Source organism: Xenopus laevis, chromosome 6S, assembly GCF_017654675.1.
Source record: "Xenopus laevis strain J_2021 chromosome 6S, Xenopus_laevis_v10.1, whole genome shotgun sequence".
Lineage (NCBI taxonomy): Eukaryota > Metazoa > Chordata > Amphibia > Anura > Pipidae > Xenopus > Xenopus laevis.
Window position 1 is genome coordinate 117,862,790 of NC_054382.1, and position 72,089 is coordinate 117,934,878.

The following is a 72,089-nucleotide window of genomic DNA, read 5'->3' on the forward strand; positions in this document are numbered from 1 at the left end:
GATCACATCAAGGAATCGCTTGGTCATCAAAATCATTGGTAAAAAAAACCCTTAATTTTATTTAAATGTTAAACATCTTAAACTGTTAAACCCTGCGCCATGAGGTCTGACGTGTTTCGTGTCACTGCACTTCATCAGAGACCTGAACAAATGCTTTATTTAATGCTCAGACTATTACCAAACCAAAATCAACATGCTATGGCTGCTCCCATGAATTACATTTGCCCAATAGTAACCAAGCAAAATTTTCTTACAGGGACAGCAATGTCAAAAAATGATGCGTCTAGGTAAGAAAAAGTTTATTCTATTGTCCTATATGGAGTCACGAATGACACCTGACCCATCTTCCTGAGAAAGAACACAGTTAGTTTTGTTCTTTATCTCTAATTTTCTGTATAAACAAGAGGAAACTGACCAGCAGGTGGAGCTGTTGCAACACAATTCATTCATTTTAACAGCACATGTATCCCTTAATATCAAAAAAAAGTAATGAATGTAAATGACAAGTGCTTACAATAGCCTTCTCATCAATTTCATTCACTTGTTTTAAAGTTTTACTTATCCTTTAAAGGGCATGTAAAGTCTAACATAGAATAAGGCTAGAAATGCTGTATTTTGTATACTAAATATAAACATGAACTTACTGCACCACAAGCCTAATCAAACAAATAATTTATGCTTTCAAAGTTGGCTACAGGGGGTCACCATCTTGTAACTTAGTTAAACATCTTTGCAAGACTAAGACTGTGCACATGCTCAGTGTGGTCTGGGCTGCTTAGGGATCGTCATAAACAAAGCTGCTTGAGTTCTGCATGGCTGGGAAGTAAGGCGGGGGCTCCCCCTGCTGTTCATAAGTATGATTGTTTCCCTGCTCAGCAGTTAGGGACCATCTGACAATTCCTATCCACAGCAGTAAATGAAGGAAGAATTTCACTGCATACAGTAAGGTTTCTTATAAAAACGGTACACATTTTTAAATTAAAGTATATTGGAGATAGGTTTCTTTTTCATTAAAGTAAAAGTAGGGTTTTATTTTTTTGCCTTTACATGCCCTTTAAGAAATTTACCGAAACTCTGCTTGCGCTCCTCTTCAGAAAAGGTGACTATCCATCATGCGGTGCCCGATTTCTCCTTCCTGGCTATCTTCTATAAGGAAAGCAGGGAGGAGAAAGAGCACCGCATGATGGATCGCCTTTTCTGATGAGGAGCACAAGGAGAGTTTTGGCAAGTTATTTCTTAAGACTTAGCGATTTAAAAAGTTGTAATGTGTGTGTTTTTCATTTTATACCAATGAATTTTTCTTTATAAAAATATTTGATGTTACTGGTCCTTTAAGCAGATGGGGCAGCAAGTTTGGCTTGTATTAGTTAAAGAGATACCAACATCAGAAAATAACCTATTTAATTATCCATCATAACATTGTCTTTGAATGCCATTTATAATTTTGCCATATAAGTATTTGCCTGATGTTTTTACATTACCTTTCTTACTCAATTTTTTCCCTACGAGGGGGCTGCCATATTTGTGTAGCAGGAGTCTGTTACCATTAGAAACTCTGATAAGTTAAGAAGGGACAGTCAGGTTTAGGAACTTCAAGTGATGGTTACTTACAAAAGCAGATCAGCCAAAAATCATCAACATGGCCTTTATAAGTAACTTTTTATGTAGATCTATATTTTGAAAAGAAAAATCTTTTACTGTCAGTATCTAAAACAGATATCCCTACAGAACAGCAACATCTTGTGATCAAAACCGGTTATGGCATTTAGTATTTTGTTAAAGGGATCCTGTCATCGGAAAACTATGTTTTTTTCAAAACATCAGTTAATAGCGCTGCTCCAGCAGAATTCTGCACTGAAATCCATTTCTCAAAAGAGCAAACAGGTTTTTTTATATTCAATTTTGAAATCTGACATGGGGCTAGACATTTTGTCAATTACCCAGCTGCCCCTGGTGATGTGACTTGTGCCTGCACTTTAAGAGAGAAATGCTTTCTGGCAGGCTGCTGTTTTTCCCTTCTCAATGTAACTGAATGTGTCTCAGTGGGACATGGGTTTTTACTATTGAGTGTTGTTCTTAGATCTACCAGGCAGCTGTTATCTTGTGTTAGGGAGCTGCTATCTGGTTACCTTCCCATTGTTCTGTTGTTTGGCTGCTGGGGGGTGGAAAGGGAGGGGGGGGTATCAATCCAACTTGCAGTACAGCAGTAAAGAGTGATTGAAGTTTATCAGAGCACAAGTCACATGACTTGGGGCAGCTGGGAAATTGACAATATGTCTAGCCCCATGTCAGATTTAAAAATTGAATATAAAAAAATCTGTTTGCTCTTTTGAGAAATGGATTTCAGTGCAGAATTCTGCTGGAGCAGCACTATTAACCGATTCATTTTGGAAAAAAAGGTTTTTTCCCCATGACAGTATCCCTTTAAGCTGTAACTGTCATTTACCAGTCAGTAACTATGACTCCACTTACGATATCCAGGCTTCTCCAAAGAATCTGTAATAATTAGGCCTCCGCTTCTACACAAAAGTTTATTGCAATCATACAAGCTTTTTTTGCCAGTTCAAGAAAACAAATTAAAAAAACAAAAAAAAAACCCATGATGCAATTTACATTTATTAATCTAGCAGTCGAAGCACAATGTACAAATTCGGAACACTAAATCACACACTGATCTTTCACGGACATTGGACAATAAAGTTACACGACTGTCTAACAGGAATCCTTAGTATAAAAACGGTGTGTACTTTATGTAAACTGTTACAAAGGAGCCCAGGTCACGGCTTCCATCTCAACTAAGTCATCCATTTTGTTGCATATTTTATTAAACTGCTCAGGTTTAATTCAGGACTTGTCGCCAATTCTTGCCCCTAAAAATAATTTGAAATCTGCTTTATTTTTTTTTTTGCCTGGTCCCAATCTGCTTTACTGAATTTCAAGTTTTAACAGGAAGTTAAACTCAAGATCCATATTGGATTCAACTTCGGAATGTTGACCAGGCAAGGTAAGTACTTGCGCCTGTAAGTCTTAATAATGTAATTAATCTGTGCAGAATTGGTCTTCACCCAAGTGGAAACAAGGCACGCACAGGCTCTTCATCAGGCTTTCTGAAATATTCCCAGTATCTTGGATCCCATACCTACAATTAAACACAGCCATTTAAAGGGTCAGTAAACAGCTAACCACCCCTTCCCAACCACTTGAGTAAGGAGAGCAGAGAGACTAAAAATAAAAGCCATGGTCATGGAACACACTAGTATTTTATATGACATGGGTGAAGTGAATATCTTGGGGTTGTTCACCTTTGAGATAACTTTTAATATGATGTAGAGAGTGATATTCTGAGACAACTTGCACTTGGTTTTCATTATTTTTATTATCTACGGTTCGAGTTATTTCGCTTTTTATTCAGCAGCTCTTCAATTAGCATTTTAAAGGGGAACTCCACAAAAACTAGGGATGCACCGAATCCACTATTTTGGATTCGGCTGAATCCTTTGCGAAAGAGCCCGCCGAATAGCGAACCCTAATTTTCATATGCAAATTAGTGATGGGAAGGGGGAACATTCTTTACTTCCTTGTTATGTGACAAAAAGTCACACGATTTACCTCCCTGTCCCCAATTTGCATATGCAAATTAGGATTCGGATTCACTTCGGCCGGGCAGGATTCGGATAAAGTTGGCCATACACGGGCCGATAAAAGCTGCCGTCAGACCAAGTCGGCAGCTTATTGGCCCGTGTATGGGGCCCCCCTCCCGATCGAGATCTGGCCAAAAGTCGGCCAGATCTCGATCGGATGGGACAAAATACCCGTCTGATCCTGGCCACATCTGTTCGTTGATGCGGTCCGGCGATCCGCCCGCCCGTTCATTAGGATCCGATCATTGGGACCTAGGGCCCACGATCGGATCAGCCCGATATTGCCCATCTCAAGGTGGGCATATCGGAGAGATCCGCTCGTTTGGCGTCATCGCCAAATGAGCGGATCTCTCCGTGTATGGCCAACCTTTAATCCAAACCCTGCTGAAAGGCCGAATTGGAACTGAATCCTGGATTTGTTGCATCACTAACAAATACAGAATTTCAGCTTTTTGAAAAGTAAACATAATTTCAACCAACTTTGCAATATACATCATTTAAAAAATAGGCAGACTTTTCACGATTTTTAATGGTTTCTGACAGTTCCCTAAGCCTAGCCCCCGCTCATCTCTCTGACTACTTTGCTGAGCTGACTGACTACTGTTACTTTGTATCAACAGCCATCTGTCCTCAGCCTGCATCCTCCAAACCCCACAATTCCCAGCACACGTGATTTCAATAAGGAACTGAACATCCCAGTGCAGTGCATTGTGGGGTATGTAGTTCCTGCATGCTGTCTGTAAGCTGTGGAGAAGTTGTTACAATTTGTAACATCAGTGTTTAGTCCCTCCTTCCCTGCCAGGATTTCAAATGATGCAGAAAGAGAAGAACTGTTAAACAGCTGGATTTCAGCATAGAAAATGGCATTTATTCATACTTTTTGTAAAAACATGTTACTAACGGATATATTAGGGGTTTCTGTGTAATGTGGGCCTCTCAAATTTTGGTTTGGAAGCCGGAGTTCCCCTTTAAGCAATCTGGTTGCTAGGGTCCAATCTACTCCAACAACCATGCATTGATTTGAATAAGAGACTGCAATATTAATAGGAGAGGCCTGAATAGAAAAAAAAATAGAAAAAAGTAATTTAAAGTAGCAATAAAAAGTAGCCTTACAGAGCATTTGTTTTTTTAGAAGGGGTCACTGACCCCCATTTGAAAGCGGCAGAGTCAGAATAAAAAGGCAAACAACTACATAAAATAAATAATGAAAACCAATGTAAAAGTTGCTTAGATTGGCCATTCTATAAAACATACTAAAAGTTAAAGGTGAACCCACCCCTTTAATAGAGGTGCCTCTTCCCAGTAGGAATGCATTAAATCAACTATTTTGGATTCGGCCAAACTCCCGAATCTTTCACAAAAGATTTGGCCGAATACTGAACCGAATCCTAATTTGTATATGCAAAATCAGGGGTGTTAAGGGGAAACCATTTTTTACTTCCTTGTTTTGTGACAAAGTCACGCAGTTTTCCTCCCTGTCCCCAATTTGCATATGCAAATTAGGATTTGGTTTGGCCCGCCAGAAGGATTCAGGCGAATCATGGATTTGGCGCATCCCTACTTTCCAGACAATCCAAACCTAATGCATGTCCAATTAAAATGATATTCTTGATTACTTGTAATGGCCAAATGCTACATATTTACAGACTAGAAATGATTCTTTTATTCTTACAGGAAGATCTATGTTTTCATGCAGAGACATGCCATATTGTGGTAGAATGCTGCAATCTAATCTGTAGGCATTGGTTCTGGTCTCTAATAACATTACAGTACGGGATCCGTTATCTGGAAACCAGTTATCCAGAAAGATCCAAATTACAGAAAGGCCGTCTTCCCATAGACCAAATAATTCCAATTTTTTTTAAAAATGATTTCCTTTTTCTCTGTAATAATAAAACAGTAGCTTGTACTTGATCCAAACTAAGATATAATTAATCCTTGTTGGAAGCAAAACCAGCCTATTGGGTTTATTTAATGTTTACGTGATTTTGTAGTAGACTTAAGTATGAAGATCCAAATAACAAAGATCCATTATCCGGAGAACCTACGGCGAGAGCATTCTGAATAACAGGACCCATACCTGTACTAATTGCTTACCCAATGATCGCTTACATGGATCTGGCTGGACAGGAATGTGAAATGCTTACCAGTCGTTGAATGACATGAAGTTGTACAAGGACGGTTTCTCGAAGTCTGCGAATGGAGAATTCTCATTCAGACTGCCACATCCCATGTTCTCAAACACTATCCAGTCTCCAACTTCAAGCTCAGGCAGAACACAGTGGTCCACAATTACATCAAGCTCATCATAGGATGCACCCAAAAGGCTGCTCGTAAAAAGCGGCTCACCGTCTTTGTATTTCTAGAACAGAAAATATTCGTTAAATTAGTCGAGCAATGTAACTTTTATTTCGGTCCGCCCACTGCTGAGGAGCTCAGATTGGAATCCCAGATGCTACAAGACACAGGCGTTTGTTAATACAGCAACAAGAACAAGTAATGTTGAAAGTTATTTATTTTAAACATGTAGGGGTAGATTTACAAATATTCAAATGGTAAATTTTAATTGTAGACATTTTTTTGGTCACCAACTCAAATATGAACATATTGAAGCTGGAAACAGTTCTACCGTATATACTCGCGTATAAGCCGAGTTTTTCAGCACCCAAAATGTGCTGAAAAACTCAACCTCGGCTTATACGCGGGTCATACGTAGATACGCTCCTTCCGCGGCCCCAGCAGGACTGTCTGTGACTGACTGTCACGATCGCCGCCCGGAGCAGGTCCAGGAGCTCCGGGCGGCGCGTCCTTCCCTGCCGGCGTTCGCTCCCAAAATGGCGGCGCCCATGGCCGCCACGTGGGTAGCGGCGCCGGCCGCTACCCACGTGGCAGCCATGGGCGCCGCCATTTTGGGAGCGAACGCCGGCAGGGAAGGACGCGCCGCCCGGAGCTCCTGGACCTGCTCCGGGCGGCGATCGTGACAGTCAGTCACAGACAGTCCTGCTGGGGCCGGGTCACAGGGGGTCGCACTGCTGGGCTGGAAGTCAAAGCTCTGCGGGACAAGACAGAGCTCCCTCTGTCTCTGCAGGGCTCGCAGGGTGCTGGGTGTAAAGGGGAACATTTCCCCAGCCATTTTATGAGGGATTTTGATGTTTTCACCCCGTCGGATCAGCAGTGGCATCACTATGCGTCTGTGCTAGAGAACTGTGTCCTATTTATAACCTGGCCCACACTGATCCTTCTCAGGGTAAGCATATTTTTGCAGTGTCATGTTCCTGCTGATGGAATTATGGGGAGGCTCTTTTAAATAGTTTTAGATAGATTTCTATGCCATAAAACATGATTACACATTTACACATTCACATTTTGAAATCTGACATGGGGCCCCTAGGCTTATACACGAGTCAATACATTTTTCCAGTATTCTTAGGTAAATTAGGTACCTCGGCTTATACACGGGTCGGCTTATACACGAGTATATACGGTAATTCAACTATTTGCCGCCTAAAACCTGCCGAGTTCATGTAAAACAGCAGCGGTCCCTTTAACTATTTGATGATGTTAATAGTATTGATGAGTCACCTTTTTGTCAAGTTTCACTGCAAAAATTATGCCCCATAAGACTCCAATGGAAGAATTTTCTTTTTCGCAGTTTTTTTTTTTTTTTTTTTTAAAGAGGAAAACTCTATTTTGATTGGAGTTTTCGGGTCGGGACCATACGATAGAATTTTATTCATAAATGATGTACTACAGGTATTAGACCTATTATCTGGAATCATCGGGACCTGGGGCTTTCCGGATGACGGGTCTTTCCGTAATTTGGATCTTCACACCTTAAGACTACTAGAAAATCATGTAAACATTAAATAAGCCAAATAGACTGGTTTTACCTCCAATAAGGATTAATTATATCTTAGTTGGGATCAAGTACAAGCTACTTTTTTTTACTACATAGAAAAAGGAAATCATTTTTAAAATATTAGATTATTTGATTATAATGGAGTCTATGGGAGACGGCCTTTCCGTAATTCGGAACTTTCCGGATAATGGGTTTCCGGATAACGGATCCCATACCTGTATTCGAATTGTGAATTAAATTGACTGAGTTTAAAGGAGAAGGAAAGGCTAAAATTAAGTAAGCTTCATCAGAAAGGTCTATATAAATACACCAGTAAACCCTCAAAGTAATGCTGCTCTGAGTCCTCTGTCAAAAGAAAACACCACATTTATTTCCTTCTATTGTGTACTCATGGGCTTCTGTATCAGACTTCCTTCTTTCAGCTTAAACCTCCAGGGCTAGGGCTTGAGCATGCTCAGTTTGCTCCCTCCCTGCTGCAATCCGAGTCCAGAGCTCTGAGTGAGCAGGGAGAGACTGGCAGGAAGTGATGTCACACCAAGATAATATAGCAGCTGCTATTCTTAACAAACAGAGCTTCTAGAGAGGTTTACTCGGGTATGGTAAAGCATTCTGCAGAATAAATATAGTTTTATAGCTTGCACTATTGTTGCTAATCTATTGGCAATAAAGTTTTCCTTCTCCTTTAAACAATTCAAATTACTCTAAAATTCGACCTTTGATCAATAACCCCCCTAAAGTTAGTGTGCGTTAAATGCCTACATACAAACTGTCCTATTTTATATGACAGATGTGTTTTTTATATGCCTTTAGACAGAGTAGCAAAACCATTGTATTCTTTGGATTTTACAGAGATTACGATGTGTGTACTTTGTTATGTTTAATCCTTTCAGACATGCCCCCAGGGCACTAGGTCCCAATGCAACAAATCTCTGCAACTTACCTTATGCACTTCAGGGGTGGTATCTAGTTTCTCAAACAATTTTCTTGCAAAAGAACCATAAACGCCTTCATTCAAGCAATAAACAAACGCTAGTTTGTTGCTGATCGGTTTACCTAAAAGGAAGCATTTCAGTTAGAAGATTAAGCACTTGTTTAAACAACGTAACTCGCATCTAGTGATCCTTTGTGACATGTTAAAAGGAATACGTCCTTAGGATGAGCAGGTAACACAAAAACTTGTTTGGAAGGGTTTGTTCTGCCTTTTTTAGGGCCTGACTGCTTGTACATAAATAGGACTGTTCTAGGTTTACAGGATTTCCAATAGTCAAATACATATTCATCACTATCAACCCAGCATCAAGCTTGAGCAACCCTGAGGGTGGGCAGCGCCATAGCCTGGAAACCTCTGATTAAGGTATTTTAACATATTTACTTGTATTTGAATGGGAATTTGGCTTTCAAAATATTCAAAAACCTTGGTAAGTGAAAAATACCAATAGCAAAATGTTCTCAATGTACTATGGATGGAGAGAGTTAAAAGATAATACCTGCAGAAGAAAGATGGTGATCGTGCTCAATGGTTTCCTTTGCAATAACATTAACTGCAAGTGTAAATGCAGAGGAGACATAAAAGCTTCCGGGTTCTGCAATGATTCTTGTCCCAGACCCTTCAGGGAAATACACATCCAGAAGAGGGCCGACTGCCTGATACAGCTTAAAAAAAAACAGAAAAACAAAGCTTTTTATACAATTGCTTCATGGGGGTGGGGCAAGGCAGCCAGAGCAATGGCAGAGAATCTCTTAGGGTAAGGTCAAACCTGAAGATTCGGGGAGATTTAGTCGCCCGGCGACTAATCGCCTCTTCTGTGGGGGCAACTAATCTCGGGGAGATTAGTTGCACCCAAAGAAGAGACGATTAGTCGCCGGATGACTAAATCTCCCCCAATCTCCAGGTGTGCCCTTACCCTTAAAGGTTTGATCACAATTTTTTTCACATCATTTATATGTACACATCTCACCCAAAAGGACCCAAGCATTCATAGATTCAGAACATACAACTGAAAATAAATTCTCAAGCTACAAAAAAACGTAAGGACATTTGTTGCAGCTGAATTGAACTATAACTTACTTCTTCCAACTGTGCTTCATTTTCTGGAATTCCTCCAATGTCCAAAATGTTCATCTTAAAGCCAAGCTCTTCCTAGAATAACAGATAGAATGTTACTTACAATAGAACCCCTATTATACATCCCCTGATTTTACGTTTTCCCTCATAGTTTTGTGGTTCCACCTATATATTATGCATAATACATTTCCCTGATTTTACACTTTTTTTCTGGTCCCCTGCAAAATGTAAAATGGGGGTTCTACTGTATTTACAAACATGTAAAGTAACTTGAGGCTATATGAGTTACTAAGCCCCCCCCTAGGCCAGTCTCCATGCAAACTCCCAGCACAGATCCCTACAGCAGCTCGACTCTGATGTCTCGATAGTGATCAGGATTGGGGACAGCCCAATAGGCAGAGGCATTGTTAATATTTGCCCTCAGCCTGGACAGTGCCTGATGCAAAGACAACTACGGAGACAGACAAGCTGTGTGCAGATTTATAACAAGGGTCTGCAGGGACGTTTGCACATTTAGTTTAAGGGGATAGGGATGCATTTCCACATTTACTAGGGTTCCATAACCCTATACGGTATGGGACCTATTATCCAGAATGCTCGGGACCGGGGTTTTCCAGATAACGGATCTTTCCGTAATTTGGATCTTCAAACCTTAAAGGTGGCCATACACGGGCCGATAAAAGCTGCCGACAGACCGTGTCGGCAGCTTATTGGCCCGTGTATGGGGCCCCCCAACGGGCTTCACCGATCGAGATCTGGCCGAAAGTCGGCCAGATCTCGATCGGATGGGACAGAAAATCCCGTCGGATCACGGCAGCATCTATTCGTTGATGCGGTCCCACGATCCGTTAAGGCATCGTTAGGATCTGATCGTTGGGCCCTAGGGCCAGATCTCGATCGGTGAAGCCCGTCGTGGGGCCCCATACACGGGCCAATAAGCTGCCGACACGGTCTGTCGGCAGCTTTTATCGGCCCGTGTATGGCCACCTTAAGGTGTGCATAACGGAGGGAGATCCGCTCGTTTGGCGACATTGCCAAACGAGCGGATCTCTCAGTTTATGGGGACCTTAAGTCTACTAGAAAATCATGTAAACATTAAATAAACCCAATAGGCTGGTATTGCTTCCAATAAGGATTAATTATATCTTAGTTGGGATCAAGTACAAGTTACTGTTTTATTATTACAGAGAAAAGGGAAATAATTTTTAAAAATGTGCATTATTTCATTATAACAAAGTCTATGGGAGACGGCTACTCTGGAATTCGGAGCTTACTGGATATCGGGTTTCCGGATAACGGATCCAATACCTGTACAGCGTTTTATCTATAACTGAACAAAGTTACAAGAGTAGCTAGAGTCTCGGCTATAGACAATATTAATAGGACAGCTATTTTAAAAGAAAGGATGGAAAAGCAGCGTTACGGCCAAAAACAACTGCCAAATCCATTGGTAGGGATATAAAAACCAGATGAAGCGGGTTACTTACTGCCATGTCGAATACACAGCGGGCATCAGATAATGCATGATTATATGTTTGTGGATTAGAAGAGTTTGAAACATGAAATCTGAAAAAGATGAGAAAATGGATTACTGTGGCTATGAAGTAAAAGTGACAACTCTTCTTACTGTCAATAGTTTTTTGCATAGATTGTTATTTCCAACACATGGCAGTGATCATTGGCAGAATCTGCCTGATTATTAGGGTCAACAGCCATTCACTAGTAATCAGTTTGCAGAAGCTGCTACAGACTATGCCCCTACTCTCCCAGGCTTTGGCTTCAGTGAGAAAATAAGCAAACCGTGAGCTCATTTAGTTCAGACAAGAGACCTGTTTTATCACATGAGTAACAAGGAAATACCAACGGACTGACATTTCAGTAACTGAAAGCACAACTAGAAGTAATCAGCTAAAGGTACAGCCACATGTCACTAGTGATGCTTATGGTTAGGGAAAGAAATGTTGTCTTAATCTACAAACAAGCATAATGCAGAAAGCACCGTGTCTCCAGTTTATAACCACCAACCTCCTCACATTTCCAGAGTTGAGCAATAAAGGCCAATAATGCTCATGGTTAATGATTTCTGTGGTCTCCATGCCTTGGCTCAGAGACCAATATTAAAGGAACAGTTCAGTGTAAAAATAAAAACTGGGTAAATAGGCTGTGCAAAATACAAAATGTTTCTAATATAATTAGTTAGCCACAAATGTAATGTATAAAGGCTGGAGTGACTGGATGTGTAACATAATAGCCAGAACATTACTTCCTGCTTTTCAGCTCTCTTGGCTTCCACCGATTGGCTACCAGGCAGTAACCCGAGACCTGGGGGGGGGGGGGGCATGGGTCATAACTGTTGCTTTTGAATCTGAGCAGTCAATTGCAAACTCACTGAACAGTTATGTCCCATGTGGCCCCCTTCAAGTCGCTGACTAACTGAAAAGCAGGAAGTAGAGTTCTGGCTATTATGTTACACATCCAGTCACTCCAGCCTTTATACATTACATTTGTGGCTAACTATATTAGATACATTTTTTTATTTTGCACAGCCTATTTAACCAGTTTTTATTTTTACACTGAATAGTTCCTTTAACACAGTGGTGCAAAATGGCATATCACTTTCAAACACAAAGCAAATTGTCCTTATTTTAGCTTTAAAGTTCATAGCTTTGGGTATGGTTTGAAATGAGCACTAACACATTTCATAAACAATTTACTCAATTCAACCAACTGGCAGTATTAATTGCTACTGCCATTTATTTACATAGATGTCATTGGGGTGCACTACTGCACAGGGCAAGTGAAAATTTGGCCTGGAGGGGTGCCCAACCTGCAATTTTATTTACAAAGTTGGACCTTCTTTGCTGATCGGGAATGAGGAAGACAAGGTAGAATGACCAGTGGTGGGGGCTAAGGACATTCGTTTGTGTCCAATAGCAATCTGTGTCCAATAGCTTTTCAGCCCAATCGGATGCCACATGCCTACACTATCAGAAATCAGCTGCTAAAGGGTGTAAGCAACTTTTCAATTAGACTTCATTGTTTCTTTTTTATAGTTTTTGAATAATCTGTCTTCTTTTTCCGGACTCTTTCCAGCCTTCAATTGGGCTTACTGACCCCCATCTAAAAATAAATGCTCTGTAAGGCTACAAAGTTAGTAACATTTTTTTTTACTCATCTTTCTATTCAGGCCTCTACTGTTCATATCCCAGTTACTTACCCAAATCAATGCATGGTTGCTAGGATAATGTGGACGCTAGCAACCAGATGGTTTTAAAAGGGAACGTTATTCAGGGCTTCTGAATAAATAGCTTAAAGTGATACGGACACTAAAAAAACTCCTTAAAATATTCATGTACATTAAAAGTTACCTATAGGTCATGTTGATAATTTTTTGCTTTTAGGCCTACTTTTGTAAGTAATTGTAGTTGAAGTTCCTGAACCCGACTGTCCCTTATCAGCTTGTCAGTTAGAGTTTCTAATGCTAACAGACTCCTGCTGCACAAATATGGCAGCCCCCTCATACAGGAACATGGGGAATGGATAGGTAATGTGAAGCATCAGGCGAATACTTTATAAATTATTTAGAATATTAATTTATAAATTAATTATAAATCGCATGCAAAGACAATGTTATGATAGATGTAAAAACGTTTTAAATTCTGGCGTCAAGATCTCTCAAAAGCAGGGGTCCCCAACCTTTTTTACCCGTGAGCCACATTCAAATGTAAATAGATTTGGGGAGCAACACAAGCATGAAAAAGTCCCTTGGCGTAACAAATAAGGGCTGTGATTGGCTATTTGGTAGCCCCTATGTGGACTGGTAGCCTACAAGAGGCTCTACTTGGCACTATACTTTGTTATTATGCAATTAAAACTTGCTTCCAAGCCTGGAATTCAAAAATAAGCCCCTGCTTTGAGGACCCTGAGAGCAACATCCAAGAGGTTGGAGAGCAACATGTTGCTCACGAGCTACTGGTTGGGGATCACTGCTCAAAAGCAACAATTAAAAAATGAAAACCAATTGCAAATTACTTCAGAATATCAGGTTCTACATCATACTAAAAGTTAATTTAAAGGTTAACAACCCGTTTAATATACTGCAATCTGTCATAGGCAAAATAAATCACAAATAGAATTTCAATACATGTCAGAGAGTCACAAAATCCTTGACAAAAACTTTTAGGTAGAAAAGGCACTTACTTCACACCTACCACCTCAACACTGAGCTCCTTAGCACAGTCCAAGAGATGCCTGCAGTTCTTCAGTGTGGTGCCAAACGTCATGCTCATCTCTTCCTCACCACTCATGCCTTCTGTGGCAACATGAAGCAAGAGCCTAAGAGAAGGGGAAGATGATTGGGGCACAGTTGGTTTACATCAGCACATGACGTTTTTGCAGAAGTATGTTGATTAGGGTGCCAGAGCTTGAATGCCATCCTTGGAAGAGTCAAGAACTTAGTGAGAAACTCCTGTATAGAGAGAAAACTAGCAATTAGGGCCCAGACTGGGGAGCTGAGAGTGGGACAAATGGAATTACAGCAAACCGTGTACATATGATTTAGTAGTAAATTGGTTGGTGCTGTAATAAAAGATTATTCATAACCTTAAAGGAAAACTATACCCCCAAAATGAATACTTTAAAGGGGAACTATCGCGAAAATGAACGTTTAACAGAAGCTTCATCAGACTTAAAAATCTGCATCATTTCTGAAATCAAGTTCATCTTCACTATTCCTCTCTCAGCATCTGTTTCTCTTCGTTCTGTCTTCATGCAGCAGTTGGCTGTCAGATATTCATTGACCGTTAGATCCAATATATCTTATAGGGGGACACCTATTGCCTAGAAGATGCATTAGAGCTCACTATTAAAATCCCCAGACATCACGTCTCTCTACATGCAGGATTTGGGCAAAAGGCAGTTATTTTGTTTGTACTGAAATCAGTTATTTGAGTGAGCTCTAATTCATCTGCTAGGAAAGGAAGCCCCCCTATAAGATATATTGAATCTAACAGTCAATGAATATCTGACACCCAACTGCTGTATGAAGAGAGAATGAAGAGAAACAGATGCTGAGTGAGGGATAGTGAAGCTAAAACGTGATTTCAGAAACGATGCAGAATATTTATTTAATTTTCTTTAGAAAGTTTATTTTAGTATGATGAAGCTTATATTAAATTTTCATATTCTTGATAGTTCCCCTTTAAAGGGCATGTAAAGGCAAAAACATAAAATCCCATTTTTACTTTCTTTAATGAAAAAGAAACCTATCTCCAATATACTTTAATTAAAAAATGTGTACCTTTTTTTTATAAGAAACCTGACTGTATGCAGTGAAATTCTCCCTTCATTTACTGCTGTGGATAGGAATTGTCAGATGGTCCCTAACTGCTGAGCTGGGAAACAATCATACTTATGAACAGCAGGGGGAGCCCCCGCCTTACTTCCCAGCCATGCAGAACTCAAGCAGCTTTGTTTATGACGATCCCTAAGCAGCCCAGACCACACTGAGCATGTGCACAGTCTTAGTCTTGCAAAGATGTATAACAAAGTTACAAGATGGTGACCCCCTGTAGCCAACTTTGAAAGCATAAATGATTTGTTTGATTAGGCTTGTGGTGCAGTAAGTTCATGTTTATATTTAGTATACAAAATACAGCATTTCTAGCCTTATTCTATTTTAGACTTTACATGCCCTTTAAGCAACAGATAGTTTAGATCAAATTAAGTGTCATATTAAGGAATCTTACCAAACTGTTATATATATATATTAAGTAAATATTGCCCTTTTACATCTCTTGCCTTGAGCCCCCATTTTATAATATTCTCTGTGCTGCCTCAGAGATCACCTGACCAGAAATAATACAACTCTAACTAACAGGAAGAAGTGTTGAGCCAATTAACAGACAGAGTTGTGTCTTTTGCTTCATGTGACCTATCATGTTTGTGTGCACCGTGAATCATAGGATCCCAGGGGATTTAATTGCCTTATTTTTTAAAATGGCAATTTTCTATTTATGATTACTCAATGGCACATACTACTAAACAAGTATATTGTTCTGAAAATGGTTTATTTACATGAAGCAGGGTTTTACATATGAGCCGTTTTATGCAATATATTTTTAGAGACCTACATTGTTTGGGGGGTAGTTTTCCTTTAAGTCCCACAGATGTCTTAAAAAAACTCCCAGAGAACACGCAAACAAGCATTTTTGAGATCATACGACTAGAGGAACGGTGTCCCTGTCCAAAATGGAGGCTTACACAGATACACACTGTTCGGATAGGAAAACATCACAATTAAGAAAAAAACAAAACATACAATGTTCTGTATCAAAGAAACACGTTTATAATGAAGAGGGTACAATGAAGACAATGAGCTATTTATTCATTTACAAAATGGATTCCTTTACAGTTGACTGCACACCACAGACGGATACCTTCTAAATATTCTTTTATATGGGTAGATATTCTAAGCTCATCTCAGAGCTAACACTATTGCTTTAAAAATTATATGTGCAAATAAGAGTCTTGCTGTAGTCATATACAGGTATAGGATCAGTTATACGGAACCCCGTTATCCAGAAAGAGCCAAGTAACAGAAAGGCGGTCTCCCATAGACCATTATAATCAAATAATCCAAATTTTTTTTAGAAATGATTTCCTATTTCTCTGTAATAATAAAAACAGTAGCTTGTACTTCATCCAAACTTAGATATAATCAATCGTTAATGAAGGTAAAACACACATATTGGTTTTACTTAATATTAAATTATTTTCTAGGTATGAAGATTCAAATTATGGAAAGATCCCTTATCCAGAAAGCGCCAGGTCCCGAGCATTCTGGATAATATATCCCATGCCTGTATAAAGTATCAGTGGTTACACTTTAAGGTTTGATTAACAACTAGAACTTACTTTGCATTAAGATGATTACGTGCAATTTTCTTTAATTCAGTTTCACTGTCGCATGTCATGAGATTTACTCCAATCTTGGCTGCGTGCTTGATTTGAGAAGCCTGCTTGCATGGGTTAGTATATACAACATTCTCCATTGAGATTCCCAAGTCATACACTAATGACATTTCATTCTGCAATACAAGATATTATGTTCAATTTAAGACTTCCTATGAGGCTCATTTGGTATATTTTTGAGCTAAGGTGGTCCTATACCAAAGAATGGATATAAGAATCAAGAATATGACCTATTATATAATATTTAAACCACAGCAAAACAAGTGCTTAACCAAAAATACTTCCTAAACAACCAAGGTCAACTCCAAGGAGGGACAGTCAGAATATTATACCCTAATTTCACTAACTGGGCTTTTGATGGGCAACCTCACCCAAGGCTCAAAGCACCCCTACTGGGACTAGCCCCAAGATGTGAGAAAATTTGCTTATTACTTCAATGCCTTAAAGGGGTTTCGGGATTCTGCCTCTCTCAGCAGGATTCGGATTGGGCAGAATCCTTCTGCCTGGCCGAACCATAATTTGCATATGCAAATAAGGGGCAAGGAGGGAAATAACGTGACTTTTTGTCACAAAACAAGAAGCAAAATATGTTTCCCCCTTCCCACATGCAAATTAGGATTCGGCAGAATCTTTCGTGAAGGATTCGGAGGTTCAGCCGAATCCAAAATAGTGGATTCGGAGCATCCCTAGAAAAAATTAAGACCAACTAAAAGTTTGCCTTAAAAACAGCCATTCTATAACATACTTAAAGTTAAAATTAAAGGTGAACCACCCCTTTAAAACGGATAATCCAGTATTTTGTCCCCCCTCAAGACCATTTTAAAGTGATAGAAAAACATTTGTAATAGGTATGCACCGAATCCAGGATTCTGCCTTTTTCAGCAGGAATCGGAGAATCCTTGTGCCTGGCTGAACCGAATCCGAATTTGCATATGTAAATTAGGGTTGGGTAGGGAAATCACGTGACTTTTCGTCACAAAAGAAAATTTTTCCCACTTTAGTGGATTTGGTGCATCCCTAATTTGTAATGAACACATGAAGGCCACTGTTATATTTATTGTGCCGTGATAATTTAACATTGGACACAAGAACCAACATTTCCCCATCAAATTTACTCACTTTATTAGCACACGCAAATCCCATGCCAAGAGCTGCTAAAATCTCCAGTACAGCAGGAGAAGAGTTGCATCTCACGGTATAAAAGGGTTTTATGTGCCCCATGATGTTCTTCCACTTGAAGTGTTTCTTCACAATCTTCCCAAGGTCAGCCACAAAGAATGCATTTTTACCCATCTAGTAGAAAGAAGAAAAAAATAGTAATGTAAACATTCAAAAAAAAGGGCCATGTTTGCAGGAGTAATTAATTTGAACCTGGGTAATTAAAGAGGAACTATTGCGAAAACATTTAATTTAAGCTTCAGCATACTGAATTAAGTTTTTTTCTAAATATAATAACTATCCCTCTCTCAGCATCTGTTTCTCTTCATTCTCCTTTTATGAAGCATTTCGGTGTCATCGTTGACGGATCCAATATATCTTATAGGGGGGCTCCTTTTGCCTAGAAGATGTATTAGAACTCACTCTATTAAAATCACCAGACATCATGTCTCTCTACATGGAGAATTTGTGCAAAAGGCAGTTATTTTGTTAGATTTTGTTTGTACTGGAATCAGTTATTTGAGTGAGCTCCAATACATCTAAGGAAGCCCCCCCCCCCATAAAATATATTGGATCTGTCAATTATCTGACACCCAACTTCTTCATGAAGAGAGAATAAAGAGAAACAGATGCTGAGAGAGGAATAGTGAAGATGAACTTGATTATTTCAGAAACAATGCAGAATATTTAATTGATTGTATTAAAAATGTTAAATCTTATTAGAGTATGGTAATAAATGTTCCTTTTCGCAATAGTTCCCCTTTAATAAAGATGTTTCAAGATGTAGCAAACACAACCGAAGCTCATTCCAGTCTAACATCACAAAAATCTTTAAGAAAAAATGTAAAGGCACAACACTGTGGGTATTTGCTACCTATATAAATGGCATAGGGACTGCAGTCTTGTGACTACCAGAATCTTTATCTCCAACTGTGCCTGTGAATTTCCATAAACATTGTTACAGAAAATATTCCATAAAATATTGTTACAGAACACAAGGCTATAATGCTGCATCTTTAAAGGGATACTGTCATGGGAAAAAACATCTTTTTCAAAATGAATCAGTTAATAGTGCTGCTCCAACAAAATTATGCACTGAAATCCATTTCTCAAAAGAGCAAACATTTTTTTTTTATATATTCAATTTTGAAATCTGACATGGGGCTAGACATTGCTAATTTCCCAGCTGCCCCAAGTCATGTGACTTGTGCTCTGATAAACTTCAATCACTCTTTACTGCCGTACTGCAAGTTAGAGTGATATCACCCCCCTCCCCCTTTCCCCCCAGCAGCCAAATAAAAGAACAATGGGAAGGTAACCAGATAACAGCTCCCTAACACAAGATAACAGCTGCCTGGTAGATCTAAGAACAACACTCAATAGTAAAAACCCATGTCCCACTGAGACACATTCAGTTACATTGAGAAGGAAAAACAGCAGCCTGCCAGAAAGCATTTCTCTCCTAAAGTTCAGGCACAAGTCACATAACCAGGGGCAGCTGGGAAATTGACAACATGTCTAGCCCCATGTCAGATTTCAAAATTGAATATATTTTTGCTCTTTTGAGAAATGGATTTCAGTGCAGAATTCTGCTGGAGCAGCACTATTAACTGATTCATTTTGAATTTTTATTTTTTATTTTCCAATGACAGTATCCCTTTAAAGCAGAAAAGTCTCTTCAGATTTGTAATTTTTATTTTAGAACTAGTAATGTAAGCCACTACTTTGAGGGACTGCGCACTGTTGTGCCATCTGACAGTGACAATACTCCCTCACTGCCAGTTTCCTTGGAGCAGAGGGCTGCAGACAGGCCTTTACACTCTACTTATCACTTGATTGAGTAAATAAAACAATTTTTTGCATGTTTACTATTAGTAGTATATCCAGGCTACTCACAACATGGACAAGTTTCAAAATCCAGGATTCCGAGAGGCACCTAACAGTGCAATCTAGCTGAACAAGTCAGCTTTAATATCATTTATGGCCAAAATATCCTTATTCACACGGAGAAAGATGGCGCATTAGTAAACGATTGTACTGCTTATAGTAACACTCCCATTTGTCCCACAGCAGTTTCATTAAAAGGGATTGTTCACCTTCCAAACACTTTCAGTTCTGTTTTTTTCAACTACTTTTCCATCTTTTATTGTTTACGGTTTTTCCAAAAGTTTAAAGTTCCTGTATGTTTCAGTCTGACCGCTCAGTAATCCAGGAGCAGATTCTAAATGGTTACAGTTTGTTAGATTTCTCAGCAGTATCTGTTGAATATTAGCAACTATTGTATCAATTCTTACAGCTGCCTTTAATGAAATGAGGGATTCTGCTCAGCAGGGACAAAGTATCAACAATATGTATCACTTTAGAACCGTTAGAAAGACATAAGGTGAAAAAAATTCAACTTCAATATTAGAAAAATGGTTATACAAATAAAAAAAATACAAAGTACTTGAACAAAGGTCTTATGTCTAGTGAACTATTACTATTTGTAATTAACTGAACTGGGAAAAGATGTTGGAAGGTGAACCCCCTTTAAATTTTTGCAAGAATGTCCCCCACCCCCATTTTATTCCACTGTGGGGGAAAAAATAAGGCACTTAAATATTAGGGGACCTATCACAGCATTGGAAAATCTGTCTAATTTGAAGGAAACATTTTCCCATGCAATGCCCAAAGACAAACACATGTGTCAGAAATGTAAGTGTAAGAACTACTTACCAGGGTGTGATCATAAATATAATGATCAACGACATCTCTAGGAGTTGCTGTGTCCTCCAGCAGGCCAATGGAGTAATTTGTATCGTCAATAAAACCTTTCATCTCAGCCGTATTTTCCGCAAAGCCAACAATCATAAACCAATAAATGCCAAATAAGGGGTCAATATATTTTTGGATCCTTAAAATATGCAACAAACTGGAAAAAAAAAAAAAAATTAAATAACTTACTTTACACTTACGAAAAAAAGGCAAAGTAGTATTATTCAAACATGAATGTGAAAAGTGCTGCAGAGCAAAATATTCTAGGGATGCAGCGAATCAGCAGGATTTGGCTGAACCCTTAATTATTTGCATATGCTAATCAGGGTCTGGAAGAGAAAGACAACTAACAAAATGTGTAAAAAAAATGGTTCATGAGTGAGCCAAATCTTAAATGAAGGATTCGGACGAATCCAAATTAGTGGATTCGGTGCATGCCTAAAATATACAGTTTACCAAGTAATGTTAACATTGTACTTGTTTACAAATAGGGATGCACGGAATTCACTATTTTGGGATTCAGACAAATCCTGAATCTTTTGTGAAAGATTTGGCCAAATACCAAACCCTAATTTACATGATCTAATTAGGGCCTGTCTTAAAATGTTACTTATTTGTGTGGGGAAAAGTCACATGTTATCCAGACCCTACGTAGTTGTGAATTATCCAGACCCTACGTAGTTGTGAATTATCCAGACCCTACGTAGTTGTGAATTATCCAGACCCTACGTAGTTGTGAATTATCCAGACCCTACGTAGTTGTGAATTATCCAGACCCTACGTAGTTGTGAATTATGGGAAAGTCATCTCACAGATTCCATTTTAAGCACATAATTCCAATTTTTAAAAACTTTCCCTTTTCTCTGTAATAAAAGTACTTTATAATGTTCTTATTGGAGGGAAAACCAACATATTGCATTTAATTGCTCTTAAAATGATATTTTTAGTAGACTGAAGGTCTAGAAATTCAAATTAGAGATCTGGGAGAAGTCTTTAGCATGTGCTATACATTGCATGTAGTCAGCACCTTCGTAGACAAACCGACTATGTGAGACGTACACCTACGCTACACTTATTTTACAGGTGATAAAAGCTCCACAACTCTTTACAGCAGTCAATCACATCTTTAAGATTAAAATGCCTATACTGGTTATGTCTGAAAAGAACAAAACTTTGGCCTTTTATAAGATGGGAAATTGCAGTGTGTGATCTGTGCCAAGACATAATAAATGCATTTTACTTAAAGGAGAACTACGGCTTCAAAACCAAAATTTGATAAAGAGGCCCACATATACCCATCAGTTACTTCAAAAAGTATGAATAAAGGCCATTTTTCTATGCTGATATCCAGCTGTTAACAGTTATTCTCTTTTGCATCATTTGAAATCCAGGCAGGGAAGAGGGACTAAACACTGATGTTACAAATTTTAACAACTTCACAGCTTACAGACAGCATGCAGGAACTACATAACCCACAATGCATTGCACTGTGATGTTCCTTATTGAAATCACGTGTGCAGGGAACTGTGGGGTTTGGAGGATGCAGGCTAAGGACAGATGACTTGATACAAAGTAACAGTAGTCAACCAGCTCAGAAAAGTCAGACAGATCAGCAGGGGGCATTAAGGAGCTGTTCCAAACAATTAAAAAACATGAAGTCTGCATGATGTATATTGCAAAGGTGCTTGAAATGATGTTTACTTTTTAAAAAGCACAAGTTATGTTTGTATGGAGTTCCCCATTAAAGATATGGTGGAGTGCTGTTCCAAGTTGTGAAAGCCGCTGTACAACAGAACATATACACCTATCTGCTGTTCATTCAATCATTGGACAAACATGGAAATAGTTTAAACAATAATAATAAGAGTGCTGTTACTTACATGGACAAGTTAGGAGATGGAACCTCCTATCATCAGCTAGGCTGCCAAGGCGGCTCTGCGTTGAAGTCAAACTGCTCCCTATAGAGCACCTTTCCTAGTCCCTCTGGATAGTTATATGCTTTTATAGAAAATCCGCCCTAAAATGTAAATGGAAAAAATTGAGATTGTTGCAATTGCTTATTAAGGAACAAAAGTATTGAGTATAGGAGAATACGGACATTTCCCAAACACAAGTTAAAGGATTGTGGCTACAGCTGTTTATATTGCAGATACAACACACATCAGTAAATAACCAAGTATGAGAATCTGAAGGATTTCAATGAAATTCTATCGAGCACAAGTGGTGAGCTGTTCACCGCACATAACAGTTCATTAATGAGGCACAGTTGTATGAACAGAAAATGTTAGAATCCTCCTGCCTTTTAGTTAACGATCCTTTATATACTTGCAGATATAAGTCGAGCTGGTTGCCATATAGAACCAAGTAAATCTGGGTTCACCGTTTAAGAGTGACAGTTGCAATGTTTATTTTAAACAGGTATGATATTATCCAGAATGCTTAGGGGTGGGGTTTTCCAGATAGGGGACATCACCTTTTCTTCTGGGCGACAATCTCCCCGAACTGCCTCCGTGTGTCTTCCCATCAACTATAATGAAAAGTCATCTGCGCTAAAGCACAAGCGGCGCTTCGTAATCCGAAGTCGTCCGAAGTTTCCTCGTGAAGCAACTTCAGAAAACGAAGCGCCGCGTGTGCTTTAGCGCAGGTGACTTTTCATTATAGTGGATGGGAAGACACGCGGAGGCAGTTCAGGGAGATGGTCACCCAGAAGAAGAGGTGATTAGTTGCTATGCGACAAAATCTCCTCGTGTGAACGAACCCTTACACAACATAAAGGTCTTCATATACGCAAAGATTTTTTATTGCCGAACGACCGATAGCATTCCGACCAATCCTGCGGTTAGTGGGATTCAGACTGTTGTACATCTTACGATTTTTCGGCCAACATTGGTCAGAAAATTGATCGGCCAGGTTAAAAAATCTTTGTCGGTCCCAGTACAATCTATCTATGTTTGCAGGGCCAAGCAGGCAGCTCCCCTTTGTTTTCCTGGCAAATTGGTCTTTTTAGTTGATGGTCAATTCGTAGGATCGTTCGAGATAATCGTGGCCTCACGATGACGATCGGATCTTTTAAAATGGCCAGCTTAAGGGTCTGGCCACACGGGCAGATTAAGTGCCAGGCAACAAATCTCTTCTTCGCGGCGACTAATCTCCCGATCTGCCTTCCCCCGGCTAAAATGTAAATCGCCTGGGGGCAGGCACATGGATCGCTTAGTTTTCCAAGGCGCCCCGAAGTTTCCTTGTAAGGCAATTACGGGTGGCTTCAGAAAACTAATCGCTTGCCTGCCCCCAGGCGATTTACATTTTAGCCGTTGGAAGGCAGATCGGGAGATTAGTCGCCGCGAAAAAGAGGATATTTGTTGCCTGGCGACTAATCTACACGAATCTGCCAGACCCTTTAGCCTTTACATCAGACCCTGTATGTCAGTGCCAGGCATAATGACAGTCAGTAACAGGAGACACAAACTTCTCAAACACAAAAAACATCTCCACATGTGCCGTGTCATCCATGGCTCACTACACAACCACAGTATGAAAAAGTCATACAAAACTGGACTTTTGATGCCAAGGTTGTTTTTTCTGCAAGTGAAAAGATCATTTGCAGATATAAAAACTTCAAAGCTCTGAAGAGCCACTCGCTAGAATTTGGAGTAGATCAATCCACCATCACAAACCAAAATATCGCAGATGCCCAGGCTGCCATTGCCCTTCCATTTAAACATATTGGTTACAAAATAAAAAAAATTCGAAGGTATTTACTTTTTAAATAAAATACAGTAATTTAGTAATGATAGTCCAAATGCCTTCCATATACTATAAAGTCAAATTTGCCCATTACGATTTTTAAATTAAATACACACCATTCTTAATCTGTCTTCCCCAGAGCAATAGAGTTTGCTGCTTACACTATATTAGGCAAAGGAATGGATTGCTACTAGTAAGCCAATCAGGTGAATCAAATGCAAATTAAAGTGGTTGTTCACCTTTGAGTTAACATTTAGTATAATGTAGAGCAGTGGACCCCAACCAGTAGCTCGCGAGCAACATGTTGTTCACCAATCCTTTGGATAAGCAGGAGCTTATTTTTTATTCCTGGCTTGAAGGCAAGTTTTGGTTGCATAAAAGCCAGGTGTACTGCCAAACAGAGTCTCCTGTAGGATGCCAGTCCATATAGCTGTTACCAAACAGCCAACCACAGCTCCATTGACTTTCTCATGCTTATGGTTGCTACTTTTTTACATTTAAATGTGGCTCACGAGTAAAAAAATGTTGCGGACCCCTGATGTAGAGAGTGATATTCTGAGACAATTTGCAATTGGGTTTTATTTTCTATTTTTTCGTCTTTTTTGAGTTATTTAGCTGTTTATTCACCAGCTCTCCAGTTTGCAATTTCAGTAATCTGGTTGATAGGGTGCAAATTACCTTAGCAACCATGCATTCATTTGAAGAAAAAAAAAAGACTGAAAAGGGCCTGAAGTAGTAATAAGTAGAAACAACCACAATTGTTTAGCCGTACAGAGCATTTGTTTTAAGAGGGAGTTTGTGACCCCCAGTTGAAGTTGCTAAGAATTAGCCATTCTATAACATACTAAACGTTAACTTTAAGGTTAACCACCCGTTTAAGGGACAAAGGTGCAGAAGTCCATCGGTCCTACGGCTTCTACCAAGAGTCAGGGAATCACCCCCCACCGGAGAAGGAGGAAAAAAGACTAGCCACTGATAGAACACTTCCCTTCACAGGCAACTCCAAAGCAAAAAGTATTTAAATAGCAAATAATGATATTAGTTTGTGGTATTATATACAGATTTTAAACATATAGAGGCAAGCTAATATTAGAGAGAGTCAATCAAGGTGCAACAGAGTTAAAAACAGCATTGCACACACTGGTCATTTGAAGTGAAAAAAAAAAAACCCTAATTTTTGAACTAAAATAAATGTTCACAAATGTTTTTTCTTATCAAAACCTCTCTGCAGGCCTGTTCATCTGAACAGTATTATATATTCTTTATACCAATAAAGGGCATTCTAAGCAAGATACCCAGCTATTCCTCACCAACACGACCCTAGACTTACATAGAATTAAGTACAGGTATAGGATCCCTTATCCGGAAACCTGATATCCAGAAAGTTCTGAATTACGGAATGGCTGTCTCCCATAAGACTCCATTTTATCCAAATAATCCAAATTTTTTAAAATGATTTCCTTTTTCTCTGTAATAATAAAACAGTAGCTTGTACTTGATCCCAACTAAGATATAATGAATGCTTATTGGAGGCAGAACCAGCCTATTGGGTTTAATTAATTTTTAAATTAATTTCTAGTAGATTTAAGGCATGAAGACCCAAATTACGGAAAGATCCGTTATCCGGAAAACCCCAGGTCCCGAGCATTCTGGATAACGGGTCCCATAAATGTACACAGGTGAGCAACAGAGCTCACAACCAGCACATCAATTATGAACGGTTATTAAACGGCTTGCACACAACTGACTTATCACCACCTCTACTAAATATCCTTATTATTACTATTAAGATTTATATAGCGCCAACATATTTCGCAATGCTGTCCGACAGACCCACATCATCCTTAATGGCACAAGAGACAGATTGCTAGCTGGACCCGCCAAAAAGTTTCCATTCTACCAAAAATGACTAGGGTTACACTAATTCATCTAAATTAAATCTACAGGAAAAAAGCTGAACCACCCCTATAGGATTAGGACCCCATAAAGTAACAGGTGGTGCTAAATCTTCAGGAACCTCGTGATCATAATTCATATAATTGGTAGATTTGTTACCTGGGACATTGATGATGTACGCTCATGGTGGCCCAGTCACAGAGAGAGCGCCAGTTAGTGGCCGGCTCAGTCCATAATGTGCGGAGGAGAAGAGAGATCATTCTAAATCCCTAATCTGAAAGTGGGACTGAGGGAAGCCCAACAGGAGCAGTGCGCATTGTTCATTCAATGACAGAAGAAAAAAACTAGATTAGGCTGGTCCAGACCGGAAAGTAACCTTCACCCCTCCCCTGGCACCACTCCCACTGTTACCAGCAACACCACAAGCTGCAACAAGAATAGGAGCAGTAAGAGAGGGAGCAGGCGCCAGGACAGGGCATGTCTCGGGTGGCTCATCCTGTGTGACTTGAAGGACAAATAACCCATTGTCCCTTACAAAGTATTACAGACCACCAGGTCCAGTCTATTTTAAGTCCCTAAGGTACCTCTCAGAAACTCTGCCAACACTACTTTTAAAGGAACAGTTCAGTGTAAAAATAAAAACTGGGTAAATAGATAGGCTGTGTAAAATAAATGTTTCCAATATAGTTAGTTAGCCAAAAATGTAATGTATAAAGGCTGGAGTCTAACAAAACAGAACACTGCTTGATGCTTTTCAGCTCTCTAACTCGAGTTAGTCAGCATCGTGAAGGGGGGCCCACATGGGACATAACTGTTCAGTGAGTTTGCAATTGATCCTCAGCATTCAGTTCAGATTCAAAAGCAACAGTTACGTCTCATGTGCCCCCCCTCAAGTCTCTGATTGGTTACTGCCTGGTAACCAATCAGTGGAAACCAAGAGAGCTGAATAGCAGGAAGTCGTTTTCTGGCTATTATGTTACACATTCAGTCACTCCAGCCTTTATACATTACATTTGTGTCCAACGATTAGAAACATTTTTATTTTGCACAGCCTATTTACCCAGTTTTTATTTCTATACTGAACAGTTCCTTTAAAAGGGGTTGTTCACCTTTGAGATAACTTAGTATGATGCAGGGAGTGATGACAATTTGCTTTCATTCCTTATTTGTGGTATATGAGTTATAGCTCATTATTCAGCAGCTCTCTATTTTGTAATTTCAGCAATCTGAATTGTTACTTTTTATTACTGATCCCTCTCCTATTCCAGTCTCATTTAAATCAATGTTTGTTTGCTAGGGTAACTTCAGCCCTAGCAACCAAGCAAAGATTTGAATAAGAGACTAGATTATGAATAGGAGAGGGCATGGACAGAAGGATCAGTAATAAAAAGTAACAATACATTTGCAGCCTTATAGAGCATTCTTTTTTTGTTTTTGAAAGCTGCAAAGAGTCAGAACAAAAAGGCAAATAAGTATAAAAATGAATAATGAAAACCAATTGAAAAGTGGTTTAGAATTAGCCGCTATATAACAATTAAAATTTACGTTAAAGGTGAACCACCCTTTAAGTGAAATAAGTTATGCTAATCAGAAATATATAGACATAACTAAAAGTAAGCCTAAACCAATAATCAGATCACAATAGAGGACTACTAAAGGGATTCTTTCAAACTTTGCCAAGAAACAATGCCAATTTTGCATAGAAAAAGGATCTAATGGTGATGTGCATGGTCTGGTCTACCTCTAGTCTGTAGCTAGGCATGTTTGCTTGGCTGGGGCACAAAACGAGCAAATCTTTACCTGTTCTAGCCATCAACAGGCTGGAACAAATCAGCATTAGCCACTTGTCTGGTCCCGAGGCCATTAAACATAATGAGGTCCTAGGGAAAACTATCTGAATAAGACTGCATAATCATGATGATGAAGTGCTCACCTAACAAGATTTCCCAACCTGCCCGATAGAAATCTGCTTAGGTCCAGTATGATATTGGCCAGGCAGGCCCTCAGGACAACAATCTGCCCACAATTGGGTACATCTGCCTAAAATCTGTGATTAAAACTGTCCATATTCAAATTGTAGCTACCCCCACGTTTTTACTCTTTTTAAACACTATGGCAATTTGAGACTGTAGAAAATCTAGAACTCCTGTTTGATAGTCTAGGTGACTGGCCCTGAATTCAACTGCAGACGTGTTTAATTCAGGGCAGGCAACCTAGAGGATGAGAGTGAAATAAGGGTATGTCTTAAAGGAGAACTAAACCCTAAAAATGAATAGGGCTAAAAATGGCATATTTTATATGATGCACTTATTGCACCAGCCTAAATTTTAAGCTTGTCAATAGCAGCAATGATCCAGGACTTCAAACTTGTCACAGGGGGTCACCATCTTGGAAAGTGTCTGTGACACTCACATGCTCAGTGGGCTCTGAGCAGATGTTGAGAAGCTAAGCTTAGGGGTCGTCACTAATTATCCAGCAGAAAATGAGCTTCCCTGGCTGTAATATAAGCTGATGCTACAGGGCTGATTATTAAATTCTGATGCTAATTACACTGGTTTCTGTGCTGTCATGTAGTAATTATCTGTATTAATTACTAATCAGCCTTATATTGTGACATTTCTATTCTATGTGTACTGTATATTGTGAGTGGGTCCCTAAGCTCAGTAAGAGACAGCAGCACAGAGCATGTGCAGTGAATCAGCAGAAAAGAAAGTGGGGAGCTACTGGGGCATCTTTGGAGACATAGATCTTTACTGCTAAAGGCCTGTGGTTGCCTTGGGCTGGTACAGCTCAAAACAAAATGTACAACATTTCTAGCTACTTCAGTTTAACTTTCCTTGTCCTTTAACTATCAAGAGAGCGAAAACACAATGCTAATTACCCCGATGAGGGCAAATATGCCAATAACATTGTTGGCCATAAAAAAAAAAACAAAAAAAAAACAGGGTCCCATTTGAAGTTGCAGATGTTCCATCCATTACACAACGCTACCGAGAACCCCGTTGCTATGCTCACACCTACACACCGCGGTCCAAATTTGGCTAAAAAATCCAGCAAGAGCAGCAGGGTGCTTGTAATTATATATATATATATATATATATGCCCACTAACAGGAGCACCTATTTAAACAAACACTTATATCAGTTTAACTGCATAAAAATAAAGCTTCTAGAAAATCGTTTGACATGACAGAACTCCTGTTACACTTGTGAAAGCTCTAATACAATTAATCAAGGTTGAATTTCCTCCATGAATTATGTAGGGGGGGGGACTGGCTGTCACTATGAAGGAATGTGATCACTGCAGAACCGGAATGTTCCAGTAATGGATATAAAGTCTCAATAGCAGTGTCAGACCACAAATTGGACTCTGTAAAACCACAAACTGTGTCCCAGGCTTACAAAACATCAGTGGGTAATTAAACAGAGAGCCAATTGCCTTGAATGTAATTTCAACAAGCCAAAAAAAAAATGAAGCCCAAACATGTCCAACCTGCAACACCTTGAAACTCTTGTTTAACAGAATTGGTGAAACATTTCACTAACAGAAAGGTTCCCCCATAAAAAACAAAAGAGAAATGATGCTGACCAGTCTCTGATAAAACAGATATTATGCAAATGATTTCAGAAGGTTAAGATGCCAATAGAAAAAGTTAAGTCCAACCAACACGATCATATTCATGATAATGATCAAAATAACACCAATTTCCCTGTGGTCAGTAACTCGCGGCAACCAAATTATTGAAAATTGCATTCATGGTTCTTCCTGCAGATGCCTGAAAAAAGCCAACCACTGGTTGCTATGGGTTACTGCCCACAGGCAAATTTGCCTAGTGTTAAAAATGAGCACCAAGGTGTTTATAACACAATATTCTAGCGCAGGGCTGTCCAACTAACGTCATGCAGCCCATACGTGACACTCAAAAGGATTTTTACGGCCCCTCGTCTGTTTGATGGTTCCAAACATTTCAATGAACGACATTTTAACTGAATATGGCCCTAGAACATAAGAAAAATCATCCCGCTACAAGCAATAGCAAGCAAGTTGGACAGCACTATTCTAGCCCATGCCCAATCCTTCTTAAAGGAACAGTAACATGAATATAAAAAAAGCATTTATTAAGAAATAACTTACCGAAACTCCACTTCCGTTCCTGTTCAGAAAAGGCGATATGGCGACCATCCATTGTGCGGCGCTAGATTTCTCCTCCCTGGCTCTCTCTTATGGTGTACTGACAGCGGCTGCTGCATCAGGGAGCGCAAAATTGTACACATCACCCCGGCTTCTGTGTAAGACACGGGGCAGCTGAAGGATCTTAGCGCTGGCTCAGGTTCTCCGTGCTCTTCTGCGAGTCGCCCTCGACATCACCCAGCTATACAGGCTTGCCAGATCCCTGATGCTCACAAGCTGTAGGGATCACATGTGGAATCCATTTGACTCCTGCCAGGCACAAGAAGCCAGATCTTGCTGCTCTCTCATACTGGACCTATTCCCCCCTCTCTCCAGGCTTCTTGTCACTCACTAATATATACACTGTCCCGGGCAACTTCCAGAAGAGCACAGAGAACCCAAGCCAGCGCTTAGATCCTTCAGCTGCCCCATGTCTTCCAGTGGTCTGTACTCGGGAACTGGTAGTTTCACAGCAGCCGGGGTGATGTGTACAATGTTGCGCTCCCTGATGCAGCAGCCGCTGTCAGTAAACCATGAGAGAGAGCCAGGGAGGAGAAATCCAGCACCGCACAACGGATGGTCGACATATCGCCTTTTCTGAACAGGAACCGAAGTGGAGTTTCGCTGTTATTTCTTAATAAAGGCTTTGCTATTTTAAAGTTTTATTTGTCTAGGTGGTTTTTTTTTATGTATACCGAAATTTTTTTTTGATGTTAATGTTCCTGTAAGGAAAACTATATCCCCAAAATCAATACTTAAGCAACAGATAGTTTATATCAAATTGAATGACATATTAAAGAATCTTACCAAACTGGAATATATATTTAAGTAAATATTGCCCTTTTACATCTCTTGCCTTGAACCACCATTTCGTGACTATCTGTGCTGCCTCAGAGATCACCTGACCAGAAATACTACAGCTCTAACTGTAACAGGAAGAAGTGTTGAAGCAAAAGACAGAATGTCTGTTAATTCGCTCATGTGACTTAAAGGAAAACTATACCCCCCAAACAATGTAGGTCTCTATTAAAAGATACTGAGTAAAACAGCTCATGTGTAAAACCCTGCTTCATGTAAATGAACCATTATCATAATAATATACTTTTCTAGTAGTATGTGCCATTGGGTAATCATAAATAGAAAATTGCCATTTTAAAAAATAAGGGCCGCCCCCTGAGATCGTACGATTCACTGTGCACAAATACAAACCACATGTAAGGTCACATGAGCCAATTAACAGACAGTTCTGCCTTTTGCTTCCTCACTTCTTCATGTTACAGTTAGAGTTGTAGTATTTCTGGTCAGGTGATCTCTGAGGCAGCACAGATAGAGTCACAAAATGGTGGTTCAAGGCAAGAGATGTAAAAGGGCAATATTTATGTAAATATATATTCCAGTTTTGTAAGATTCTTTAATATGTCATTCAATTTGATATAAACTATCTGTTGCTTAAGTATTCATTTTGGGGGTATAGTTTTCCTTTAACATGTATGGTTTGTTTGTGTGCACAGTGAATCGTACAATCCCAGGGGGGGCGCCCGTTATTTTTCTAAAATGGCAAAATTCTATTTATAATTACCCAACGGCACATCCTACTAAAAAAAAGTATATTATGAATACTGTTTATTTACATGAAGCAGGGTTTTACACATGAGCTTTTTTATGCAATATATTTTGAGAGACCTACATTGTTTGAGGGGTATAGTTTTCCTTTAAAACGGGTAAAACTGGCTGTAATCTACTAGCCAGGCTTCCAGGTCCGGCATGCTCAACAATGCAGGCTAGGCTACAAAGAGAGTGCCCTTTGGGACTAGCAGGACATTGTTTGCATTACTACTTGTTCTTTAATTGATAAGCGGGGACTCATAACCCTCTATAGACCAATGGGAGCATACGATCCCAAACAGGGCTAATGACTTGCGCGTATTCTGTGGTCCAGTGAAAAAATTGACTTTTCGGAGCAATGGGTATTGGCGCACGGGAAGTTTAAAAAAAAAAAAAAACTATTATATCTCCTGCGCATACCCAGTGTTTCTGAACCAGTGTGGGTGAGGTTGGGCAGCATGCCGCCCTCTAAAATCCTGCCGCCATAGGCCTTGGTGGCCTTTCAGCAAATCCGGGCCTGCTTGTACCCTTGTCCTAATAATTAAAGGAGAAGGAATAGCATTTTACACTTGAGGTACAAAAAGTTAGGCACCTCCAAGTGACTACTTTTACTTACCTGACACCCAGGGCCGGCGCTCCTATCGGCAAAAAAAAAAACCTGAAGGGCCCGGGGTTCTTCTAGCGACCAACAAGGTGAGATCCTCTTCCTGCTTCTTTGGGTCTTCACAGTTGCGCAGTAGAGCGGAAAGCTAAACTAACGAAATGAAAGTGAAATAGCCGGCTTTTTCGTTAAAGTCTAGCTTTCCGCTCTACCATGCGTCTGCCCTGGGAAAACCGATGAAGCAGGAAGAGGATCTTTCTGTGGTGCTTGCTAGAAAAACCCTGGGCCAATGCAGTTTTCTGCGGATAGGAGCGCCAGCCCTGGGTGTCAGGTAAGTAAAAGTAGTCACTTGGAGGGGTCTGACTTTTGCCACTGCACTTGTAAAATGCTATTCCTTCTCCATTAAAGGAGAATTCAACCATTTTAGAAAAAATCTGCACCCCCCACCTCACGGAGAACCCCCTCCCTGCCCCACAGGGAAAATGCCCCTAACTTTATACTTACCCCTTGGCACAGATTCTGGCATCGGAGTTCCACGCAGCCATCTTCCGGGTCTTCGGTAAGCTGAGCGGGAGATCGGCATGTTGACGCACGTGCAGTTGGAGCAATCTGCCAGCATACGGCAACTGCGCGTGCGCCAAAACTCACGAAAATTGCCGAAGTGCTGGAAGAAGACCCGGAAGATGGCTGCTTGAACTCCGATGCCTGAATCTGCACCGAAGGGTAAGTATAAAGTATGGGGTATTTCCCCGGGGGGCAGAGGGGGGTCTCTGTGGGGTGTACCGTTTTTTTTTCTTAAAGGTTGAATTCTCCTTTAAAAAAAAAATCCAGTCTGACACACAGGGAGAAGGGCCGCCAGGCAGACTGTGCAAAAATGCTCGAGTGAGCAGCTGAGCTGGGAAGCCTGTGTACATCAAACGTGGCCTTTTCCATTCACCTTTACAAACACCTTATGAATTCTGACAGCTGTATCCCTCTGGAAAGCATCTGCAGCCAAAACAACTAGTAGTAGGTATGGAAATCCAGCTAAAGGGCCACTGCCAATTCACGGCCTATAAACCTCACTGCAATAAACCGAGAAAAAAAAGCGAATCGCGGATTGGTTGCTAGGCGTTACCACGTAAAAACAAATCTGCCCCAGCGCAGAGCCTCCATTCAAAAGTTTAAATCTCCCGCGCTGTCATGGCGGACCAGCACGCGTCACGTGACTTCCGGGGCTGTAGGAAATGCCAGAGACCGACAGAACTAGAATCCCCTCACTGGGGCGCTGCAGGGAGGAAGTTGCTATGTTGAAGTGCGCCTGTGTAAAGACAGAGTCGCCATGTTTTCTATCTAACACGAGATCTGATCCCGGGTACTTACGTGAGGCAACGGCCCAAAGGACTTGGGGAATCGTCTTCTCTTTTTTGGCGGAATTTTTAAAGAGTGGTGTGGGGACCCAAGGTAGAAATGAGGGAGGCTTCTCTGGCCATAAGCGCTGGAGAGGCTCGGGCGGTAACCTGCGCGATCTCTCCTTTTGTCGTATTAAAACCGGTTATCTTTCCGGTGAATGGAAACCGCCGGTGGAAAGCGCGCCGTATGCCTTCGTGTGAGCAGGAGAGGAAACAAGACAGGATCAAGCCAGCCAGGGCCGGTTGAGAGCTGCTTCCTTATATAGAGTCAGAGACGGAGGCGGGGCGTAGAGCGAGTGACGCGGCAAAATGGGCGGTGTCGCCAGGAAAAATGCCATTTCTTTAGGGGCGAGGCTATGTGGTCACGTGAGGGGGCGTTAACGTCTTGGAACGCGTTGGTGGTAGAGTCCAATGTGTGGGGTAGTAGGGGAGAGACGTGTGCGTGACGGTCGTGCTCAGCTCAAAAGTGATAAGGGACCCTGCTGTAGCGTGCGCCATGTTTAGATTTGGCAGCTAGGCCTGTTCTTGTATTCTTGACGCAAATCTACAAATGGAGTGAAGTTATCAGCCTCTGTCCGAATGCAGTTGAGGCCTATAAACACTACTTGTGTCATTGCTTGACATGTGTTCTCGCCTGGTTTCTAAATGGGTTGTTCACCTTTGATATAACGTTTAGTATGATCTAGAGTGATATTCTGAGATCATTTGCAATTGGTTCTCGATTTTTATTATTTGTGTTTTTTTTTTAGTTGTTTAGCTGTTTATTCAGCAGCTCTTTAAAGGAAAAGTAACAAAAAAAATGTGTTTATTAAGAAATAACTTACCGAAACTTTACTTCCGGTCCTCTTCAAAAAAGGCGACCATCCATGCTGCAGTGTTTGATTTCTCCTCCGTGGCTACTGACAGCATGTGAAGGAGGCTGTGGGGGCGGCTGCTGGACATGCTGCTGCGGTCTGGACTCTATCTGGGCACGGCGCTGAGTGCAGGAGACATGGCCTGCGGAGGAGAAGATATCCTGAATCCGACCCCCTCTTTGCTTTCCCTTACAGCCTCACTAACTGCCGACCCCTCAGTCCTCGGAATCTACAGAGCCGGAACAAATGCAGGAAGAAGTCACCTGATTCCTCTCTACCTGCGAGAACACCGAAAGTGAGGGCCAGGCTTCTCGGCAGCTGCCTGGGACAGATCGTAGCCTTGAATTACCAGCAATCCCCCTCCAGCCTGCAACCGCTGCACTTGCAGGTCCCTTCCAGCAGTCGCCGAATTATAAAAAAAAAAAAGTATTGGCCATCATATCAACATTTCAGCAAGCTCGTGCAGCTCCCTTCCAGCTCGTGCGCTCCTTTCCAGCAAACCCGCCCCGGTGCCCATGCCTTGCAAAGTGAGCCGGATAAGGGTAGGGGGCTTGTGTGGCGCTCAGTGAGATTTAGCACCTGTACTACTTCATAGCGCCGGTCCCTGGTTAGATTCATGTTAAATAAAAACTCCTTTTCAAGTTCCAAAGTCTGATACTTGGTATACAAGCAAAGTTTCTTCCTTGTTGAGCGAGCATGGATCCAATTTGCTACAGGGTTGTCTAACCAGGGACCAGCGCTATGAAGTAGCACGGGTGCTAAATCTCACTGAGCACCACTAAAGCCCCCTACCCTCATCCGGCTCACTTTGCAAGGCATGGGCACCGGGGGGGGGTTTGCTGGAAGGGAGCTGCGCGAGCTTGCTGAAATCTTGATATGATGGCCAATACTTTATTTTTATAATTCGGCGATCGCTCAGCGGGTTTGCTGGAAGGGACCTGCAAGTGCAGCGGTTGCAGGCTGGAGGGGGATTGCTGGTAATTCAAGACTGCGATCTGTACCAGGCACAGGCTCGGATTTGCGGCAAGGCCGCATAGGCCCGGGCCTAGGGCGGCAAAAAAATAGGGGCGGCATGCCGCCCAGCCGCATTATGGGGACGTGTGCTTGACAAAGGGGTTACGCCCCAAAACGTTGCATCCACAATAAATGAGCAAGGGTTCCCTGCTAGAAGCAACCCATGCTGTGCCGGTGTTTTCTTGCTTTTCATGTGGATCTTGAGGTTGCCAAACGCCTCCTTCACTGAGCACCTGGGATTCGTTTTGGATTAGGAAGGCCAGGGTGTTCTAGGGTAATTTATTTTCTGACTCCCCATTCAAGTACAGCAGCTGCGCCGGCGTTTTCTCGCCGGCGCGCTGGGAAGGGGAGGTGAGGTGGGCGCCTAGGGGCGCCCGTCATCGAAATCCGGCGCTGACCAAGCAGCTGCCGAGAAGCCTGGCCCTCACTTCAGTGTTCTCGCAGGTAGAGAGGAATCAGGTGACTTCTTCCTGCATTTGTTCCGGCTCTGTAGATTCCGAGGACTGAGGGGTCGGCAGTTAGTGTGGCTGTAAGGGAAAGCAAAGAGGGGGTCGGATTCAGGATATCTTCTCCTCCGCAGACCATGTCTCCTGCACTCAGCGCCGTGCCCAGATAGAGAGTCCAGACAGCAGCAGCATGTCCAGCAGCCGCCCCCACAGCCTCCTTCACATGCTGTCAGTAGCCAGGGAGGAGAAATCAAACACTGCAGCATGGATGGTCGCCTTTTTTGAAGAGGACCGGAAGTAGAGTTTCGGTAAGTTATTTCTTAATAAAGGCTTTGCTATTTTAAAGTTTAATTTGTCTTGGTGTTTATTTTTTGTTGTATACAAATTTTTTTTTAATTTTTTTTGATGTTACTGTTCCTTTAATTTGCATCTTAACCAATCTGGTAACTAGGGTCCAAATTATCCTAGCAACCATGCATTGATTTGAATAAGAGACTGGAATATGAATAGGCGAGGGACTGAATAGAAAGATGAATAATAAAAAGTAACAATAACAATACATTTGTAGCCTTACAGAGCGTTTGTTTTTTAGAAGGGGTCAGTGCCGCCCATTTGAAAGCTGCAAAGAGTAAGAAGAAAAAGGCACATAACTAAAAATAAATAATGAAAACCAATTGATAAGTTGCTTAGTATTGGCCCTTCTATAACATATAAAAAGTTACCTTGAAGGTGAACCACCCCTTTAAAATTCAAGCTCCTGAGTGTTTGTTAATAAAGGTCTTTGTAAATTACGTCCGTTTGAAATTATAATTGCCTTCAACAGTTACTATAAAACAATTAGCTGACAACATTGGGTCAAAGTAAACTTTATTGTCATCTCAGCAGTATATGAATACACAGTGAGACGAGACAACGTGGCTCCAGCTGGTACATATCACAAAAAGGCACTTAGAATACACAATAAATATGTAAACATTTGAAATGTGCAATATATTGGCAGAAATTGGATATATACATGTGTAAACCTTTAGAATTGTGCAAATAAACGAACAGTTCACAAAGTTAAGTTCACAGTTCAGGTGTGTCTGGAATGTAGCGGGAGGGCAGGCAGTGAGTTGAGGAGTCTGATCGCTTGTGGAAAAAAGCTTTTGCGCAGCCTGGTTGTTCGGGCTTTAATGCTGCAAAAGCGTCTGCCGGATGGGAGTAGCGTGAACAGTCCATGTGAGGGGTGTGTGGAGTCCAGTGCAATGCATGAGGCCTTTCATGCACAGAGCTTGTGGAACATGTCCTGCAGTGATGGAAGAGACGCTCCAATGATGTTGCCAGCTGCTCTGACAGTTCGCTGTAGACTTTTCCGGTCAGCAGAGCTGGCACTACAGTACCAGACGGAGATACAGCTCGTCAGGACACTCTCTATGGTGCCCCTGTAGAACACTGTGAGGGTGGGAGGCAGAAGGCTGGCCCATTTCAGTCGTCTTAGGAAGTGAAGACGCTGCTGAGTCTTTTTGGTGATGGAGGCAATGTTGGTGGTCCAGGTGAGGTCATCAGAGATGTGGACTCCCAGGAATTTGGTGTTCTTTACTGTCTCTACCGTGGAGCCGTTGATGTTGAGTGGTGTGTGAGCAGGGCGAGTTCTCCTGAAGTCGATGATCATCTCTTTCAATTTATCCACATTCAGTGACAGGTTGTTCTCACTGCACCAGACTGCCAGCTGCTGAACCTCATCTCTGTACGCCGACTCACAGTGGCGTAACTACCGGGGAAGCAGGGGGTGCGATTGGGCCAGGGTCCCATGCCAGGCCCCGTCCCCTCTAGTTACGTTGCTGCCGACTCATCGTTGTGGCTGAATTTATTACAAAAACAAGAAAAAATTACAAAAATGTACAAAAATTATATAAAGAGGTTAGCCCAACACGTTATGACCTTAAGGGTCTATTTGTGCCCCTGAGGAAGACCCTTAAGGTCGAAACGCATTGGGCTCACCTCTTTATATCATTTTTGTAAATTTTTGTAATTTTTTCTTGTTTTTGCTTTTTCGTAATAAATTTATTATTTTTGGAATTGGGTGTGCAATCCATTATTTGTAATAATTGTAATCCCTTTTGGAGACCCTCTTGGGGAGTCCCCTATGGATTAGCACCCCACAATTTTGGTTTAAGGGTGTGCGCTTTCTTTATTCTATTTTGTCATCGTTGTGGCTGATGAGCCCCACCACAGTCGTGTCATCGGCGAACTTGATGATGTGGTTTGAGCTGTGTCTAGTTGTGCAGTCATGCGTCAGCAATGTGTACAACATCGGGCTGAGAACACATCCTTGAGGAGCTCCTGTGCTCAATCTGATGGTGCTGGAAACGTTGTCGCCGATACAAACAGACTGAGGCCTCTCTGACAGAATGTCCAAGATCCAATTGCACAAAGAGGTGCTCAATCCCAGCTCTCTTAGTTTTCCACTCAACTTTTGAGGGATGATGGTATTGAATGCTGAGCTAAAGTATAGACAGCATTCTCAGATAACTGTTTTTCTTGACCAGATGAGTTAGTGAGAGGCGGAGTACAGAAGATATGGCATCCTCAGTTGACCTGTTTGACCGAAATGCATATTGTAGTGGGTCCAGTGAGCGGGGGAGAGTGCTCTTGATGTGTGCCATCACAAGTCTCTCGAAGCATTTCATGATGACCCGGGTTAGTGCAACAGGGCAGTATAAATTCAGGTCCCACAGCATAGGCAGTTTAGGGCCCCTCTAAACTTTGGAAATAAGCCATAAACATGCGGTGAAACTGATAGGCCTCAGTCCTGCGTGTGTGGCTATGGCAACGTGCACAAATCTCGCCCCTCCAGTTCTACCGCTGGTATTAGCAGCTAATATCCAGTGGCAGGCTGACAGAATATTTTTCATATTTACCTTATGTGTAAAAGAAAACATAATTGTCAGCAACTTTGCAATATACATTCATTACAATTTTTCTATGTTTTTCAAGTTATTTGTGTATGTATCGTTATTGAAAGCAGTGTCTGTCCCTTTCTATTCTCTGCCCTGATGATTCAGACTGTGGAGAGACACTGTTATCTGCTGGGGAATAGTGATGTGCTGTTTGGGGAAAAACTCAACCCACACCCAACCCTAAATGCAAAATGTTGGCATCGTAGGACCCACCCATAACAGCATCTTCTCACTCTGTACACTAGTTCTATGTGCACCTCTGGTTCCAAGACAGGGAATCTTTGGGAGCAGAGGAAAGGTATACTTCAGAAGGTAAAGGGGCAGATTTATCAAAGGTCGAAATGAAAATTTTAATCAAAAAAATTAGAATTTCGAGCTAATTTTTGTGTACTTTAACTAGGGAATAGTCCAAATTCGATTCGAATTTGAAAAAAATGTACTGTCTCTTTAAAAATTCGACTTTGACCATTCGCCATCTAAAACCTGCGAATTGCTGTTTTAGCCTATGGGGGATCTCATAGAACCCATTTGGAGTCAACTGGTGGACTTTGAAAAATCAAAAGGTTTTTTTTCAAATCAAATGCGATCAAATGTGTTATTACTTCGATTCATACAATTCGAATTTGATCTAAAATGGACCTATTTGGCCAAAAAAAAAAAAAACTTTGATTTAATTTTGGCTGGTCTTTTTGAATTCGAATTGCGAAGTTTTTCAAATTCCAAATTAGACCTTTGATAAATATGCCCCTAAAATACCAATAGAAAAATGGCGTTGCGCGTCCAAACAATTTCGTCCAAAAAAATATCAACGCCCATAGACTTCAATGGGCGTTGGTGACTTTTTGCTGGCTGCGAATTTTTGGTGAAATGAAATGGGTCAAATTTGCCCAAGCCTAATCATAGTTGCTAAATAGAAATGCCTTCTTACCATTGGTACTTCAATTAAGTTCTAAATAACAGATAAGGTGCTCATTTATCAACACGGGGCAAATTTGCCAGTGGGCACTAGTTCTGTGTGCACCTCTGGTTTCAAGACAGGGAATCATTGGGAGCAGAGGGGAATGTACTTCATCCGTGTGAAGCCCACAAGTACGGGCTTTTCATTGCCTTTTAATGTGGAAAAGGTCTCAATCTAGGTCTATAGGGCTTATTTGCAATGTTACCATAGCTCATCTAGGCACATCAATGAGCACAGAGATGTACCAATGAACCCAAATAGCCTACATACATTGTCCCTGCTGATTCACATAAGGTGCCAGACGCACCATGCAGCGAACCTGGATATAGGGGGGACCTTTACTTAACATCTGCTTTGATCTGGCATCCTTGTATGTATATTGACTAAAGACGCTAAACTTGGCACGTGGATTGCATGCAATTAATTATCATATTTTGCACATGTTCTGCCCCTACTTGTGCTAATGTCTTGTGCACAATTTTATTCCTGCTCACGGTGGACTCAATTACATTTGTAATAAAAAGTCCCTATAAGTCAAAAGGTCACAGCACATGTACAGGGCCGCCATTAGAAATCACGGGGCCCTGTACAACAAAATTGTCGGGCCTACCTCTACCCCTAGCCCTGCCCCAGATCCCTCCCACTCCACATCACAGTTAAAAGACCACACAGGCATCAGCACTAAAAAAGGTAACCCCCCACACAAGTTATAAAAAGCTATTGGAGACCAGGCCCCCCCTATAAGTTAAAAAAAAAATATTGGCGCCAGGGCCCCCATAAAAGTTTTTTTTTTTAAAAAAGCATTGGTGCCAGGGCCCCCCTTACAAGTTAAAAAAAAATTGGGGCCCCAAAGAATATTTTTTAAAAAAACATTCGTAGCAGGGGCCTGTAGAGTATTAAAATAATACATTGGTGGCCAGGGGATTAAAAAAAAAACACACATTGGTGTTCAAAGGAATTGAACTCATGGCTTCAGGACTTCAGCTTCGCCACCTTTCATGACTTTGGGTCTTTTCGCCGCGCCAGGACTACAATTTCGGCTGTTTCTGTGACTTCGGGTCTTTTCGGCACTTCAGGACTTCAATTTCTGCTGTTTTCGTGACTTTGGGTCTTTTCACCACATCGGCTAATCAGCTTTTTCGCCACTTCCGCATTTCAGCTGTTCAGGACTTCCGGAGGAGGGGGCAAGGCTTTGGCGCTGTCAAGTGGGCCCGGCTCTTTCGTAAAGTTCAGCACTGGCGGGTCCCCCTTCAGGCCCGGTACACTTGTACCCTCTGTGCCCCCCTGATGGCGGCCCTGCACATGTATGTATATATATCTTTAGTTATATGTCTGTTTCTTATTTTATTGTAATGGAGCTTGTAGGAACACTGTAAGGGTGTTATTTATAAAAGTCCGATTTTATCTCAACATTTTCTGCTACAAACGCCGATCAAATCCGCTCGGGTTGTTTATGCTTATTTATTATTATATTTTCCCAAAAATTTGCTTTGCTGGAAAAAATCTGATTTTCACAATTTTTTTCGGATTTTTCACCCGAATTTCTTATGCTTTTTTGCCCAAAAACTTTGGTGTATTGCACGAAACAAAAAATCATTGGGATTTCTCCAATGACTTACAGTATACGCAACAACGACAGGTCTGAGATGCCGGATTTTCTAATTTGAATTTTCCATCTTTGGGGTTTAATAGATTCAGAAAAAAATTGTGATTTTTTAAAAGTCAGATTTTTTGCATTCAGAGTTTAGTAAATAACTCCCTTAAGTGTTGGCCAGATATTTAGTTTTGTCTTTAAGCAGCCTCCTATTTTGGAAGTGGGACGGGCCAACTGAAATTGTTGTGTTGTTGGTGAGGGGGTGACAGGGCCAATATAAAGCATATGGGTTGGGGGTTGGGTTGAACATATGTTAGGAGGATGTTGTGTGGTCAAGTTGTAATTGGTTCAGCCCGTGTTATATTAAAGGGGTTGTTCACCTTTAGTTAATTTTTAGTATGATGTAGAGACAATTTGCACAAGGCAGTAATCCACTTCCCTTAAATATTTTTGCTTATTATAGGAGGTGATGTTGGGGATAAGTTTTTCCATTCGGGAATGATGTAACAGCATTAAAGGGGGGGTGATTGATCAAGTTAACTTTTAGTATGTTATAGAATGGCCAATTCCAAGCAACTTTGCAAATTGTTTTTTTTTAGTTATTTAGCTTTTTATTCAGCAGCTCTCCAGTCTGCAGTTTCAGAAAGCTGGTTGCCAGGGTCCAAGTTAACCTAGCAACCATGCATGGTTTTGTATAAGAAACTGAAATATGAATAGAAGATAGAAAAATGAGTAATAAAAAGTAGCAATAACAATACATTTGTAGCCTTACAGGCCATTTGTTTTTAGTTTGGGGTCAGTGACCCCCTATATGTAAGGTGGAAAGAGTCAGAAGAATAAAGCAAATAAATAAAAAATAAATAATGAAAACCAATTGAAAAGTTGCTTGGAATTGGCCATTCTATTACATACTAAAAGTTAACTTGATCAACCACTACTGTAGACTAAACAGACGTTTTCCGCGCGATCCGACACGCTGCGACAAAACACATGCGACAGAAATAAGGTAAGAGATAGAAATGTTGGATGAAGTTGCAGCGTTGACGCGACACGACTGTTGGATGCGTCGGATCAACGCTGCGACTTCATCAACTTCATGAACGCTGCGACTTCACCTCTTCTCCCCCCCCTCTGCTGTAATCTGAGCTCAGAGCTATAAGTGAGCAAGGAGAGACTCAGGCAGGAAGTGATGTCACACCAAGCTAATACTGCAGCTGCTATCCTAAACAAACAGAGAGCTTCTAGGGTTTTTTTACTCATGTATGGTAAAACATTCTACAGAAAAAATATAGCATTCTAGCTTTCCTTCTCCTTTAAACTACAACAGCCTGTGGCAGTCAAAAAGATGGTGGCAGTTGTAGTTCAACAACAGCTGGTAAAGTCTTAGGATGAATATTTCTGAGATATGTAGTAAAGTTTAGATTCCAACTTTGCTTCACTGACTGGAACACTGTCTCCTTCCCAGTCTTAATCAACTGGTACTCAGAGGGCCCTAAAAATGTACATTTCTTTAAATTGTCTGTTGTGCTGTCAACAAGGCCCCAGTCTGTTTTATTTCAGCCCCTACAAAAAAAAAAAAACAAAAAAAAACAAAAGACAGCTCTGTGACCTGGAGGTTTAGGGAGGGAGTGGAGAGTAACTTTAGTCATTTCACTAAGGGAAACTAGAAATACACATCAGGTGCCAGCTTCAGATGCAGCCAGGAGATGGGCCCTTTATTCCAAATAAATACTTACATTTTAATAGACTGTGGGTGGCCTTTAAGCTTTTGTAAAACACAATAACAACCAGTCACAGGACAAAGAACTAGAGACCATCCGTGTTTTAATCACATTACATAGAACCTCTCATCTACGTTTCACTATTTTCTTCTTTAGTGTCACCTCTTTTTTTTTTAATGGAGTCAAATTAAAATCAACGGTTTTACTTGACTGTTTTATTTTATGAACTTCCATGTTTTGGCTTATTTGATCTTAATAACCATATTTAAGTGAACCCCATTTTCATCAATATGAAGGTAAATTAGGTAGAGTAGGGAATTGGTTCTCAGACTTTTTTTTCATGCCTTTCTCTGTGGTCTAACAATTGTATAGGCCCACACTAAAGGTTAGAGATATAGAACAACATAGTTGTAACCTTGCTATACAGTATTTCCAAGAATATCTAGCAAAAACCCAACTTTTCAGCTCTGTAACTCTGAGTTAAGCTGGCCATAGATGTTGAGATTTTTAAAAGATCAGATCCTCATCGTGAGACCACGATCTTCTCGGAACGATCATACGAATTGACCATCAACTAAAAAGACCAATTTGCCAGGAAAACAAAGGGGAGCTGCCTGCTTGGCCCTGCAAACATAGATAGATTGCACTGGGACCGACAAAGACTTTTTGACCTGGCCGATCAATTTCCTGACAGATGTCGGCCGAAAAATCGCACGATCGTTCGAATCCCACTAACCACACGATAATTTCGAAGGATTGTCGGGCTTCCCTAAAATCGGTCGTTCGGCAAGAAGAATCGTCGCATCTATGGGGAGCTTAAGTTCGCAACTTGAAGGTGGGCCACATAGGACATAACTGTTCAGTGAGTTTGCAGTTGGTCCTCAGCATTCACCTCAGATTCTAAAGCAACAGTTATGACCCATGTGCCCCCCCTCGAGTCTCCGATTGGTTACTGCCAGTGGAAACCAAGAGAGCTGCAAAGCAGGAAGTAGTGTTCTATTTACCCAGTTTTTATTTTTACACTGAACTGTTGCTTTAACAAGTCCAGAAGAATATGTCGAAATCTTCCTCATAATGTTAAGCTCCCCTTTGTTGAATGCCACTCAATCTTAATTGCTTAAAACATATAGTCCACTTGTTTGTGATCCATTTGGGAGAGACAGTCTCTGTATCACTGGTAATAATAGCATTTTGGAATGTACTGTTTCTATGAGTTAGCAGGTATAATGGGATGGGATGGTGCCTATAGTAGCAGTGGGATAATAGTCTCTGGGAAGGGTTTGTGGCTGTGGGATATCAGGTATAGTAGAGAGAGATGGTGCCTATAGTAGAAGTGGGATAATAGTCTCTGGTAAGGGGTGTGACTGTAGGATAGCAGGTATAGTAGAGAGAGATGGTGTCTATAGTAACAGTGGATAATAGTATCTGGGAAGGGAGTGTGACTGTGGGATAGCAGGTATAGTAGGGAGAGATGGTGTCTATAGTAACAGTGGGATAATAGTCTCTGGGAAGGGAGTGTGACTGTGGGATAGCAGGTATAGTAGGGAGAGATGATGCCTATAGTAACAGTGGGATAATAGTATCTGGGAAGGGAGTGTGACTGTGGGATAGCAGGTATAGTAGGGAGAGATGGTGTCTATAGTAACAGTGGATAATAGTATCTGGGAAGGGAGTGTGACTGTGGGATAGCAGGTATAGTAGGGAGAGATGGTGTCTATAGTAACAGTGGATAATAGTATCTGGGAAGGGAGTGTGACTGTGGGATAGCAGGTATAGTAGGGAGAGATGGTGTCTATAGTAACAGTGGGATAATAGTCTCTGGGAAGGGAGTGTGACTGTGGGATAGCAGGTATAGTAGGGAGAGATGATGCCTATAGTAACAGTGGGGTAATAGTATCTGGGAAGGGAGTGTGACTGTGGGATAGCAGGTATAGTAGGGAGAGATGGTGTCTATAGTAACAGTGGATAACAGTATCTGGGAAGGGAGTGTGACTGTGGGATAGCAGGTATAGTAGGGAGAGATGGTGTCTATAGTAACAGTGGATAATAGTATCTGGGAAGGGAGTGTGACTGTGGGATAGCAGGTATAGTAGGGAGAGATGGTGTCTATAGTAACAGTGGGATAATAGTCTCTGGGAAGGGAGTGTGACTGTGGGATAGCAGGTATAGTAGGGAGAGATGATGCCTATAGTAACAGTGGGATAATAGTATCTGGGAAGGGAGTGTGACTGTGGGATAGCAGGTATAGTAGGGAGAGATGGTGTCTATAGTAACAGTGGATAATAGTATCTGGGAAGGGAGTGTGACTGGGATAGCAGGTATAGTAGGGAGAGATGGTGTCTATAGTAACAGTGGGATAATAGTCTCTGGGAAGGGAGTGTGACTGTGGGATAGCAGGTATAGTAGGGAGAGATGGTGTCTATAGTAACAGTGGATAATTGTATCTGGGAAGGGAGTGTGACTGTGGGATAGCAGGTATAGTAGGGAGAGATGGTGTCTATAGTAACAGTGGGATAATAGTCTCTGGGAAGGGACTGTGACTGTGGGATAGCAGGTATAGAAGGGAGAGATGGTGCCTATAGTAACAGTGGGATAATAGTCTCTGGGAAAGGATTGTGAATGTGGGATAGCAGGTATAGTAGGGAGAGATGGTGCCTATAGTAACAGTGGGATTATAGTATCTGGGAAGGGAGTGTGACTGTGGGATAGCAGGTATAGTAGGGAGAGATGGTGTCTATAGTAACAGTGGATAATAGTCTCTGGGAAGGGAGTGTGACTGGGGGATAGCAGGTATAGTAGGGAGTGATGGTGTCTATAGTAACAGTGGGATAATAGTCTCTGGGAAGGGAGTGTGACTGGGGGATAGCAGGTATAGTAGGGAGTGATGGTGTCTATAGTAACAGTGGGATAATAGTCTCTGGGAAGGGAGTGTGACTGTGGGATAGCTGGTATAGTAGGGAGAGATGGTGTCTATAGTAACAGTGGGATAATAGTCTCTGGGAAGGGAATGTGGCTGTGGGATAGCAGGTGTAGTAGGGAGAGATGGTGTCTATAGTAACAGTGGGATAATAGTCTCTGGGAAGGTACTGCAGCTGCATATCTAGTTAATATGCATTCTCGGGATTCTTAACAAATTTTCTGCACGGCAAAGGAAATGTAATAATTACTATTTTTTACTTTCTTTCTCCAAGTCCTTTATTTGAGTTTGCTTTGTATTCGTTAGCCTTCCTAATGTCTCTCATTAGTCATCTTCCTGCACCCAAAGGCATTTTCCTTGAGCCAAGGTTTCTGACTAAGGATTGGCATTGCTAAAATTCTAGCCTGACAAGTTATGACCATTTGATCCGACTATATCCTAAGTCTGTGTGCCAGGACGTTGCTCAGTAAAGATATTTTTAGGAAACAGTCAAGACTGTAATTGGATAGAAAAAGGATCTCCATCCATTGGAATATTGCTGACTGCAGCTCCCAGTGTGTCTATGATGGGACACTGAGGATCAATTCAAGAAGGGGCCACAGACTGCTAGGAAATGAATGCTTCGATTTTGGAAATAAATATAGTAGCTATTATAAACCATCATGGAGCATCAGGGCCATGTGGGTTGGCAGGGCCAACCAGTGTCCCACCAGCCTATACCGACCCTTACTAGGATAATGTTTTTTCTGTTGACAGAGTTCTTCATACACACCACTGTTTAATTGTATATTCATCATCAATCTTCAAATTTACAGCTGGTATATTATATATATGTATATGTATATAATTTTGCAACAAATTACATTATTTTTCACTAGTCTAACTGCAGTGGTTAACTGCTACCTGTCAGCAGGGTTGCCACCTTTTCTGCAAAAAATTACCGGCCTTCCTATATATTTATCTTTTTTCCCTATTTATAACATTGGAATCAACCATCAGTTTTTACCTGCCAAGCCGGTAAAATACCGGCCAGGTGGCAACTCTACCTGTCAGTGGTTATGTGCAACCAGATGTTACTTTCTTATAGAAAGAATGAATGAACAGTAAAATGCCATTTCCATTCCTCTAGAAATGTAATCTGATGCTGGAATCTCTAAGCTGGAAAGGAGCCAATTCTTCTCAAAGTTCAAGCAGCATATTCTTATCTCGCATGCCTTGCTGCATGCTGCAAGTTGTATGTCAACGTGGCACTTGCTCGTGGTTCAGTGCAACTACGTAAATAAGGATGCTAAATCTTCAAATAAAAAACGTACGTCACTGGACTTTTCCCTTTGCGTTGAGTCAGTTGGAAAGGTACAAAGTTCCTGCAGCTTTCTAGAGAGGCGCTAGCAAACTGCTGATATTATAAACTCTGTATTCCTTCTCCTCTGTGCCAGTTAAACATATGGACAGGGTCATTCTGCAGAATGTTACTAGATATTAGGGGTCATTTACTTATGCTGCTGGTTCAAGTGCAACAGCACTAATTGGCACAAAGTCACACCCCTTTGTCAGTACTATATTTGGGTTTGTTGCTACCCAGGCACTGTATTTCCAACTGACCCCCTAACCTCACAGATCAGATCATGAACAATTAGGTTTGCCACCTGGCCGGTATTTTACCGGCCTGGCCGGTAAAAATGATGGTCGATTCCAATGTTATCAATATGGAAAAAATCTAAATATATAGCAAGGCCGGTATTTTTTTCCAGAAAAGGTGGCAACCCTATGCACAATACAGTTGCCGCACATATCACATAAGATTAAGAGGGGTACCTCCCTTCCCCTCAGCTGCTACAGATGGCGGCAGGCTGGTTGGGGGAACTTTTTAATAGATTTGTTTTCCTTACAGTGGAATGCAACCCCCCTCCCCAGAGTTTCCCCTAGGCACAGGCCTTCAGATGCCTATATAGAAATATGACCATGCTCTTCAGATTAGAAATCCAGTGTGAAGTGTAGAGTGCAATAAAGCCCTGTCCTTACTAACTGTCCTACCATCTATGAATATAGTGCTGCCAAATGCAGGCAATGCTGTATTCATGGGACAGACCCAAGATTGTGTGCTCGATCTGGAAGCACAGGGACCTGTGTCTGTTCTGCAAGAGTGCAAAAAACATGGTAGTTTTTTTTCACACAGCACTTGGTAATCAAGCGCTTATTATATATTTGGAAACTACAATACAACTTCTAAGCCAAGTCTTTGCTGGAGATAATGTAATACAGGGGTCCCCAACCTTTTTTTACCCGTGAGCCACATTCAAATGTAAAAAGAGTTGGGGAGCAACACAAGCATGAAGAAGTCCATTGGAGTGCCAAATAAGGGCTATGATTGGCTATTTGGTAGCCCCTATGTGTACTGGCAGCCTACAAGAGGTTTTCCTTGGGACTATAATTAGTTTTAATGCAATTAAAACTTGATTTCAAGCCTGGAATTCAAAGATAAGCCCCTGCTTTGAGGCCACTGAGAGCAACATACAAGGGGTTGGAGAGCAACATGTTACTCACAAGCTACTGGTTGGGGATCAATGATGTAATACATGAAGCAGTGTTTGCACATGGACCAATAACCCAAAGCAACCAGGTAGAACGCTTGTTTGTTAATGAAGAACAATTGAAAAGTTGTCTGGAAAAGGCTGCTGTATAATGTTCCAAAACTTAATATACAGATGGACTTGGAAAGTTTGAATGGCAGTAACTCATGCTGAGAGTCAGAGGATTATCTATTAGACACAGCAGTCACTATGCATCAGGGTCACTTCACTTTAGAAGCACACCCCTTGTGATAAGGCAGATAGAATTGCATGTTTCAGCTATACAATTTACCCCCCTATTTTCAACTGGCCTGTCCATTGCAGCATCTCTACGACTGTGTCGATGACTTTACTCGGACCAAAATGGTCCTTCATCTAAAAGACTGTGCTCTTTCTACTATCTTTCTTAATATTTGGGACATGTAGCTAGCCGAGATATGCAACTTTTTGTTGAAAAATAAAGAGTAGTATCGGAGCTAACTAGATCACAATTTAAATTGCAGAACTATACTTTGTATGCTATTCACCGCACAGACTTGCAGTGTTGCAGACTAGCCCTGGATTTTCTTACAAAATATTCATAGCAGATGTACTGTATCAGGGAGGCTCATAAGCTGTAAGGTACATTCAGGGCCACCATCAGCGCCAAAACTGTGCCGTATCTGCCAAAGTCCCAAACCTCCGAAGTCCCGAAGAGCCAAACTGAAGTCCCGAAGCTGCAAAAAAACCAAAGCCACAAAAGGAGCCGAAGTTGAAGTCCTGAAGCTGCGAAAAGACCCAAAGCTACGAAAAGAGCTGAAATTGAAGTCCTGAACGAGTTCAGTTCTACTGAACACCAATGTGTTTTTTTTTTTAAACTCCTGGCGACCAATGTATTATTTTAATTATCTAATGTCACCAATGTTTTCAAAAAAAATATTCTCTGGGGCCCCAATGTTTCTTTTTAACTTGTAAGAGGGGCCCTGGCACCAATGTTTTTTTTAAAAAACTTTTATGGGGAGCCCTGGCGCCACAGTTTTTTTTAACTGATAAGGGGGCCCTCATCATCTATGGCTTTTTATAACTTGTGTGTGTGTGGGGGGGGAGGTACCGTTTTTAGCACTGCATGTATTTACAGGACAGCAAAAGTGACTTTTATTTAAGCCTGCAGCAACAGGTACAAAATAAAGGCAGTTTTTCTTTCCCAATAATATATATATATCTATATATATATATATATATATATATATATATATATATATATATATATATATATATATATATATATATATATATATATATATATATAGAAAAAACGAAAAAAGTCTCTCGCACACCTTCAGGTACTCACAGTTTCCTTAGTGAAAGATGAGGTTCATTTAAAAGTAAACAAGTTCTGCATTTTTGTTTTTAAAGGACAATAAGACTGTAGAACTATGTAGAAATGATTGTTTAACTATGACATAATTGGATACTAATGTGCAACTCAGTATAAATATTGTACAGCTAGGGTTGATATAAAGTTACAGCCTTGGGGAAAGGCAACTACGAATTAATAACAATTAACATTGTGACAGCCTTTATTGTTTGTTATGTGTGATATATGTCGGTGATCTCATTTCCTGTCTTGCATTAGGTGAGGGTATAAAATGCTGTTTGTAATCACATGTTGCATCTTGAAAACGGTCCAAGACCCGGACCGAAACGTCGATACATGTGAATTTTAACATTTGATAAATAAATTAAATCTTTTAAATAATTCCAGTGTGCGCTGTTAACTACAACCGGAATTCTATATATATATATATATATATATATATATATATACCAAAGGTGCACTCCGTTGACTCCGTCGAAACCTGGGTGCCAGCCGAAAAGGGTAAATATTTGCGAAAAAGAGCGACACTCACAGGGTTGTTTTTAATGCAGGCAAATTGTATTTAAAGTGGAATAAATACAATTTGCCTGCATTGAAAACAACCCAGTGAGTGTCGCTCTTTTTCGCAAATATATTGTGGGGATTTGCTCAATTGGTGACTGCAGTGCTTGCATAACATGAAGTGAACAACAAGTGGAGTTTGTAAACAGGACTGGGCCTGCTCGTTTATTCAGCAAAATAACACAGTTCAAGTGTAAAATGAAAACAGCTTACTTCAGCATGGCATAAATCCAAACAGTCAGGAACTTTCAATGCCTCCTTAAAAGCCCCAGTACCTCTCCCAATGAGTGTGGCTGGCTTGGTTTTAGGGAGCCTGATCTCTCCTCTCAGTGCTTCCCCTTCTCACTGTTCTGAATTGTAACACTCCTTTTACTATTCAGTCAGTTGAACATGCTCCTGGCACTATATCCATAATGGACCTAGGAATGGAAGCTTCATCCCACCCAATGCTCTACAAAGCCTCCAGACTCCAGGACCCAGACCAGAAATTCAAAACAACTCAGAGAAAACTCTGGTTTTCTCCCTATATCTATTCCCTGGAGCCCCTCACCATGTATAGGTAAGAAACCTAGGTGAAATATAGACCATTTATTTCTTTTCCAGCTGGTGTCTCACATAATATATATTCTATGATTCATGACGGTGTCCCTGTCATACTTCTTTAACATAGTGAGGCACAGAGACCTTTTGTAATAGTCAGTATCTGTATGCTATGAAGTTTTCCTCTCACCCTTCTCTGCTGGACCTAACAAATACTTGTTAAAACAATAAACAAGTGCTGACTGAAGAATACACCTCCAGTTGCTACTGTTAATACCAATTTGCACACATATACATGCTAAGCAAACGTTTCATTATGTGCCTTGGATGTACACATGTGTATAAAGAGCTCCTACTGTGAATTAAAACGTGACTCTCTCACCAGATGTAGAAAGAACTTGGCATATCCCTTTACATCTGCTCTTAGTCCAACTCTAGTTTTATTATTGTAGTCAAGCTCACATCCTTCCAACATTGACCTAAGAAATTAATTAAGATCTTTTTTCCATAAGTCATTGCCTACAAGTAGTAAGTGCGTATGCTAGGAATAATTCCGGAAACGAGGTACCAGCAAGGATTAGACAAGACGTGGTCGAGAATCAGGCAAAAGGGTAAAGGCAGGCAGCAGGAATTGAAGTCAATAATCAGGCAGGAGTCAAAAACCAGGAATTAAGAAGAAACGCTTAGGCAGGATCTGAAAACAGAATCCAGCTTGGGCACTTTCAAAATGGAGAATGAGCTTTTTAAAAGAAACTTGGCGGCAAAATTCAATAACCGCGCCAAATGATGACGTCATGACGCTCTGCGTCAGTTCAAGGCGAGTGACGTCAGCGCCAGACGAGCCTGTGCCCCGTCAAACAAGAAGAGACACGCCGGGAGGCAGGAGTGGCAGAGGATCTCCCGGCGCGTCTTACATTCTGTCTGTGTATTTTCAAAATAATATAACAGAATGAGTGTAGGCAAATCTTGGAAGGCCACGTATCAACTATGTATTTCATATCTTTGCATGGATAATAAGGTTAATAAAGACAAGACCATTTCCTAACTCATACATGGATAGTCTGAATTAAATAGGAATTAAAAAACATCACTGTGACTTCTTGAACTTTTGTGCTTATTTAATGCCTGATAGCGATGTCTAAATTTAGAAGAGAGGTTAATAAATGGTGAAGCAGCAGTTCAATAAGATATAAATACTGTTTGTTTCAGTAAAATGCTAAGACTTTCCTATCCTGTTCTGTGCAGACTAGCTGAGACCAGTGAACAAAGACTCTATTTAACTTTGTGGGTTGCACTGATAATGCTGTGTGTTTGGATACCAATGCCAACGCCATGTATCACATTCAACTCAGAATGATATGTTCTTGGCATGGGTGGACTTATACAGTTAATACACAACCCTAGTCTATCTTTACAGTAAATGGTGAATGCATAGACTTTAGAGCAAACCATCAAAGTGCTTTCTATGCTCTTGGTAGTAAGATTCGTTGCTGATGCTGTTTCTTGAGTATATGTATTTTTTTCTGCATCTGAACATGGATGAGAATGTTGGCATGATATATCCAAGGGATATACTTCATTAGTGAAAAATGCATTCAGCAACAGCAAAGCAGCTAGGCCCATCTGAAGAATGTGTGTCTGATTAGTGAGGAAATGTCAGCTAATATGTGCTTTAAGGAAGCATCTCATCTTTAAAGGAGAACTAAAGCCTAACTAAAGAAGTAGCTAGAAATGATGTACATTATGTTTTGTGCTTCTGTACCAGCCCAAGGCAACCACAGCCCTTTAGCAGTAAAGATCGGTGTCTCCAAAGATGCCCCAGTAGCTCCCCATCTTCTTTTCTGCTGATTCACTGCACATGCTCTGTGCTGCTGTCACTTACTGAGCTTAGGGACCGACTCACAATATACAGTACACATAGAATAGAAATGTCACAATATAAGGCTGATTAGTAATTATTACAGATTATTACTACATGGCAGCACAGAAACCAGTGCAATTAGCATCAGAATTTATTAATCAGCCCTGTAGCATCATCTTATATTACAGACCAACCTTATTTTCTGCTGGATAATTAGTGACAAGCCCTAAGCTTAGCTTCTCAACAGCTGCTCAGAGCCCACTGAGCATGTGAGTGTCACAGACACTTTCCAAGATGGTGACCCCCTGTGACAAGTTTGAAGTCCTGGATCATTGCTGCTATTGACAAGCTGAAACATAGGCTGGTGCAATAAGTTCAGTATATAAAATATGAATTTTTTTAGCCCTATTCATTTGTAGGGTTTAGTTCTCTTTTAATGATAATATCTGAATGAGCATTTGTCAGGAACGTCATGCTTCCTTAATTAGAGAAATATATGAAAACAATAGGAACTGACACCTAAACTTTAGGGGTTTCAGAAAACACTGACACTTGAACTGTAGGGTAGCAGGGCAGTTGGCATCTGAACTTGAGGAGTAACAAGATAACTGCCACTTGAATTTTGGAGGAAGAGTGGAATTTGGTAACTGAACTGAGAGTAAAACAGTAAAACTGCCACCTGTGGTTAGCATAAAAAATAAAAATGTAAAAAATACCAGCACAAACTCACCCCCTGTGTTACTCTTGTATATGTTGTGGAAGGGACCAGAAGAGTAGAGTACACAGCAGTTCAACGCACAGCTCCTTCTTCTGAGACACCAATCCAAGTATCATGAAAAACAGGCTCCTGAACTTTGGGGGTAGCAGGGAAATTGGCATAGGAACTTTAGAGGAACAGGACAACTGCCGTCTAAAGTTTTTTTCTTTTGGGGGGGGGGGAGAAGCAGAAATTAACCCATGAACTTTAGAGAGACAAGAAAACTGTCACCTGAACTTTAAGGGATTGCAAGAAAACTGACAACCCAATTTTGGGGTTAGAATGGAAAGCTGGTGTCCCACCAGGTGCAGGCGGGAGGGAAGTAACTGACACCTGAACATTGTAAAGAGAGCAACATTTGCATCTGAACTTTGGGATCATCCAACTTGTTTTTGTGTGCATTTAAAAAAAAAAATCTGATTGATAATTGACATTGTTGAAAAAAACATGTTATATTCTATCTACTCTACCTTGTGATGGGTTCAAAGGGAGATCACGTGCAATTCCATGTTTTTGTTTATATTGGACCGAAAGAAAGTACTGTTCTGCCTACTAGTAAAAAATTTAATTAACCTATGTGACTTCTAGCTCAGGTGTATAAAACCCAGGCTATCTCATATGCTGAAAGACATCAAAAGATGTTTATAGGGCTGGTATGTTATAGAATGGCCAATTAAAAGAAACTTTTCAATTGATTATTATTTATTTTATATAGTTTTTTTAATTGTTTCCTCTTTTGACTCTTTCCAGCTTTCAAATGGGGGTCACTGACCCCATCTAAGGCTACACATTTATTGTTATTGCTACTTTTTTATTAGTCTTCTTTCTATTCAGGCCTCTCCTATTCATATTCCATTATCTTAATCAAATCAAGTCATGGTTGCTAGGGGAATTTGGATCCTAGCTAAAATTGCAAACTGTTGAATAAAAAGCTAAATACTACAAAAACCGCAAATAATAACAAATGAAAACCAATCGCAAATTGTCTCAGAATATCTCTCTTTACATCATACTAAAGGTTGACACATAGGTGAACAACCCCTTTAAATCTATACAAATCATCTCACCCGCACAGAAATTGACCTGGGCTTTGATACGTCAGGTCTTGCTTACCGTATATACTCGAGTATAAGCCGTCCCGAGTATAAGCCGAGGTACCTAATTTTACCTCCAAAAACTGGGAAAGCTTATTGACTCGAGTATAAGCCGAGGTGAGAAATGCAGCAGCTTCTGGTAAGTTTCAATCAAAAAATTGAGGGTTTCTGCTCCCATTGAAGGTGCTGGCGTCTCGTTTTTGGATGCCGGCGACCATTCTTGGATGCCGGCGAATATTCTTGGAGACTATTCTTGGACGCCGGTGACTATTCTTGGACTCCGGCGACTATTCTTAGGCGCCGGCAACTATTCTTAGGCGCCGGCGACTATTCTCATTTTTGCGCTTGACCCGAGTATAAGCCGAGGTAGCGTTTTTCAGCATATTTTGGGGGCTGAAAAACTCGGCTTATACTCGAGTATATACGGTATATGTGAAGTAGGAACACTCTCACCGGCATATGTTGGTGGCCCAGGTGCTTTGCCCCAAACCCTTAATTGGGATAAGATCAAGTTCAAATGATGAATAGGTAAGCAGTCAGCTTGGGTGAAAATTTTTTAAAGATTTTTATTTCATACTGTTAAATATCAGATTAGCCTGACATTTTTACTTTTCAACCAAGCTGACTACAGGGGTGCTGCCTATATATCGTTTTGATGTGTTTGTTGATTTCTTTGTTGAACTATGCTTTTTATGTATGAATGGTCTTGCACATGTGCATGGTCAGCTACAGCTGGATATATACCATGACATTTAATTTGCCCCTTTAAATAGTCTATAAACAACTGTATTTCTTGTGAACTCCATTCTCAACACTGCCTGCTTGGGTGTACTACGCAGGGCAAAGGAAAATAGGCACTTCAACTCTGGGAGCCACCTGAAATTTGGGGAAAGATGAAACATTTGTACCATTTGCATGGAGAAGTAAAATTATCATCTGCACTGAACTTTTGGGGAATTTCTGAATTTGTTGGGGAAAAGGCAAATTGGGACATGGGTGTTGGGAGGAGAATATAAATTGGTGCTTGAACTTTGGGTGGGATTAAAGTTAAAAATTGAGAGGATTGGTGCACAGTGCCAATAACAGTACCATTATTAGTCCAAAGCAAATATCTAATACAAATAATAAAGGGAGAAAAAATACTCAGAGCTCACCCTAGTCCATGGGTGCATAAAGTCCAAAACAGCAAAAATTGTGAGTTTTCTCCAAAAGTAAAGACCAAAAATATGATTAAAAATTCAAATAATTTATTAGGGCATACAGGTGACAGCCTGACGCGTGCACGAAATGCATCAGGCTGTCACCTGTATGTCCTAATAAATTATTTGAATTTTCAATCATATTTTTGGGCTTTACTTTTGGCGAAAACTCACAATTTTTGCTGTTTTGGGATTAAAGTTAATCCAACTTGTATCTTTGTGTATTACAAAATAAACATGTTTTGAAAATGTATTTTGTTGTCATTTAATATTTATGTCTCAGAAGACAGTATACTGTACCTTGTACCATAGGGAGATCACACGCCAGTAATATATTTTGTTAAATGGACTAGTCTGTGCATCACAGGCTACAATTGGAAATACATAATAACTTCATTTACTGTAGGTTGTCTAATTACTCCATGAGCAACTGTATTTGTTGTGGAAGTCTATTCCCACCACCCAGGTTAAAGGAGAACTGAATTGTAGCTGTAGCAGTGAAATAGACATGCCGACTTTAGGGGTAGCAGGAAAACAGGCATCTGGAATTTGGGGAAAGCAGGGAAACTGGTACCTGAACTTTAGGTTTAAACAGAAAAACTGGAAGGTGAACTTTAGGACTAGCAGGAAACTGGCACTTGAACTTTAGGATTAGGAGAAAAAACTGACACTGTAACTTTAGGTCTGGCAGGAAAATTGGCAGCTAACCCTTACGGTACGAGGGAAAACTGCCACCTGAACTATGATGGGAGAGGAAAACTTGGTACCTGGATATGTGGAAGACGGAAAAATGGCACCTTAACTTTAGGGGGAGAAAAAAAATTAACCTGGGAATATTGGCACCTGAACTTTGCAGGCAAGAAAGAACTTTGATCTGAACTTTGAGGGTAAAGTGAAAATTGGCACCTGAACTTTGGGGGTGGGGAGGAAACATTGGCATCTGAAAATTGGTGCCTGAACTATATGAGGAGAGGGGATATTGGGACCTGAACTTTGTGGAGAGAGGAAACGTTGGCTTCAGGATCAAATTCAGCATCAGATTGGGATGTGCAAGGCCCACCAGGACTACTGTCCCAGGGACCCCCACAACTCCTCAGTGCCCCCGCTGCCCACCCGCTCACTCAGCAATCTACCTCTAGCCCTTTCCCCTCCCATATGCACCATACACATACTTTGCCAGGGGAGTGAGGGCAGAGTGACAGTTTTGCAGGTGGGTATCGGGTCTAAGACAGCGGGGCCCGTGGCAGCCAGGCCCACCGGGTTTTTCCCCAGTGTCCCCCTAGCTCAGTCTATCCTTGGACACCCCTATAGAGAAAACAGACCCACTGCAGGGGAGAACAGGAGTGTAGAGGACACTGAAGGGCCTTAAAGGAACAGAAACACTAAAAATATGAAAGTGATGTAAAGGAATGACAATAAAAGGCACTGTTGCCCTTGCACTGGTAAAACTGGTGTGTTTGCTTCAGAAACACTACTATAGTTTATATAAACAAGCTGCTGTGTAGCCATGGGGGCAGCCATTAGGGTTGCCACCTGGCCGGTATTTTACTGGCCTGGCCGGTAAAAATTATGGTTGATCCCAATGTTATTAATAGGGAAAAAAGATAAATATATAGGAAGGCCGGTATTTTTTTCCAGAAAAAGTGGCAACCCTAGCAGCCATTCAAGCACAGGTTACACAGTACATAAGTTCAGAAGAATCCCATTGTATACAACAGACCTTATCTGTTATCTGCTGTGTATCCTGTATCTTTACTCCTTTTTCAACTTTGAATGGCTGCCCCCATGGCTACACAGCAGCTTCTTTATATAAACTATACTAGAGTTTCTGAAGCAAACACACTGGTTGTACCAGTGTAGCTAAGTGGTATTTATATTTTCATTACTTTAATACACTTTTTTTTAGTGTTACCGTTCCTTTTATTAATCAGCAATTTCAATATATGTTTCTAGAAGATGTCACCTTCTGTAAATTCTGGTTGGCCCTAAAATGTATTTGGGTATGGTTAGGGAAATTGCAGTTCATCCAACTTGTTTTTTTTTTTTTTTTTTAAAAAAAGCTGAAAATTGAAAGCACACTCTGCTGTACCTTGAAAAACCCGTCAGGGAGATCACGTGCCAGTAACATGTTTTGTTGATGCTGATGTTTTTTTCTTTGTTGGACTTTGCTTTGCGTGTCTGATCGGACTTCGCACATGCTCCAGCTGGAAATACATGGCACAGTGTTCTAGTTGCATTGAATGGGGGTTGTTTGATAACAAGGTGCCTTTGTCTGGACTTGCCTCTGTGCTTGGAACAAGACCGGCTTCCTCCCACCCCATACAACTTTCTCTTTGTCTGTATTCTTTTGGGTGGTGAGCAAAGCAATATCCCATAAGACTGACCATCCCTGGGTTTTGTTACTCAGTGAATTCATGATGGCCAGATGGACATTAAAAGCATTAAAAAAGCGTTAAAAAAAATAATAGTTTGATAAATTGCAGCAAACTTATCTAGAGACAGGCAATATGCTGCCCTCCCAGAATCACTTTAACAGGGAATAACGGTCATTCACCATGTTTTTACCCATAATGCAACATTCCCCCATAATTCAGACATAATTGAGGGCGTCTCTCAGGGGTCATTTATGATTGCAAGTGCAGTGTGCAAAGTTAAATTTTGGATACAAATTTGTAAATTTTTACCAATAATTCCAACATAATTGTGGCAACATTGTGTTTGGATGCAAGTTGCATGTAGCATTTTCAGAGTGGGGGTTGCATCACTTCTGGAGCAGCGTTCAAAGCAGGATTTGCGTCTGATTCACTTGGAAAAAGTCTAGTATGCCTATTGACACAACCCACTGTGGGTATACTAACGCTACCAGCAGGGTTACAGTAGCTCCAGGTTTCCCCAGGATCAGTAGGTGCAGTTTCTTATCATTCATAAGCAACGGCAGGACAGATGCATTGACAACCAGAAGTGTGTTTCCCTAGCACAGACAGCTATGCTGGGGCGCATGCATGCACAAAATGCGCATGTTCATTATACGCATGTGTGTGATGTAAGATAAGGGGGTATGTCCACTTCTCCTACGAGATGGGAGATTAGCTCACTTTGCAAATGTGTATTCCAACACATGACTGCCCACACGGGATGTTTTCAAGAGGGGAATCTTTGGGGCAAAATAGTATTATTTCCCCCAACTGGACTGGTGGGTCTAATAGCCTGCCCCTCCGGTGGGGAGAGTTTATTTATCTGTCATAGGTGCCCTTTAACTTTATGACTATAGGGCTGTGATCCCCCACCAGTGGCTCATGACCTACAGTACATGTTGCTTACCAACCCATTGAATGTTGCCCCTAGTGGCATCAAAGCAGCTGCTTATTTTTTAATTCCTGCCTTAGTTTAGTTGCATAAAACCAAGTGTATTTCCAAACAGAGCCTCCTATAGGCTGTCAGTTTATATAGGGGCTACCAATAGCAAACCACGGGCCATAATTAGGCACCAAGGAACTTTTTATTGCTTATGTTGTTTTCCAACTTTTTTTACATTTGAAAGTGGCTCAAGGGTAAAAAACTAGACTCTTGCTCTAGGGCAGTGATGCCCAACCAATGGCTCATGAGCAACATGTTGCCAATTCTGGGCAGTGTCATTCTGTGGCTACTAAAGCAAATAAAGTTCTGTCTTGCATAAAAAAGGGCATTAACTCAAGGGATGAAAACATAATTCTGCCTCTTTATAGGTCCCTGGTGAGGCCTCATCTGGAGTATGCAGTGCAGTTTTGGACTCCAGTCCTTAAGAGGGATATAAATGAGCTGGAGAGAGTGCAGAGACTAAGTGCAACTAAACTGGTTAGAGGGAGGGAAGACTTAAATTATGAGCGTAGACTGTCAAGCAAGGCGCTTGCGAGGGGACATGATTAAACTTTACAAGTACATTAGAGGACATTATAGACAAATAGCAGGGGACCTTTTTACCCATAAAGAGGATCACCGTACCAGAGGCCTCCCCTTTAGACTAGAAGAAAAGAACTTTCATTTGAAGCAACGTAGGGGGTTCTTCACAGTCAGGACAGTGAGGTTGTGGAATGCACTGCCGGGTGATGTTGTGATGCTGATTCAGTTAATGACTATAAGAATGGCTTGGATGATTTTTTGGACAGACATAATATGAAAGGCTATTGTGATACTAAGCTCTATAGTTAGTATAGGTATGGGTATATAGAATTTAATTAAAAGTAGGGAGGGGTGTGTGTATGGATGCTGGGTTTTCATTTGGAGGGGTTGAACTTGATGGACTTTGTCCTTTTTCAACCCAATTTAACTATGTAACTATGTAAACAACCACTTAGATGTTGCTCCCAGTGGTCAGTGGCCTAGGTGCTTATTTTATTATTCCTGGCTCGGAGGCAAGTTTTGGTTGGATAAAAACCAGGTGTACTGTCAGACAGAGCCTCCTGTAGGCTGTCAGTCCACAAAGGGGCTACCAAATAGCCAATCACAACACTTTTATGGCACCCCCAGGAAATGTGTTCAAGCTTGTGTTGCTGCCCAATTCTTTTTACATTTGAAGGTGGCTCATTGTTATAAAAGTTTGGGGACCACAAAAAACAAAATGTGCCACTTCCTCCCTTCTGATCCCACTTTTCATTCCTCTTGCTTCATCCAGGTCCCCATCTGATAATCTGCTACATCATGGCCCCTTACTGTGATCTGCAGCTTCACTGCCTGCTCCATGGGGCTTTGTTCTTAAGAGCCTCTGGTCTCTAACCACCTTACTTTTTGGAAAATTTCTCCTGTTCTACCAGAAATGGGAATTGTATCATTGCACTGACATCACTGGGCAACTGTATGCTGATTCAGCAATCACAAAGAGACAAGTGACAAAGGTCAAATCAACTGTCATCTAATCAGACTTTACAGCCAGGCATGACATCACTTATACGCATATAACCTTGTTACATCTGTTTTATTGTGTTTCTTAAAGCTTCCTGCCCTGAGTCATTTTCCATGTATTTATATAACTAATTACACTTTCCATCATGGTTTGATAAGCATGACTGTGCATTTAGTTTGTGGGTAATAAATTTGCAGCAACTGAATGGCTTGAACTACAGAGCCCTCTGCTTCTTTCTAAGAATTTCCCTGGGCCCTCTTGCACACAGGTTATAAAAGAATCTCTTTATTCCATCAGTTAGATCATTTCATACATTTATGAAAGTTTACGTTGAGATCTGCACTCTGGAAATCACATGTATAGCTGTAATATGTTATATAAAGGAGAATAATTCATATTTAAAGGAGAATTAAGTTGTTTTTTATGTTACCCATATAATATATTTTTTAAATATGCCCTAGGCATTCACATCTTTTAATATGATTACAGGAGAAAACACCAAGCTTGTTGGGAAATGACATGCAGTGCTGGCCTATTCTGAGACAAAAAGTGGTTTTCATTTTTTTATTATTTGTGGTTTAGAGTTATTTAGCTTTTTATTCAGCAGTTCTTCAATTTGACAGAACATAATAAATATGAAAATAGGACTGATCAGAAGCCTACAGTGGCTAGGGTTGCCACCTTTTCTGGAAAAAAAATACCGGCCTTCCTATATATTTATCTTTTTTCCCTATTAATAACATTGGGATCAGCCGTCATTTTTACTGGCTGCCGGTATTTTGTAATACCCTTAACAAAAGCCCTTGGCCCTCTGGCCGAAACTTACCTTTCCTTCGTCTTCTGCTCCACCCCTTTTTACATCACGGCCCACCCATGTAGTTACCGCCTACACCACTGGCCGGTAAATTTTTTTTAAAAAGGTGGCAATGCTATGTGGGAGGAAATCAAAGTATGTAAAGAAAACCCACACAAACACGGGGAGAGCAGACCCCTTGCTCTAGCTGGAATCAAACTCAGGACTCCAGCAGAAATCCAAAAATGCAGGCCTTTAAAAAAGAACTATGGCCTCAAAGTGTGTACAGAAAATAGCAGGAATGGATATTTACCTTGCCTTGGTGTAGTGATTTGATATATACAAAAAAAAAAAACATTTCTCAGCAGCAGAGGTGCCAAGTCAAATAAGGATTTAATTCATCTAAAGGGTTCATTGTTTGATACCTACTACTTGTGAATTCCTGAATATCTTCAGTCTGATGTGATGCATTAACAGTTAAATACATATGATGTGGCACCTCCCATTTGTTGAGAGACCTTTCTGATGGTACCAAGATCGCTGAGTGACTTTGCATATAAGGTACTTCTGATGGACGCCTATTGTTCTGCTTCTGTTGTTTTTCCTAATATATTTGGAAGTGAATGGATGTATTCTTACTCCCTCCTTGCTTTGTGTTGACTTACTTCTGTAAAGTTGTTGTTTCAGGCTTGTGTAAACTTCCATTGTTATAGGTATGGGATCACTTATACGGAAAACCCATTATCCAAAAAGCTCCAAATTACAGAACGGGCTTTTCCTGTAGACTCCATTTTATCCAAATTCTTAAAAATGATTTCCTTTTTCTCTGTAATTATAAAACAATACATTGTACTTGATCCAAAATAAGATATAATTAATCCTTATTTGAAGCAGAACCAGCCTATTGGGTTTGTTTAATGTTTACATGAAACAAATGAAAAAAATATGCTTTATGCATATGGTCAAAAGAATGAGGACATAGATGACTTTATGTTGAAACCATAACATTTCTGTAGCTTTGCCTTTAAACAGATAAACAAGAGCTGCCCTATTGATTTCCCGTAATAGGCATCTTCTAGACCAGGGATCCCCAACTTTTTTTTTTTTTTTATAATCTTTATTTATAGTTTTAATGCAGGTGGGGATACAGAAGGAAAAGAGGGGGAGGGGTACACTTTCATGCAAGCACAGATAATAAACAAACATAGGAATTGATATGCAAACACTGACAACAAGTTATTGCTATAATCTGCTCGCTATTAGGTTGCTATCTAATATAAACATCCTTTAAGATCTGAAGTTACATCTGATAATTACCTTTTAACTAACTTTTTTATGTAGGCTAACCAAGGGGACCAAATTTTCCAATATTTAGGGCTTTCATTATGCATAATATGAGTAAGCTCTTCTAACCTTCTTATCTTTTCCACCTTAAGCTCCCCATAGAACCGATTTTAGGGAAGTCCGCCCAATCCTTCGAAATTATCGTGCAGTTAGTGGGATTCGAACAATCGTACATCTTACGATTTTTCAGCCGACATCTGTCAGGAAATTGATCGGCCAGGTCAAAAAATCTTTGTCGGCCCCAGTGCAATCTATCTATGTTTGCAGGGTCAAGCAGGCAGCTCCCCTTTGTTTTCCTGGCAAATTGGTCTTTTTAGTTGATGGTCAATTCGTACAATCGTTCTGAGAAAATCGTGGTCTCACGATGAGGATCTGATCTTTTAAAAATCTCAACATCTATGGCCATTCTCTCAATGTAGGGGGATGTGGGTCCTTCCACTTTCCTGGGATCAGAGCTTTCGCTGCCTGGAGCAGGTGAGAGGTGAGTGGGTCTAAGGTATATTGTGAAGAGTCTTCAGATACATTTAGTAATGTTAGGATTTGATTTTCTACCGGTATTTTCTTCCCTGTAATTTTACTTATTGTGAGTATTTCCTTCCAAAAATGTTTTCGTTAAGTACAAGTCAGCCATATATGGAGATGTGTTCCCTCTTCGGCATTACATCTCCAGCATTTATTTGAGGAGTTAGGGTACATCTTACTTAGTCTAGATGGAGTGTAGTTTATACAAAGCCTTTGCTGACCTTGAGGCTCTAGAGGCTTTGTGCGTTATGTTAAAAATTCTGCTCCACGTCCGCTCAGTGATAGTTGTTCCTAACTCTCTTTCCCATGCTAAGCAGAAAGCTGGCTGAACTCTAGGCGTAGCGTTTGTCAGTATCTTATAGATTTAGGACAACCTTTTTTTACACGTTAGCCACATTCAAATGTAAAAAGCATGAATAATGTCCCACAGGATGCCAAATAAGGGCTGTGATTGGATATTTGGAGGCCTTGTGTGTACTGGCAGCCTACAGGAGGCTCTGTTTGGCAGTGCACCTGGCTTTATGAATTCCAGGCTTGCCTCCAAGCCTGGAATTCAAAAATAAGCACCTGCTTCAAGACCGCTGGGAGCAACATCCAAGGGGTTGGAGAGCAACATGTTGCTCACGAGCCACTGGTTGGGGATCACTGTTCTAGACCAATAATCCCCAGCCAGTGGCTTGTGAGCAACATGTTGTTCACCAACCCCTTGGTTGTTGCTTCCAGTGTCCCCAAAGCAGGGGCTTCTTTTTACATTTCTGCCTTTGTGGCAAGTTTTGGTTGTATAAAAATAAGATGTACTGCCAAATAAAGCTTTCTGTAGTCTGACAATCCACATAGAGTCTACCAAATACCCAATCACAGCCCCTATCTGGCATCCCCAAAAACTGTTATAATGGTTATGTTGCTTCTCAACTCTTTTTATATTTAACTGTGGCTCATGAGTAAGAAAGGTTGGGGACCCTTGCTCTAGATTTTAAAGGGAACCTTAACCCTAAAAAAAACTAGTTTAAACTCACTCTGAGTGGTCCTCTGAGCACTTTTGCAATATACATTCATATTTTTTGTGGTTTCTGAGAAATAGGCTGTTTTAGATGGGGGATCCTACATCTCTGCTAGCTCGTGGACTGAAATGCGCAAGGATAGTTTTGCATGTCATGGGTTAAAAGTCAGCGAGTAACTAGTGCAACCCTGCTGGTACCTTCTGCAATGTATTTGCATTTTTCACTAGCTATTCTAAAAACATCTTAGAGGATCACTGTAGAAGCTACTTGAGAAGTATTCTCTGTACAGCAGTTACTACTGACATGAAAGGCCTATTAGTCATGAAATTGTTGGTAGTGACACTGTGTATATAAATAATGAAATTCAGAATTGTTTTCAGTTGTACTTCTGAGCTAATGTACAGTATACTTGGTTAACTCGGAAATGTAGGGGAAATACAATAACAAGGCGACGTTTGTTTTGTCTGGTAACCCACTGCAACCAATTAGATGTTTTCAACAACAGACCAATCATTGTTATCTGCTGATAGGTAACTTTGTCGTGGATTGAGTAGATTGAAAAAATATAAAAATGTGACATTTACTGATCTAGTACAGGCTTATAGGCAGCAAGGATATTGTCTTAAAGGGATGCACACTCGTATGAAGTTATGGTTTCTACACATTTGGTAAATTAGCAATGCTCCAAGTTTTCTTGGGTGTTTTGGTCCAGACTTGGACTGGGCTACTCAAGACCCACCACCCAGTCACTGCTGCTCCCCACTCCCGCTCCACCCCCAGTCAAAGCCACTCCCTGTACCAATTGTGCAGTTAAAAATCAAAGATTTTGTGGAACACATGGAGCAGAGAGCGGTGGTGGCTGGGGGCAGCTGTCTTGTGGACAGGCCTCAACAGGATCAGGGCCACAGTCTGACCCTCCTTTGGTCATTATGACATCATATCTGATATCACATCATCCTCCCATCTAGTTTTCTCTAAAAACAGGAACGCCATGTAATTTATTAGATCTGAATATAAAAAGCATGAACGAAAGAAAAACAGCTGAATAATAAATGATACAAAAAAAATACCTAAAAAACCTCTAAAAGGTCTAGTTTTTCTAAACTAGTACTAGTGAAAAAAAATCAGAAAACCCCTTAAAGTCCAAATGGCTAAAAAAAAAAAAAAGGTCCAATAGGATCAGTGCAACTCCCATTGACTTCTACAGGACCTCAACTGCATTTAGTTGGCAAATGTTTGTATTAGAGTTTTTCGTGGGTTTTACATTTAATAAATCTAACATTTTTAGAGTTTTAGATGTAAGAGGGGTGCTTTAAAAGGTCACAGTTTTGTGTTTTCACCGGTGGTAAACAGGTAAACAGTTGAACTCCAGGGAAAACTGTGGATTGCTGCAGTTAGCATGGCTGTGTTTGTGTACAGGCTTAGGAAAAGCTGTATATATGGGTCCCTGGAGTGAATGGAGGTGAGCAGGCCTTCCATTCCATACTCCATTTGTAGCTGCCCAGCAGGATCGGACTGGGATTCAAAATAGGCCCTGGCATTCCTAGTACACAGAGGCCCAAACAGCCCCCCGCCAGCCCACTTAATAGTTACTTTCTATGGCATCTTACAGCAGCCCCTCAGATTGCCAGTCCGGGCCTGCTGCCCAGTTAAGGCTGCCATACACAGTGAGATCTGATGTCGCCAAACGAGCGGATCTCTCCCCGATATGCCCACATTGAGGTTGGCGATATTGGGCCGATCTGATCGTGGGCCGTAGGGCCCAATGATCGGATCACAATGCAGTCCATACGGGTGGTCGGATCACGGGACCGCATCAACTGACAGATGTGGTCACAATCCAAAAGGGATTTTTTAACCTGCCAGATCTAGATCGGGGAAGCCCGTCGGAGGGCCCCACACACACGGGCCAATAAGCTGCCGACTTGGTCTGACGGCATCTTTTATCGGCCTGTGTATTGGGCCTTTAGGGTCTGGCCACACGAGCAGATTCAGGGAGATTAGTCGCCCCAGCAACAAATCTCCTTATATTTGGGGCGACAATCTCCCCAAACTGCCTTCCCCCTGGTGTCCCTGTTGTTTTGCTCCAGATCCTCTGCCTACCGTAGCTAAATTCCCCCAAAAGTTGCGTGTACAAGCAACCACATAGAGAAGATAAAAAAAAAAAACACACATGAGTGCTTGAGTGACACGAGAAGTATTAATGGTCTAGTCTGCTTGAAAATGTCAAAACTGGTCTCCAGGTTGTCCCCTCTTATGATCTTTCTGATCCCCTCCAAATACATTGTAAGATAAAATTGTGGTTTTCAATTGGAAGGTGTTTATTATGTTTTGCTCTCTATTATTTGGTACATGCAAACTGCAGCTGTTTCTTTCCCTTAAAGTGATACTGCCACTAAACATTTTCTGTTCAAAATATTAATCTACATTAAAATTTACCTATAGGTTATGTTGATAATTTTTCTCTGATAGTTGTGCTTTTGTATGCAATTGTCACTTGAAGTTCCTAAACCTGACTGTTTTGCCAACCTGACTGTCCCGTCTCAAACTGTCAGTTTCTAATGCTAATGAATCTTCTTCTGAGGTAATCTTCGTGAGGTAAGTGCCGTAAAGGGGCATGCGCAGTTTGAGCATGCGCCGAAAGTGGTGGAAATTGCTGAAGCGCTGGAAGAAACCCGAAGATTACTTAAGAGCCGGAAGATGGTGCCTGAGAGCTCCACTAAATCTGCAAAGAGAGGTAAGTAAAGACTTAGGGGCAAAAACTGAAGTTTACACCTAGGTTGGGGTGGGGGAGCAGGGGGGAGTCTATGTAGGGTAGGGGTTTTTATGAATAAGGGTTTGGTTCTCCTTTAACCTGTCAGTTAGCGTTTCTAATGCTAACGGACTCCTGCTGCATAAAATATGGCAGCCCCCTCATACAGGAACAGGGTAATAAGAAAGGTAATGTCAAGCATCAAGTATATTACGTTTATGGCAAAATGATAAATATCATTCAAAGACAATGTTACAATAGATAATAAAAATGGTTATTTTCTGATGTCAGTACCTCTTTAAGGAATCTGCTGCATCAAGGTGTCCTCTAGAGACTTTCCCTCTTGGATAGTGATGGTCTCTATGGATTCTGGAGGTTGCAATATACTTTCCACTAAGGGGCAGCTGTATTTCAGGCCCAGGCCTAGCTCAGTCAGTAGGCGTATATTTTCAAACTGCAGCCAAGACTAAATCAAAATATATAAAACTACAATGGAAGTGCTACTGATCTGGCCAAATTAACTACAAAACAAAAAAGAGGGGTGATTGGCCTTTAAAAATAGGTGTTGGTCTGGACAGTCTCTCTCTCTGCTGCAAGTGGGGAGAATTATGCCCGTAGAGCCAGTGCTGTTGTCTTGGCAATCTCTATCTTCTAAAGATAATGGCGGGGGAGGACTAAGCCCTCTGACTGAAACCAGTGCCTAAAGGTGGCCATAGACATTAACATTTTTCTCTCCCTAATGGCCAATTTTAGTGAGATCTGATGAATCTGTCAAATAATTGTGAGGTTAGTGGGCACCAAATGATCATGCATTCAATGATTTTTTTTGATTTTAGAAAAGCTTCATCATTCATAGTGAGATTTATCCAATTGTTTGCAGGGCCACCCATGGTTTTCCTGGCTTTAACTAGAATATATCCCTTGAAATGGTCCTTTTCATTGATGAATAAATCATACATTTAAACCATCATTTCAGGATAAGCTTGCTTATGCCACCTTAAGTCAGGAGACACTTATCCCAAGAAATGCTATCATGTGGGAAGGTTCCAGCCTTTGAATACTATGACCAGTGTTAAATAGTTAGGGAACAACATATGGAGTTTACCTTGAAGTTGTATGGTGTCTTATCAATTTTATGATCTTAACTTTGTAACTAAAAACCCCTGCTGATACTAGATTACTAGATTGCATTAGTCAATCTCCCCTCTTTTCTGTAAGATTGAGGAAATCACACACCAATGGCAAAGACACTATCTGCTGCTCATATTTTGCTTTGTGTTTGTGTGCCTTCCTGACATGGAGCCCTTTGTGTAATCTGGAAGGCATTCTTTTAGTCAGTTATGTAACTAGGGTTGTTGCATAACTCAATAAACCTGTCAATACAACATTGTTATAATCCTTCCTAAAATAATACACACTATTTAAGATTATGACTCTGGGCCGACCATAAGCGTTGATGTAATACACGGATCACTTTAGGCATTGTAGGAATAGATTACTTTAAAGGAACAGTAACACCAAAATTAGACTGTTTAAAGGAGAAGAAAACCTAGTCGGCGCAAAAACCCTCCCCCCTCCCGTGTGTTGCCCACCCTCCCTCCTCCCCCCTGGCCTACCCATTCCGCTGGGCAAATGCCCCTAACTTGTTACTTACCCTTCTGCGCAGGTCCAGTCCACGGAGTTCACAGACGACATCTTCCACGCGATCTTCTTCCTGCTTTGAACGCCGTTTTGGCACTTGCGCCAAAAGTCACATGGGTGACTTTTGGCGCATGCGCAGTAGATCGCACCGGCGAGATGCTCCTACTGCGCATGCACCGGTCAAAGCAGGAAGAAGATCGCTTGGAAGAAGATGTCGTCGGTGAACTCCGTAGACTGGACCTGCGCAGAAGGGTAAGTAACAAGTTAGGGGCATTTGCCCAGCGGGACAGGTAGGCCAGGGGGGAAGAGGGAGGGTGGGCAACACACGGGAGGGTTTTTGCGCCGACTAGGTTTCCTTCTCCTTTAAGTAATGACAATTTAATATGCTGTTGCCCTGCACTGGTAAAATTGATGTGGTTGCTTTACACAAACAACCACATCTTGTTGAAGAATGTCAATGCATCATTGCAGCGACACAATGCGACAATTGAATTACTTACCTTATTTCCGTCGCATCCGACGTGATGCCTGTGATTTTGTGCAGCGCATCGTATCGCGGCGGAATCGGCCGTGTAGTCCTGCCCTAAAGGGTAGTGACGCACGGGGAGATTTGTCTTTGGAGCAAAGATTTCAGGCAACTTCGGTTTACGAACGATTTGCATCCCATAGTGCACAGCGGTGTTTTCTCTACCCACATTGACATTCTTCAACAAGATCAATGAGCCTATCTGTGTCAAAGAAAAGCTTTAAAAAGGGCATTTTCTGCGGAGTATTGTCGCACGAGTATTGTGCGTATCTTGTATGTGAACGATGAGTGAATGATGGTCGTTGGAACAAAGAATGTGAAATTGCTACACTAGAAATTATGTCCATCATCATCATTTATTTATATAGCGCCTACACTTTACGCAGTGCTTTCATAATTGGCAATGGTAATAAAAAGTTTTGCAGCTGACTTAAATGGTGAGCTGCAGAAAGCCAATGAGTAGCAGAGCTGATTTAGCAGGAATTAGACATACCTGGGAAAGATGAAAAGGAGAGATGTAGTTCAGCAGGCTCCATGGATATAAATTCTTATCTCTGCTTATTCAATGTACCTTAATTAACATCCATACGTTCTTACGTACTTACGACATCCCGCACACACAAGAATTTGCATACTATCGTGGCTACTAGCTAGCTAGTGCAGATTTTCACTACTTCTGAATAGCCATCCTATTTCTAAAATAAATCACTCCAAAAAGGGTCTCTGTGCGTTTTGGGACAACAGCCCAAGTAGTAGCTGGCAATTTACATTTTTATCTATGGCAAGACAAAAACAAACGACTTGTCGCCGGAACTTGCTTTTAAAAAACACGGGCGAAAAATCTCCCCGTGTATCACTACCCTAAATGCCTAAAAAACGGACGCCATTTTTTACCCCAGCTTCCCAGACATAACCCCTCTTATCATTCCTCCTTGCCAATGATAGAGAGCTAGTCTTTCATGTCACACCGGCAGCAAAAATGTCTCTTGGGACTCAGATCTGATAGAATTAAACAACTGAGTGGGAGAGATAAGAAGATTATTATGTCTTTGAGTTTAATCTATTTCCCAGCCATGCTAAATATAAGCTCTAAAATAGGGCCATGGCGGACGCCTGAACTACTTATTGCTATTTTATTGTCTGGATATACATTGCTATAGAAAACTGTCTACAGTTAATAAAAAAAAAAAAAAGTAATGTTGTGTTTTACTAATTGCCTTAATGTAAGACTCCAATAACAACCTTCCTGCACCACTACAGAAACACAGGATCAGACCAAGCTCATACAGAACATCAGGAGCCCTCATCCCCAAGAGAAAATGTCAATAGGTTTTGTTCTGGACATTTTGACCCAAAGTCACAGTGACAGATAAACACCAGGAAGTATTTGCATAGCGTGCATGGGTTATATTGCATCATGTTGTGGTATCTCGACATAATACCCCTAGAAGAAGAGATCCTGACTCCAATATATATTGACATGAATATTGTAAACTTGACCATCTTATCACTATATTTTTTTAACTATTCTGCCTCTTCACTTTTTATGCTCATGGAGGGCAATATTATTGTTTAGGAAAAAAAAAACAAGTTAAGTTACAAGAGATCCTTGGGCCACAGATGGATTTAATAGTATCCCCATGTAGGCAGAAACCTATTTACCTCTGGAAATGCATATTTAATAAATATACACGTATAAGGGGTTTTTCTTGCAGGGCCGTTTTTAGGGGAACCAAGTAAAGAATCTACAAAGTCCTCTTTGAGGTCATCTACAACTACAACAGCAGTGCGCAAAGGACAAAAATGGGTGCCATCTGCTATTTTTTTGCATTTTGCAGCCTGCCTTCCTGGAGGCACAACAACTTGTGGGCACCCCAAGAATACAGAGCTGCATTTGTTCATGTATGTGCTTTATTTATGAGGAGCAGGAGGGGGGAGACAGTGGCATCTCCCATCATGTTCCCTAACTTGTGCATCATTTAGATATCAAGTAAGGGAGCTACAGTTGACACAGGCTGCAAAGGGGCCCTGTACTTATCGTGTGCCCCATGGCAGGTGGTAAAGTCCGGCTAGCTTGTGCCCAATTACTCCGCACCCTTTACCTTGCTCCAAGGTGCAGAAGTGCTCTCTGCATCAACACAAAGGACGGGGGTCATGTGCCCCTTAGTACTCTTGTATTTCTGATTTGGGTAAAATAAATTTCCCCTTTACAGTCCAGACTTACCGCAGCCATAATCATCTATGTCTCAAGTAGGCCACACAGCACCTAACTTTTGCTGCCCAGTGCTGTACACTTTACTCATATATGGATAAGCAAATTGCTCCATCGTTCATTAACCTTAGGAAGTCACCAGTCAATAGGATTTTCTGTTTTGGCCAACCAAGTGTGG

General features: G+C 40.9%; 1 protein-coding gene across 2 annotated transcripts; it reads right to left on the reverse strand.

Moving 5' to 3' along the window:
- Window positions 1–2,598: 2,598 nt before the first annotated feature.
- azin1.S (antizyme inhibitor 1 S homeolog) lies at window positions 2,599–34,152 on the reverse strand. 2 transcript variants are annotated; one of them, XM_041567952.1, is made up of 12 exons: window positions 33,828–34,152; window positions 22,330–22,466; window positions 20,411–20,606; window positions 17,657–17,830; window positions 16,481–16,653; window positions 13,766–13,900; window positions 11,053–11,131; window positions 9,569–9,640; window positions 8,988–9,153; window positions 8,441–8,553; window positions 5,789–6,003; window positions 2,599–3,139 (listed from the first exon to the last, which is right to left on the reverse strand). In XM_041567952.1, exons 3-12 carry the CDS (start codon window positions 20,543–20,545, stop codon window positions 3,040–3,042), a joined length of 1,362 nt encoding a protein of 453 aa, XP_041423886.1. In that variant the 5' UTR covers window positions 20,546–20,606; window positions 22,330–22,466; window positions 33,828–34,152; the 3' UTR covers window positions 2,599–3,039. The 2 variants fall into 2 exon arrangements, with proteins under 2 accessions (XP_041423886.1, XP_041423887.1); XM_041567953.1 differs by lacking the exon at window positions 33,828–34,152 and adding an exon at window positions 26,249–26,396.
- Between the last annotated feature and the right edge of the window lie 37,937 nt (window positions 34,153–72,089).

What these genes read in the sequence shown, in the direction of transcription:
- azin1.S (XM_041567952.1), bottom strand. Translation starts at nt 20,545, where the DNA reads ATGATTGTTGGCTTTGCGGAAAATACGGCTGAGATGAAAGGTTTTATT. An exon ending in GCTGTGTATTCGACATGGCA is followed by an intron (nt 9,641 to 11,052) that starts GTAAGTAACCCG and finishes CTGTTATTCTAG; the next exon opens with GAAGAGCTTGGCTTTAAGAT. An exon ending in ATGAAGCACAGTTGGAAGAA is followed by an intron (nt 9,154 to 9,568) that starts GTAAGTTATAGT and finishes TTTTTTTTTAAG; the next exon opens with CTGTATCAGGCAGTCGGCCC.